This window comes from Cibotium barometz, chromosome 30, assembly GCF_041138505.1.
Source record: "Cibotium barometz isolate CiBa-2024 chromosome 30, ASM4113850v1, whole genome shotgun sequence".
NCBI classification, from domain to species: Eukaryota; Viridiplantae; Streptophyta; class Polypodiopsida; order Cyatheales; family Cibotiaceae; genus Cibotium; species Cibotium barometz.
Genome location: NC_141075.1, coordinates 23,599,107 through 23,671,195, shown reverse-complemented (window position 1 = coordinate 23,671,195; position 72,089 = coordinate 23,599,107). Strand labels below are relative to the sequence as shown.

General features: G+C 41.0%; 1 protein-coding gene across 1 annotated transcript; it reads right to left on the bottom strand.

Moving 5' to 3' along the window:
- Positions 1–37,797: 37,797 nt before the first annotated feature.
- LOC147621294 (4-hydroxy-tetrahydrodipicolinate synthase, chloroplastic-like) lies at positions 37,798–71,694 on the bottom strand. The gene is made up of 4 exons (XM_086823996.1): positions 71,356–71,694; positions 70,779–70,864; positions 70,569–70,652; positions 37,798–38,911 (listed from the first exon to the last, which is right to left on the bottom strand). The coding sequence occupies exons 2-4, from the start codon at positions 70,838–70,840 to the stop codon at positions 37,981–37,983; spliced, it is 1,077 nt and encodes a 358-aa protein (XP_086680122.1). The 5' UTR covers positions 70,841–70,864; positions 71,356–71,694; the 3' UTR covers positions 37,798–37,980.
- Between the last annotated feature and the right edge of the window lie 395 nt (positions 71,695–72,089).

The window sequence follows — 72,089 nt, the reverse complement described above, 5'->3', positions numbered from 1 at the left end:
CATGAAAAAAAGACTTTGTTTTGCTTACTTTTTGAGATCATAATTAAAAATCTAACAATAAGTTTTCAAAAAATATGCATAAATAGAGACAATGTTTATTATTTCCATCTTCAATCCATTTAAAAAATGATACAACTATAAAAAGAAGCTATTTTCTAAACATATAGCTTATGGCATAGTTATGGTTCCTCATAATCATTGCTACACCATCACTAGTTGAAGTGCCTTTCTCTGAGAAGCTAGACGAGGCATCCTCTTCTTCACTATTCACAAATACATTTTTTGCTGTTACTATTGGAATTTGACTTCACTGTTACAGTGAGAAAGGGGACACAGAGGAGATGCAAAAATTGACATGTTGAAGTGTGTTAATTATCTTTCATAAATGTGTAGAAGGAGGCAAATGGTTATGCCTCTATGCAAGATGAGTATGACTATGCATGAAGGCATGGAACATCTACATTGTGCTTCAAGAAGTTGGAACAAGAAAGGCATCCAATTAATTGGGCCCAAGTTGTCAACTATGTAAGTATAATGGTTTGCTAAATTAAGTTTATAAGCATGTAACTTATGGTTTGGTAGTATGTAACTTATGGTTTGATAGTATGTAACATGGTTTGGTAGCATGTAACTTATGGTTTTCCTATATTTCTATAGGGAATTTTGTAAAAGAGGCTCACCATGATGATGAAGGGGAAGGTGGGAATGATGATGAGTAGATAGGCTATTTTTTATGAATGTTTTTTATAAGATCTAGGCTCTAACTTTTTAGAACATAGCAATGCAAATGATACTCTAATTTTTTATGACATAGCTATATAAACGATGCTCTTAACCATATCAATATAATCATAATTGGGTGTAGAAGTATGTCTTACTTAACATCTTCTTTTAGTATCTCTCAAATCTAAGTACCAGCAGTTATGGTACCAATAGCATAATGGGATAGATTGGGGCTGGCAATAGTAAGCTTCAGTATGGAAATATACTGGTACATAAGAATAGACGATGGCTAGCAACTCTACCAGCCCTAGTCTATTATTTTTAAAAAATAGGGTTTTGAGTTCACCACCACGATTCCACTATGCTTATCTAGGATCTTCCTCATATTTTCCCACATTTCTCTCCTTTCTAGAGAGAAAATTTTAATTTATTTGTGTAGCCTTCAACCTCAGAGCAACCATGCTTTCAAAAAACTTTCTTTCCCTCTATTACCGCATTAATTATTTTGTGTTAAGTTTGGGTTAATCGTTATGTTTAATGATGATTTCATGGCATAAATAATGATATGAGAGAAAAGTGTGGTTGCAAGATGAGGTCATCATGCATGAGAAACATACATAGAAATTTAAAAACATATGTAGTTGTAAAGAATAAAATATCTAACTTATAAATACTTAAAAAATAAAATGATTAATTTTAAAGGATTATATTTTATTTAAATTATAAAAATAGCATTTTTAAGATCATATTATTTCTTTTTAAAATTTCTATTTTTGAATTTAATATTTTATAGAAATATTATTTTATGTAGAAAAAACCTTTAAATAAACACCTTATGGAAGAAAGTGTAGTTATATTATTAAAGAAAAGATAAAATTTTATTTTTTAAATTATATTTAGATATGATAAATATATAAATATATAAATATTTATTCTAATAATAGATTTCTTTTTATCTATATGTTTATCTTAATTATCCAATCAATCATGTACTATTTAGATAGGAAATTTGATGAAATGTGAGTGGATAAGCTAATTTTCCTATATAAGCATACATCTCTACTAGTATTATCCCATCAAATTTTTATCTCTTAGCTTCTTAGAGAATAGATTCTCAAAGTCATAGGAGTCGAGAACATGATAGCACTAGACTTCCCCCTATCTACCAAACTCAAGAGAAGAAGAGGGAAAGGATACCTCATGAGAAAAAGATTCTCAAAGTCATAGGAGTCGAGAACATGATAGCACTAGACTTCCCCCTATCTACCAAACTCAAGAGAAGAAGAGGGAAAGGATACCTCATGAGAAAAAGAAAGAGTGGAGAGCATGCCAAAACAAGCAACACCTACCCTCGTGGTGACGATCCAAGCCTTTCCCCTTCTCTTCCTCTCCCTTCACTCTCTTTTCCACCACTATTCCTTAGTTTAAATAATCCAAGCCTTTCCCCTGCTCTTCCTCTCCCTTCACTCTCTTTTCCACCACTATTCCTTAGTTTAAATAATCCACATGAGTCACCCCTTCCACTTACACAAGATCCCCCCCCCCCTTCTAAGAACCCACCCTCTCTCCTCTGGGCACCCATATTAAAGAATATCAAAGTTGGGTGTGCATCATCGTGCCCATGCAATCTTCTAATGCTATTTTAAATACCTCATGCTTTCATCATAGTCATGTGTACTTGATGCTTTGATCAATCAACCCAACATGGCATAGTACAGGGTGCTTTCTGACATTGAAGGTTGATGAGAGAGGAGAGCCGGCATGGCAGTGCTACAAAGTGTTCATCATTCCTATGCGTAGTATCAAGGAACTATGAAAATTCTTTGGCTTTGTTAGTACCACATGCACTTAGAGTTGGCTCTACTAGATGGGAATGTTTAGATTCCAACATTAGGAAAAATATGGACTCACAAAAGGTCCCTCTAAGAACATATTTAAAAAAAGAATGAGCTAGCCAATGAAAGAGCTGGGATTCTAGATCCATGTAACATGGATCTTTTTGAATCTTCTGCCACCAAATCTTATAAGATCAAGGTAGTGGGATATAATATTGGGACCAATATTAAAAAACTAAAGAAATGTTAGATGTGCCTTCTTGTGGTCCTCACAATAAAATATTATAGTGTCAGAGTAGTGAATGTTCCCTTCTCAATCACAAATTTCCCTCTTTCACTTTTCATGCTTTGATTTTCCCCCCTTTTCACTTTCCCTCCTTTTCTTCTCAACGGAATTAGATTTTATCATATTTCACACTTCCTTGCTTTGTTTCTCATAAAAATTTATTGTATGGTAAACTTTTATCTCATTTGAACACATCAAGAGCTCATGTTCAAACCATACCTCTAATAAGATCAATGGATTTTCAATGTCATCCTCCAAGTCTCGATTGACAAGAAGATGGAAGAAGAGATAACCTTTAAAACACAAGAAGATGGAAGAAGAGGTAACTTTGAAAACATGCAAAACTCTCAGAGAGAAATCCATTCATTAAATGAGCTGGGAAACTCAAAGAATTTTTAGAGGAAAAAACTACCTTTATTAAATGAGCTGATAACACTCTAGTTTTCATGTACATTAATGAACTGCCAATATAAAGCATGGTCTAAGTATTTTGAAAATGCAATTCTTTTTTCTCTATTAATAATATATTCATATAAAGAATATATGAAAATTATCTAATTATCCAAAGTTCTGTTATTACGGAGACTCTTTTCGTATTGGTCCAAACCCTTTCTCTCTTTAGAGGAAAAGGCTTGAAATTAAGTCCAATTCTCCCCTAATGGTTAAACACAGAAACTCCATAGTGATAGCTCTTTGGGGGGACCAATTCATGTACAACGGATAGTAAAAGATTTTATCTTTGAAGACATGCTTACAAGGGAGTCCTTGGATAGTAATTTCATGACGACCTGTAAACAATTCTTGCAACAACGATCCAACCCAATGGTGGACAAAAAAAGGTGGATTAGGTGCTCTTTTTGTTTGTAGAATAATATTGAAATTATATTTTTTTGACAATTTGTGTGTATGAGGGTTGGATGATGGGTGGAAAAGGAATATGATCTACTTAAGTTAGGACCAGATGACCAATTTAGTATTGTGGAACTAAAAAGAAGGTGCTCATATGAATACATCCACAGTGCCCTTTTCCATGGTATGTTAGAAGATAAATATCCAACAAGGTGCCATGCGTTTAAGATGTCTATAAAGGGGGAGGGATCAGGGGTGGACCTAATCAATAGGATGCAACTAGGAGTGACAGAAAATTTTTGGGTTTTCTTTGATCATTATAATAGAATCTGTGCTTGGGCAACAATGGGAGTGCATGTATATGACCCATATATTCAAGAATTACTAATAATAGTAGTTTGTGACTTCAAGGTTGAAAATTATAATGCTCAGATTACATTTTGGAACATGTTGAAAAGTGTCATGAGAAAGCAAGGATTTGGGACACCAAAATTTAGAGGGTTCATGTTGTAGATGATGCATCTTCAAATTGGACTTTAGTAAGGATGGTGTACAACACAGGACCAGAGGGAGAGATCATGTGAGTTACGTTGGGAGAAAAGCATGCTCCAACACACTCATGATTGTATTAAGTCATCCTTTCAAGAGGAACACAAGAGAAAGTGTAGACTATGGAAAAATGTGCTCTCTAAATGTATGTATAATGGTGAATGTATACAAGAGGCCCTAGTATGATGTGAGGTGACTGTGAGTAGTAAACCAATGAAGAAGAAAAGACGAAGTGGCCATGCTTGAAATGACGATATTTGAAAACTGCAAACCTAATTGAGATGGTGGCATGCATGTATATCTCATTGGGGGGAGTTTATGAGAATTATTTGTATGGAATTATTTCACATTTGTGTGAATATGAAGGCCATACTATGGATTCTAATAAATTATTTCTTATTTTCTTGGCTAGGAAATGGATGATCAATGTGCTATTCCAATGACTAATCTATACTATTCCAATGACTAATCTATATGAGTCAATGCATGGGAGTTGGTTGGCAGCAGTAAGCCAAAAAAAAAAAAGAAAATAGGATTCTATGAGAAATGTGTGGTGATATGTCAATGACTCTTCTATAATCATCAAAGTACACCACATTCTTAAGTGGGAAACATATTGGTGGATGTCCCTCTTTGGAAGAACTAGAGAGAAGAGCAGGTGAGTTAAATGTGAAGAATAAAAGGTACAAGAAAATTGTCAAAATCAAAATCAATAAATCAGCAGTACAATTAGGGGTTGCATTTGCCTAGACTTCCAATACACGGGGACATTGAGGACAACGAGAAAGAAAATGTGCAAGGTAGTGGTAGAAGGGATTGATGATTTGGATAGCCAAAAGCCTGAATATATTCATGTGATAACAAATATTTGTAAATGGAGGCTAAAAATAGGGAGCCAGTAGAGGTGGAGACAAATGATATGCTATGGGCAATAAGACGATGCAAGACATTCAGCAAGGCAAGGTGTAATTGACGTATTCTAGGAATAAATTCAAAATGCAACAAGCTTATTTTATAGCTATTCCCATTGCAAAAAATCTGATGATTCTAGCACCATGTTTTACAGGAAGGGGTAGTACTATGCAAGGTGTGAAAGAACAACAATTTTGGTTTTGCGTAGATAATGTACACCACACATGGTTCCCTAAGGTAGGAGATGCACCGAGGGAATGGACTATCGCACTAGTAGGTACTGCTTTGGCTATGGAAGAAGTCTTATTTTTTTAGCAAGAGTGGATTTGTTTTTAGGAAGGAAAGTGCAAAAACAAAGGAAGAAAGAGGGTCTAATGTTAAGGATCCAATTGAAGAGCAACCTCAAACTACAGTTGACATGTATCAAGGGAACAGAGGTTGAGAATGACAAGGTTTATAACATTGCAAATTGTAATAGAGATCATGGAGGTGGGGGAAATGGAAAGATAATCAATTACAAGCTACAAACAAAAGGATCAATGGAGAAGAATAATGCTTATGTGGTGAAGATTGCACGCTTCCCTAACTGCACTTGTATTTTGTTCTTTGTTCATCTTGATGTGCCAAATATATGCCTTCTTAATCACAAGACAATTTACAGCCCATTCCAAAAATGGATTAAGATAGATCAATCTAATAGATCTCAGCAGGTTGATATTGTGTGTGCATCGAGAAGGGTGATATACAAGTAGGTATAATCTATGCAAGTACAATTAACCATACAATGTTTACGTTGGGGTTTTTCTATCTTGAAATTCTTTAATATCACAAAGTAGGTATTTTATACCCTTACATGCCATGGGTAAACTTGAGCGGGTGCCTCCACTAGTTAGAGCATGGTGCTCTTTCAATAGTGATGCATGCATGTACTCTAAACTACTTCTAGATTTGCGTGTGGTATGGCCAACTTTACGGAATGTAATCTTTTTTTAAGCAAATTGTAAGCATGTTTGTCCTGAGTGTGTGATAGAAATGAGAAAAGTTCTAGTGTGACATCACTATTAAGAGTTAAAGTTTCATTTTGATGTGTGATATATTTTACTCTAGTTACATTGATTTTTTATGAGGCAGTGTCCTCTAGTGGAGACATCGCTCTTTAGTTACGTTACTTGTTTGGTCATTCTATATTTTGATGTGGCAGTGTCCTCTATTGGATGATGAGACACATGATGAATGGTTAGATACTTTTATGGTCATTCTATATTTTGATGTGGTAGTGTCCTCTATTAGATGATGAGGCACATGATGGATGATTAGATAGTTTTGGGGCAAAACCATATTGTGTTGCTCTCTTGTGTGATGCCATTGTGTGTTAAAATCTATACAAATTGATGTCACTTGCTCAAAGCCCAAATTGTTGACAACCCTAAATAGGACTATGCATAAGAGACTTATGCATACTATGAAACAAAGTTTTCCCAAGCACCCTTGGGTGCAATAGCAAAGATCATGGTGGTGGAGGTCTCTTATATCGAAAATGAAGAGAGCTTGAGGAATATCGTAAAAACTTGAAAACATAAAACACATAAGAGGATACAAAAGCAATGATACATAAGAAATACATGCATATATGGCTCCATTATAGAGAGCATATACATGGCTTCATTTTATGTCATGGATACAAAAAGAAAACTAGTCATAAAGTTGGATACATAAGGGGTATTGCATAGAGTCTTATGCATAAGACTATGCAATAGAATTTTGGAGAGAGTCTTATGCATAAGGGATGTATGCATGGCAAGGGGGACTAAAAAGCATTATCTCAAACATTTCTACTTAGTTGCTTAAATAGCACTCCTTTTTTATGCATTTAAATTTGAATTTTAACTAATTTTGTAACTTACTCCTCTTATGTGGTCCCCCCCACTCTCTCCCTCCACCTCGCCGATTTCCTATCGGTCCACCCTCTCTCTCCCTTCTCTCTCTCACAACTACATGTTCCCTCTCATGTGACTGTTAGGCTACCCCCCCTCTCTCTCTCTATCTATCTATCTCTATGCCATAGCTATATTGCAATTCCACTGAGAAGGTTGGTGTAAGGACTCTCTCTCTCTCTCTCTCTCTCTCTCTCTCTCTCTCTCTCTCTCTCTCTCTCTCTCTCTCTCTCTCTCTCTCTCTCTCTCTCTTTATGCCATAGCTATATTACAATTCCAATAAGAAGGTGGGTGCAAGGACTCTCTCTTGCCCCCCTCCCCCCCCTCACTCTTGCTAAACAAGGCCCACAAAGAAGGCCCAAGCTCCCGATACCCGGATCCCTTTTTGTCTCTACTACAACAAATCCCAAAAAGAAGGCCTAAGATCTTGGTACCCACATCCCTTCTTGTCTCCGGCACGAAGCATCTAACTCCACCATAGCTGCAACTTTGTTCACTATTATAACTTTTTGAACAATTCTTTTCAACACTTTACCACCATCAAAATAGCTACAATTTTGTTCACTGTTATAGCTTTCTGAATAATGCTAGCACCCTCCCATGATTGAGATAGTTTCTCAACTTATCTTAGGTACTCAAACTTGTCTGAAGGTTGAATATTTGCAACCTATACAGTCTAACAAGGGCCTTGAATGTACTATTAATTTAATGTTTTTTACATTGCGTATAAGTAGTGTGGTATACCTACAAGCTTCCTTATAGCCTTAAATTTCTCTAACTTCATTGGAAAAATGCATTCTGTTTAAAGGGCATTAGGGTATTCGCATCTAATGTATTCTTGAAATTTCTCGCATCCCTTGGTGTCCACGTGGAACATTGGATTTTTTAAATCTTCCATGCTTTTTTCATAATAGAGCCAAGTCTATGTGGAACATGGATCTAATAATACATATAAAGGAATGGCAATGCAGTATACACTTCTCCCATATACTGATAGTTCATAAAAGCATTGTGAGGAAGTGCTTTTAAAACACTGTTAGAAAGTGCCTATGCGATAGTGCCTTAAAGAACTTCCTCACAGTGCTTTAAGGCCCTTTCTCATAGTATTTTAAAGCACTTTCTCATAGTGCTTTTAAGCACTTTCCCACTTTGGTTTAAAGTACTTAACTACTACTTTTTCAACCTATTAGGTGCTTTCTACTACACGATTCTAACAAAGTTGGTTGGAAGATTACATGCTCTACATTATAAGATCTATTGTGTATTTTCCATTCTATAGCAACAAAAAGATGAGCTATAAAGAAAGATAATATGCATTTTCTTAAAAATTATTACATGTTCATAATATTGTGGTAGTAAAAATGTATCACAACTATCTATCCACAACTTTGTTGAGTCAATAGCAAATAATCCACTTTTATCTCTTTTTCTCTATTGTATTTGGACCATTGCAGACACAACTATCTATCCACAACTTTGTTGAGTCGATAGTAAGGAATCCACTTTTATCTCTTTTGCTCTATTGCATTTGGACAATTGCAGACCACTTTGAACCATTGAATGTTAAGAATGAATATGTCAAATTGTCTAAAATTCACATTTATGATATTTTGTATGATTCCACAAAAATCAAGATTGGAGGTGAGAAGATTTATATCATTGGCACTCTCGCTCAACTCTCTTGGAGAAAGTTAGCTATTACTCCATAATCAAAAGTCGTTCTTCTCTTATCTATATGCTCCACACAAAAGTGATTGACCTCCGGATAATGCTCCAAATTTGCGATACTACAATAAACATCTAAGCAAAAAACTATCAATAATATGAGAAAATTAGATAAATAGGGCTATGTATATGCGTCAACTTACTTACATGCCATTGTATCCTCTTGCAACCTCCATCTCTTGCTCTCATTGATCCTTTCATAATTATCCCTTGCTTGCCTAAGTGTATCCTCTAGCCATGAGAAAAATAGGTAATATTTTCTCAAAAAAGAAACATTTGGCATCTTTCAAAGATTCCTTACAAAAGAGACCTTTTTTAAGGGCTTTTTTTTGAAAATATTATACTCATTAGTAAAGCATGTCCAAAAAATGACAAAATTTTGGGCACTATGTACAAATTTGACATGATACAAAATGACAAATAAACTTAAAAATTTGAGATTTTTTGAAAAAATGTTACTTGAAAAGTAGACAAATTCTCAAATAAAAGTACAAATTCATGCCATAATTTGGAGTCTTACATTAACAATTGGAATGCCAATAAAAAACCATACTCTGCTCAGTGCAGCTCCCACACTACTTATTCTTCACTACTACTAAGTCCTCCACTATCATTAGTGGGGTAGTCTCATCCCCCCTTGAGGAAGTTGATGATCCTCCTCACTATCCACAAGTACATTTCCCTCCTCTAAGTGTGAACTCCTGGAGGAAGAACACTACTTTGTTGGTGTGTCCATGGCACATTTGGTGATGAAGTGTTTGCATGCTTCCCAACATTCAAAGTAGGATTTTTTGCTTGAGAAGATACTATAGACTTTTGTAAGTAACCAGCTTTTATGAGAGTAAATTCATAAACTAAAATATCCACATCTACAACCAAGTACCAATAGACTAGTGCTTGGAGGGTTTTTGTTTCTCTTTCGTTTTCCCTTGCCATGAGCCTCCCTTACCATTTTAGCACACAAAATAAACTTTCCCCCTCATCATCTTCATCATTCTTCTTCTCTATCCACTTAGCCTTTTTAGCCGACATGGCTATCTTTCACACACACAAACACCCCTACATCACTATAAGTTTGTGTGTCTGGGTGGGTGTATGTGTGTGTGTGTGTGTGTGTGTGTGTGTGGGTGGGTGGGTGGGTGTGTGTAAAAGATAGCCATTCGAAGCTATAAGAATATTCTAAAGCAACTTATGCACCCCTATGTGCACCAAATGGCTATCAAGAGGAAAGTGTTTTATTTGTAACATTTACTTCCTTTTTACTTTTCCCTTACATTCCAAAACTTAAGTTTTGAAAGTGATTTATTTCATTCAAAGTTCACATTTGTTTGGATGCATGCATGTATACATGTGTGTGTGTGTTGAAATGGAAAAAGATATATGAAACATGGGCTACCCTATGGCTCTTGGCCCAGCTAGGATTTGGACCCTAGACCCCTAGCTTAAGGAGCTCATGACCTATCCATGTGTATGTGAGGGATTTATTGATGCCATGTTTATTATATTTTTTAACTTGGCCCCATTCCCTCAGCTGGAGTTTACTAAGCGTGCCCGAGTTCAATGCTGCCAATATCAAATACCTACGTTCTTCTAGTGATGTGTGCCCGTGTTCCGCACCGTCAATTCCACATCTCTCACATCATAAATGCAATGTGGGCTATAGACATGAGGTACATGGACTTTATGACAAGCTTCCAAATGTTTTTAAATGAAAGAATAGAACTTTTACATCTTGAAATTTAGTTTTTATTTATTTTATACACATTTTCTAGAGAGAGAAATTAGAAATTCGTGAATTTCTTATAAGGCCCTACAAATGACCTCCAAAATGTCCTAATGTGAAGATTATCTGGTTGATTTATTGCATGATGGACATTATCTGGTTGATTTATTGGTAGCTATCCATGCTAAGCGTTTCACCATCAAAGATAAGGATTTACGGCTGATTCGTAGGATCCGCACAACAATAGTGATGCCTTCAATCTCAACCCTGACATGATGTGAGGACCTATAGGTTCTAGGAGATATTTTAGTATGAGGAACATTATGCACACTAAATCAAGCTTTGTACTCCTTACTTTTTTTAGCACTTTTTGGTATTTAGTTTATCCCTTGTACCTTGTACTTAGATTTCAACTAAGTACTTTGTTCGATGAAATTTGTATCTTGTACTTTAATTATGGCAATTTTAACTTGTCTCATGGACATGATTTTTGTGTGATAGTAATTATTTTTTTGTATCAATGCTATGAAGAAATTTGGATAACACTTAAGTGAAATTAAGCTGTGTATAGTACAGATAACATTTCAATGCAAATATCGATATTATTGTAACATTTTATCATGATATTGGTTTTTTTTTCAAAAATTTGACACAAGAATTTTTGGATATCAAAACATGACACACATGACTTTTTATACAAAAATCACACTTCCACAGCCAAAATTTTGTCCGGCCTTGGGAACAGGCATCAAAATATGATGACAGACCAACTTTGTCAGAATGCTACAAAATTTGATATGTACATAGATGTAGGCTCGAGGGACACCCCAAAAAAATTTGGACACATCCATTTTCATTAAATTCAGAAAACTTTAAAAATTTTAATAAATTAAAAAATTTGATAAAATCACTTATGCTTTTCTAAAAAATGACTATATTAACAAAAGTTTCTCTCATTTTGTTCATTTATTTTTTATCTTCTTTTTCATTCATGACTCACACAAAGAAAACCCTACGCAAGGTGTGGCCCACAAAAGAGAGCATACGTATGCCATCACCGCAAGACTCTGACACAAAAGCCAGAACCTCCTCTCACCAGGCCTAGCCTTATCCTTTATACCTCACCCAATCCCCACACTAGTTGGAGGATGAGGTGCAGCAACCCCAACCCGAACCTCAGCCCCAGCCCCAGCCCCAACCCCAGTCTTAGCCCCAACCCCAACCTTAACCTCAGCCCTAACCTCAACCGTAGCTAAGACACTGCAAAAAGAGATGGAGTCCAGGTACTGTGGCCTTCCGGGAAATCAAGCACTATCAAAAAATAGTGCACAACTTACTTCCTAAGGCAACGTTCGTGAGAGTGGTATGAGAAATTAATGATGACTTAAGGTTGAGGGGTAATTGTAGATTTTGGGCTCGACAAGCAGATTGCCACCTACCATATTCATGGACATCACAAGCAATGGATGCTTTGCAGCAGCAGGTGGCTACGGAGGCTTAACTAGTTGATTTATTCGGTGATACCTTGATAGCAGCTATACATAGAAAGAGGGTCACCATCACCAAAAAGGACATGCAAGTAGTTCGTCACTTTGCGGAGATGGAGGGATACTCCTGGAGATGATAAGTGTTTGTAAATATACCAATCTTTTGTAATCGTATAACTATGTAACCATCAATATGTAATTTGATGACTTTAATGAATATCAAGACCTTTTCTTTGCTCATTTTCTATCTTGTTCATTTTTTGTCTTGTTGTAAGTTTTTTGAAATTATTGTTTTTTAATTATGTGCAATTGATTTTACCATGTCAACCACAAACTATCTACCATATCAAGTTTAATTTTTAAACACTTAGATATAGAATCAAACAGGTAAAATTTGATAAAATCAAATGAGCAAACGATGCAAACATAAAAAAGACACCTGATTTGTATTACTGTAAGAGTACAAGAAATCCATGATTGTATTACAAAATAGAGACTATGTTCTCTGCCTCTTGCTACTTGGCTCACCAGAAGATGAAGGGAGGCTTTGATAGTTAGGAGAAAAACTACCCCCCTCCACCGCAAGCTCCCTTTAGATTGCTAAGGGATCAGGTATCCTTGCAATGTGGCTAACTACCACAAGGACTTGTAGTGCACTCCCCCACTGCTCTAAGTATAGAAAAATAAACTTGCAGCATCGCAAGAGCACGACTTTCTCCAAGCTAGACGTTGTAGGGATAGTTTTGAAAGAAGAAACTTTATTTAATGCTTTCAACTTCCAAAAACTGTTTGAGCCAATCGGGGAGCATGTGTTGTGGAAGATGATGATGTTGTCCACCATCTGGCCAATATATTCACCATCTGGCCAATATATTCTTTCAAGGTTGAGTCTTGGACTCTTCCTTGCCTTTCGGATCTGTCGGCCTGCCTTGATGAGAACTCATCAATGTAAAAGGACATACTACAAACCAAAAGTGGAAAAATATGTCAGTACAAGTGCATGCATATGCCAGAATAACGTTCGCTCTCTGCCAACCAAGTCATTAACTAAACTAGTAAGAGATTGAACTTGATTATTTTTGCTAGAGTCCCAAGCAGTCTCCAAACCAACAAAACTCAGAGGTTCAAAACTTGCGAAGAGAAAAGAGACAAATTTTAATATATTACACTATCAAGATTACCAATAAAACTAAAAATAAAAAACTTACCATTTAAAGATTAGCAAAATTTGAATAAAAAGAGAAAAATATTGCTTATTATCTTTTCTTTTCCTGAACTTAAAAAACTGCAGACCAACACCAAAGCTTCAAAAATTGCACACTAAAGATTTTGAATTAGTCTTCATAGCACAAGAAAAACATACGAGAGAGGATGCAACCTGTAAATTTTTGCCCAAAAAAACAAGAGAAGAAGGACTAACTTAATTGAATACCATGATAAATTAGCATTATCTCATTGAGGTTCTATTCAAAGGAGAAAACATTTTACCAGAACATGAACATACTAAAGAGAAACCTATCTGTAAATTTTTTCCTTAAAGAATAGAGAAGAAATACTACCTTCAAGAACACAATGAGAAATCAGTAATATCTCAAAGAGATTATGTCCAAATGAGATAAAAGTTTACCATAAGATAGACATATTAGAGAGGATGCTTACAATAAATTTTTATGAGAGACAAAGCAAGGAAGTGTGAAATATGATTATTATGTTTTTGCTAGAGTCCCGAGCAGTCTCTCTGAACCAACCAAACTCAGAGGCTCAAAACCTGCAACAAAGATCAAAGAGACATACGAGAGAGGATGCAACCTGTAAATTTTTACCCAAAAAAACAAGAGAAGAAGAACTAACTTAATTGAATACCATGATAAATTAGCATTATCTCATTGAGGTTCTATTCAAAGGAGAAAACATTTTACCAGAACATGAACATAGTAAAGAGAAACCTATCTGTAAATTTTTTCCTTAAAGAATATATATAAGAAATACTACCTTCAAGAACACAATGAGAAATCAGTAATATCTCAAATAGATTATGTCCAAATGAGATAAAAGTTTACCATAAGATAGACATATTAGAGAGGATGCTTACAATAAATTTTTATGAGAGACAAAGCAAGGAAGTGTGAAATATGATTATTATGTTTTTGCTAGAGTCCCGAGCAGTCTCCAAACCAACCAAACTCAAAGGCTCAAAACCTGCAACAAAGAGCAAAGAGACAAATTTCAACATATTACATCATCAAGATTACCAATAAAATAGAAAATAAAAAACTTACCATTTAAAGATTAGCAAAATTGGAGTAAAAAGAGAAAGAAATTTGCTTATTACCTTTTCCTTTCCCAAACTTAAAAAACTACAGACCAACACCAAAGCTTCAAAAGATTTTGAATTAGTCTCCATAGCACAAGAATAACATACGAGAGAGGATGCAATCTGTAAATTTTTACCCAAAAAAACAAGAGAAGAACTAACTTAAACGAATACCATCATAAATTAGCATTATCTAATTGAGCTTCTATTCAAAGGAGAAAACATTTTACCAAAACATGAACATACTAAAGAGAAACCTATGTGTAAATTTTTTCCTTATGAACAGAGAAGAAAGACTATCTTCAAGAACGCAATGAGAAATCAGCAATATGTCAAAGAGGGATCTTGCTTCTCTTCACCAGCTTCAGGAAATCTCCTGCGATAGCCCTTAGATTGAGAGTCAATCTATTGCTGGCAGCTACCCTTACGGAGATCAGATCCATTAAGGAGAGGAGGGTGGAGTACGGGTACCATGCCAAAGCTTCCTTTTAGACCTAGGTCGGCAATAGAGTCATGGGGGGTCTTCTTTGAGATAGCAAGACTTCACAAGAGGAGAGATGGTATTCGTAGGTTGCATGGCCAGGATGGAGCTATTATTTCTGACCCCCCATGTGAGAGCCGTTACCACTTAATTTTTCCAATCTCTCCTCACGGTTGCCCCATTATCCCACATGTGATGGACATGTGTGAGAGGTTCTAGCGGCACACAAGAGAGGTGGTTCTCCTCGCTCTTTGGTCCTTCTTATTGTCACCCTTCACTGCAGAGGAGCTAGTGGAGGCATTGAGGCTCTTCCTAGGGGCAAATTCCCAAGGGCAGATGGGCTTCCGGAACCTCATGGAAGGAGGCCTTTGAGTTTCCTTCATTGAGATTATGACCACAAGTGCCATGCCAGAGCAGAGAGGCTTTCAAAGGGTTTGAGACACTTGATTCCTAAGGAGGGTGGTGACAGATTGGAGATCCGACACTGGAGACCTGTTGGGACCTTCTACAAGATCCTGGCCACCAAGGCCATCAGCAGGAGACTTCAAACTTTCCTCCCTGACTAGATCCATGACACTCAGATAGGTTTTGTTCAAGATTGGAGCATTCTGGACAACATCTTCAGCTTTTGGGAGGACGACAGCTTCGGCCAGGATGCGGTAGTAGGACCTTGAAAGCTTCCACATCTTCACTTATCACTTATACATCAGGGTTGTTAATGGCATGCCTCAAAATTTATAAAAGGATTTTAGATTCTAAACCATAAGTACCAGTGTGGAAGAGATATAAGAACTTGCTCTGTTAAAAGGAGAGTAGAGAAAAAAACCTATTGCTTGAAAGGAGGTGAAATAATAACAACAAGAACCGTCTACCTACTAAAAAAGCATAGAATTCCACAAGAATATCCTCCCACACAAAAAGGATAGATTTAAATGTACTAAAAAAGGTTTAGAATGCCACAAGAATCTCCCACACAAGAAGTGTAATGAAGCAATTATATATGCACATGTACATGTGTATGGGTATTGTTGAAATATATAAGTGAATAGGGTGTGTGCGGGAACAAGCCCTTGGTTAGAGGCTGTAAAAGAGGATGAGTAAATGTGAAAGAACCTGTGAAAAGGTGAGAAGAATCTACTAGGAGAGAATAAAGGGTAGCATGAGAAGATTTAGGAAGTGTGGAGATATTCTAGGAGATATTCTGGAAAAAGTGAAGAGGTGGAGAGAATCAAGCAAAAGAGGTGGAGTGAATCAAGGAGAAATCAGTGGGATTAGATGCTTGGATGTAAACTCTATAAATTGAGGCATTGGCCTAATGAGAATTTGCTAGTTTTTGATTATCCATGTCTACATTAAGCTATTTGCTAATTACTCACTTAATCATGTCTACATTAAGCTATTTGCTAATTACTCACTTAATCATGTCTTAATTATTTGCTAATCACTTTGTTAATGATGTTGATTCTAGTATTTGATCCACCATAGCTCATCACATTACTGTAATTTCAACAGGTATGGGCCTAGGCACATGGACCTTGGGTCTCTCAAGCATAGATTTGGAGCATGGGCATATTAATTAGCTAGTGCAAAATGGCCATGCACTATATAAGTGAACTTGGTCTATGCTATTGTACCTTTTATCACCTTATCATTTGATACAGACATATTGTCTTCTTGGAGCTTATGCCCAAGCTTTCATGGTCGTCCTTACTATTGCCTTAGGATGGTGACTTACACCCATGCCTATTCCATGCCTTAAGTAGATTCATCCCAACATCTCAGCTTGTTCATGCTTCCTTTCTTGCATTGGTATCAGATCTCTTGGATTAGATCTTAATATTTTGATTAGGAAGTGATTAGTTGTATACTTTTGCTCACAGCCAAGCAGTTTTTTGCACAGGAAATTGTCACATAGGAACTATCATTTTAGATGACTCCTACTCTTGTCAGACCAAGAAAATCCTCACACACACAGAACTTCAGTTTCAAAACACACAGATTCCTCTCAGATCACTACTACATTGTATCTACACTCAAGACACTGAATATGCAAACTGAATATGCAAAGTACAAGAAATAGGAATAAGACAGATAGACTGACAAACTACATCTTGCATTCAGAAATCCCCCATAGCTACACAACAGAAAATCCACCTAGTATCAAGAACGTCCATAACTGAAAAGCCTTCTCCCTTTTCAAGAACCAAATGACTTTTTAACTTCTAAGATATGAAAAGTCCCCAAAATAGACTAAGGATTCATACATATGATAAAATTAATTCCTCCTAAGGGTCTAGCCTAAACACTTGCACAGCTCGTTGGCTTGAGCCAAAGGCTGACATCGGACCCACAATCCCTTGATCCGTAAACTAGATAGGCAAAGAATCTTGCAAAGATAAAACAAAATCAACATAAATGTCATCAAAACATCCTCCTCTTTGAAATCTTGCATATCTACTGACTTTCCATTTGCAACATAATCCTCCACTGCTGATTTTTGACTAATTGCTGCACTGCCGACTGTCTATTGATCTGACTTCCTGCCTTGTCATTGAAAACATGCTTCCTCCACATTTTGAAAATCAGACCATACTCCCTTGTTAAATAGAATGAAAGAAACATGATTGTCAAATTAGACAACACTTCCAGAATACTTGAAAATTCCGCATCATAACTCTGCCTTGAATCCGATCTCATCCTCCACACGATCACCAACTTTCTTCACAATGAAAACATTTTGAAAGTTGGACTGAACATTTCTCATCAACATCAGAGATTCAGATATTTCAAAACCAAGACTTTGACCCTTGGACAACTTTTGCAACTTCCCTCATAAGAGTTTGACATTCTGTTTTAATCCTCCAACTATCAAAATTAGCATCTGGAAACTCCTCTGGTATTCCTGCAGCACCTGAAATGTGACCATAACAATTATCTGCAACAACCATGCCTTGATGTACAAGAACGGATTTTGCTCTTGTTCCACCATATTCATCTGAAATACTGGAAATTTCTCCCACTGGTTTTTTGATTGCAAAATCTATTTATAGGGTTCAAATATCAATTCTGTAATATCTTTTGGCTGCAAATCCTCCTATGCGGATCTTTCTGGTGGAAATTCTTCTTGAACTGACATATTTGCCAAAAACTCCTCTTCAGCAAATCTGATTTTAGGGGATTCCTCCTGAGTTGATTCTTTATCTGTAATTCCACACACATCATCCATGGAACCTAAAAACAACTGAATCACATCCTCCTCATCATTCATCTTGGTATCCGCCTCTTCAATTGCGCTTTGCATGACATGAACAACATCATTGCTATGTATGATCTGCTTCTCCTCACAACATTCCTCAGATGCAAGTGACATATGTAACCTAATGTTGAGCAATGAATCTTCCTCTTCCACTCCATGAGCATACTCTAGTGGTAGGTTAGGGGTATCTAGGGGCTCTTCTAGGCTCTGTTGGCCAACCTCCTTTTGCACCTCCTTCTCCTCCATCTTTGGTATCCCCACTTGATGGATTTCAATCTCCATGCCAACCCATCTGTCATCATCATCACTCGATTCCCCATTGAACTCATCCTCATGTGCATCCCTCAACTTCTCACATGCTTTTTGTAACTTCCCAATGCTTTTTGTAACTTCCCAATGCTTTTCCTACTGGAACATGACTTTCGTCCATCTCCTTTGTGATCAGCTAACCATTCATATGCACTCTCTAAGTCATCCTCAAAATCCACCAGCTTTCAAATGCAATCTCCATTTTCTCCCAAGATGATGCTTTATGCACTTTATGGATGATTTTATGAAACTTTGTGTGCATAGGTCAACCATACACCATTTCCTACATGCATCTTTATTTGAGCACTCATCAATTGCACATGGACAATCATCTACCTCATGCTTTGCGACTCATGCAAACCTCACATTTTTTCTTCTTCTTCTTACCCCCCATGACACACTCACATAATTAAAATACAACAATCATATTCAGCCCTCAAGAAAGATGCACCACACCCCATTAAATTGGCTAAACGGAGAGCCACGGATGCTGTACCGGGATCCGCAAAGTTCATTTAATTGGCTGCTTAAAATTGATTGAAATATTTTAAATTGATAATATTATGATTTCTCCTTGAAAATTTTGCCATAAAAAGTTACCTTCTACCTGCAAAGCAGATTCAGTCTGCAAATCAGAAAAACTATCAAACTGTGTTGTCAAACTATCAACTGCATTGTCAAAATCTACCATACTGCCAAAATCCGCCATGATCCTCCTTGCTATGAACCTTGCCGCCTTACTACTGATCTTACAAAATAAGAATATGAAGGCTATTGTGAATTCTCCAGAATCTATTACCATTCAGCATCATCTGACTTCCAAGAACCATAACTGCCATTGTAACCGCCACCATAACTGCTGCTCGGCATCTTCTTGGCACTCATCCCCCTTACAGAAGAAAGCAAACTCGACCTTGAACACCCTTTATAAGCACTGTCATTCGAATTACACCCTTTCTTAAAAATAGACAAATTGATTCTTCTTCAATCTTCTGCACAGCCTGATTATGTCTGAATCAGATTTTGCCTCCTAAATTTGATTTCGTCTATTGAATTTGATTTTGCCTCTTGAATCTGATTTTGCCTCCTAAATCTGATTTCGAAACAACACCTGAATCTGATTTTGCCTCTTAAATCTGATTTCGCCTCCTGAATCTGATTTTGAAACAGCACCTGAATCTGATTTTGCCTCCTGAATCTGCAGCAGTGCCTGAATCTATAGCAGCAGCACCTGAATCTGCTCACTTGCTTTGCATGCTCCTATTGTAGGCTCCATCCTAATCAACCATTGTGGTTGAAACCACCGTGAATCGCCAGTGTATACTTTTGCTCATAGCCAAGCAGTTTTTTGCACAGGAAATTGTCACACAGGAACTGTCATTTTAGATGACTCCTACTCTTGTCAGACCAAGAAAATCCTCACACACACAAAACTTCAGTTTCAAAACACACACATTCCTCTCAGATCACTACTACATTGTATCTACACTCAAGACACTAAATATGCAAAGTACAAGAAATAGGAATAAGACAGATAGACTGACAAACTGCATCTTGCATTCAGAAATCTCCCATAGCTACACAGAAAATCCACCTAGTATCAAGAACGTCTATAACTGAAAAGCCTTCTCCCTTTTCAAGAACCAAATGACTTTTTAACTTCTAAGATATGAAAAGTCCCTAAAATAGACTAAGGATCATACATATGATAAAATTAATTCCTCCTAAGGGTCTAGCCTAAACATTAGTGCTTAATCTATTTTTGGATTAGTGCTTTTATACAGTTTTTAAATTTTCTTTTGATTCTATTTTAAGTGGATTAGCAATGAACTTAATGATAATAATTTTTGAATATATGCTAATAATAAATTTTAACAAATAATTAGAATGCATGGTTGATTGATGGTTGTGTCTGATGTCTCTATATAACAAATCACTACAACGCAAAAAGGGCATGATGATTTTGTGTGATGGCCTCATATCGCGTTGTTTTGATCTCTATTTTTTTGGTAGTTTCAATGTCATTTTTCAGCAAATTAATGCATGAATCCAACCTTTCCACCACTGAAGAGGAGTTTCAAGCTATTCAACAAAGACTAAATGTTTATCAGATAGGAAAGGAAGGGGAGTCCTCATTGGTCCAAGACACTAACTCAACAATCAACATATGGACAAATGATTTACTTGTTAATGGCAAGAATCAGAAGGTATGTTTAGAGCAATGTTTATTATCATGCTGAAGTTCCTTATAACCTTTGTTTTTCCAGCTCATGGACAACATTATTTTGCAGCTTGTGGTGTTTGAGGATAATTTTATCGCATGTGGTGCAAGCAAATGTGTGGGAGCAGTGGGAAAGGACTCAGTGTTGGGAGAGTACATTAGTTGACTGAAATTTCAACAACTTGTTATTTTCCACAAGCAATTCTCAAAGGACAATACAAAATTTCCTTTGTTTGCAATCAAGACATTATCTAGATACCTTGGAGCAAACAAAGACATGCTTTTGGAGAAGCATTTAGCACTGGCAAATCTTTGGGCAAGGCCTCATGGTATATTTATTGAGGAGTAAATATTTCTTAACATATATTTCATATGGTTTAACATATGGAATAATCAAGGATCCCAAGGTGCTAAGGGATTATGGGAAAAGGGAGCTTCTAAGATTCAAAAAACCCAAGGTTCCTCTAGTTTTACAGGATGTTGCAGAGCCGTCTTCAAAAAGGGCAAGGCCTCATGCACCCGAGGATGTTAATCAACAAGATGAGGAGTAGTAGTAGACTCCTATATCTTGTAATAACAACTTCTACAAAAGTTTAAATATTAATCATTGATCTACGGGTATCCAAAACTTTCCATGTATTTGTTTTGTGCATCGCCATTCTGCATGCTTAATACTTACATTAGATCTCCTCCATATATCTTGCTTTCTTTCTCTGTTTATAATTTTCACTGCTTGATTAATTTTTAATGTTTTGAATTGTTCCTTCTTTTTGGCTCTATGAAGAAGCTTCCAATATGTCCATTGATGCAATTCTTCTAAGCTATTAGCTTTTTTTGCTCCTCCACATGTCTTGTATGGTTGAAATACCTAGAGCGTGCTTGATAATGTGTTTTCTCCATTTCTTGGGTTGTACCATACTTCTTTTTAAACCAAGGAGTATGATTGTAGATAATGTGTTGTAAAAGGATAAAACAATACATTAATTAGTATATTGTTCAACATACAGTTTTAAAATTTGTTCAAAATGTATGATCAATCGGATATCAAATATAGTGGGGGTAATGTGTTGATCTGTCCATGCATAAATCATTGATCTCTTAAACTCACCTAGTGTTGTTTAAAAGATGTCATGCTCCTTCTTCTTCCACACTTTCTTGTCTCATAGAACTTAAACATAGTGTCTAGAGATTTTTACACATTGGCTTGCTTCACCATTGTCTACATGGTCTACTACTGCATTGTGAATGTCCTTCCATCAATTGTATTTTATGGTCTCCACTGATCGTCTTCTTCTATGACGACGAGGATTATCATGTGGTGTTGGAGATAGAAACCTTCTTGCTTTAACACCCCCAATGGAAGATTTCTTAGGTACATTCTTCCCACCCTTAGACCTTTTTTTGTCTTGTTCAATCTTCACATGTGCACCATGCAAGCCAATGTTTGATAGAACTTTCTCTAGTGCCTTGATGGATTTGACATTTGCTATATTGAGCTATAGAGTCCACGTGAAACATATGTATAAAAACAAGAGTTTTTCAATGATTTTGCAAAGAGCATGCATTGTACAAATGTGGACTCTGGACAATAGAATATCAAGAACTGGCTTGTAATCTAGGTCTTTCAAATGCCTATCTGATGCCTTCTTCCAGTACCTCTTATCAAACACCTTTGCATGCACATGAAATATATGTAGGGACTTTTTGAATTGGCTTCCTTTGACACATTGTACATACATTTCAAAGTTTTAAGATCACTTACCATATGCCACTCCACCTTATATTATCCCATGCCTTGCACATCCAAAAAAAAATTCATTTCTCTGCTCGTGCTAATGATCTCGGGTATAGATGTATTATTAAAAAACCCAATGCAAAATATCAAAATTCTCTTAGTCTACCTGCATTTCTTGTTATAGCTTTGCACAAACTGATCTCTAATAAATTTTATCTCAAAGGATCCCAAGGAGAATATATTGTTTTTAAACTAAACACTAAACCATCTAGGATCATACTTTTTAATAAATCAAGTGGTATGTTCATCAATGTGATGTAGCCCTTTTTAACTTTCTTTTCTTCACAATTTAACACTCATCAAGCTTTAGCACAAATTTGAGGACACCATCACATTCGTTAGGAGTAACTTCAAAAAATTGGACAATGTACGATTGCAAGGTCTCTAAGTCATAAAAAAATATTATTGTATCTATTGTATACCACATTTCCTTTTGGTGCAGCATATGTGTCTTTAATGTGAAATGGGTCTCCCAATGCTTATAGTACCTCTTCATTTACTTTTTTGTGTATTTTTTTTTACTAGAGAAGGATTTGGCACAATAATGACCCTTTCATACTAGAACCCTTCATCTTTTCCTGCAAAGTCTTATAAATGGCTAAGTACCCTCTGTGTGATATACTCGCCTCATTAAGTATTGCCTGGATGTCATGTGGAGTGAGTTGATACTTTTTAATAAAGTCTTCAATCTAATTTTCTTTGCAACCTTTTTATATTTCTTTTCCTTTATCATTGCTTGTGCATATCATCAATATGAAAGAAGACTAAAATCTGCGCCAGAAGGTTCTGTTGTTGATTCTTTATCAGGGTGCAACAATGATCTGATGTCAAATTGAAATGAATAAATTAATATACATGAATATATGCAATAATAATTGAAGTTTATGAAAATATTATAATAACAACAATCAACCGATTAATAGAACGGAGCTTACTTGATTGCTTGTATTCTCTTCTTGCCCCCTAGCTTCATTTTCTCAATATCCCTAAGTTTTTTTTATCGTGTACGTAGAGGTAATGAGGTATGCTTAAGCCTTAATTCATCCCTTTGTTTTTCAAGCCCTAGAATGGTTTCCTTGTTGCTTATAGCTTTTGTACACACTGCTCCATGGTTTGATTTAAATGGAAGTTTTCCTTCTCAAAGAGATCTCTTTCTAATTTAAGAACATTGCTTGTTGCTTCCAAATGGTGTGTATATCCTAGGAGTCCATTATAGCCATCACCAACATTGTTAAGTAGAGATGCCGTATTCTTAAATGGGGGTGTGGGAATGCATTAGCTACAAGGAAAGAGACTTTGTCATCATATCATCCACTTATTATTTCTCATAAGTGGTATGGTAAGATAGTTTTATGGAAAAATCATATTGTCCTACTCTCTTGTGTGATGTCATTGTGTGTTAAAATCTACATATATTGACGTCATTTGCTCAAAAGCTCAAAGCTCGAAGCTCGAACCATTGATGACCCCTCCTATGCATAAGAGTCTTTTACATAGTATTATGCATAATACTATGTAAAGAGTATTATGCATAGAGTCTATGCATAATCTTATGCATAGTATTATGCATAATACTATGTAAAGAGTATTATGTATAGAATCTATATATAGTCATGCATAATATCATGTAAATATTATTATGCATATTCTTATGCATAAGACTCTATGCTCTGACTATATAAAGAGTCTATTTGAGTCTTATACATAAGACTTTATTGCATATTCTTATTCATAATACTTTATCGCATAACATCTTATTCATAATACTTATGCAATAAACCCTTACGCATATAACTTTGTGCTCTGACTCTATAATCATTTTCCTATTTGTACCCATAATTTCCAAAATGAATCCATGTATGCATGTATTGCTTATGTATCCTCTTATGTATTTTGTTTTTCCAAGTTTTTACAATCCTCCTAGAGCTCTCTTTATTTCTAGTAAGAGACTTCCACAACCATGCTCTTTGCTATTGCACCCTAGGGTACTTGGGAAAACTTTATTTCAAAATAATTTTTTTTTCTAGATCTACGGACTTGCCTCTTAGACGTGGTCTAGTAATCCATGGGATTAAATGTAGGATGAGATCCAAGACTTCTTCTAGATACTCTCCCCTAAGCAGCAAAAAGTAGCCAAGCTAGATCTTGGCACACCTAATCCATCATCCTGCACCATAGATAGCCAAGCCAATCATAGAGGAAGTTCACACCATAGGTCTCACCAAAGTGGTAGCAGCCATAGTGGTAGTGGTGGTGGTGGTGGGACCGATGCTTATACTCAACCACATCATCTCAAGGCAGCTAGCAATACTTTGATTGAGGCCACACCAGGCCTCACACTAGGCATCCATACTCCTATCACTCATCGCTCTCTCCATATGCTTGTACTCCTTGCTCTGGAGCACCTGCACATGGTACTCTTATATCGATGCATGCATCAACTCTTGTCAGTTCAAATTTTTCCATGATACCCTCACAAAGTGAAAGGACAAATCCAATGAGAAGAAGAGCTATATTCTTGACCAACTCTATCGAGAGTTCCCATAGCTAAACAAAAACTTAGAGTTCAATAAAAAGTGGGATGTTATGAGATGCGATTAAAGAGGGCATAAATAAGCCCCATATCTTGATGTAGATGATTAGAGGAAGGCTAGGGTTGAGTTACTTGACACTCCCAACAACAAGTATAAGCAATAATGGGAGAAAACTAGAGTGCCTCTCAAAGATTTGGGGGCTTCTCATACTAGATGCTTTCGTGCATACTTTGTAAGCATTAGGAAAAATTTGGACTCACAAACTAACCCTCTAAGGGCTTTCTCTCTCTTTCATGAATCAAGGAAAAGTGTAAAAATAATGTTATAATATTGCTCCTCTCTCTTCTCTTTTTGAATCTTGTACATCTCAAAATATTAGTTTTATGATAGATTCACTTATTATTTTATTGGCTGTCCAAGAAATGTACCAGACCTGCTCAGAACTCGAATATCTCAAAAAATATTTTTTTATTTGAGTTGGTTTTAAATATCTCAAAAGATATGACATTCTTAAATGCCCAGATTCATTTACTGAAGAAACAATCATTTCGTGATTCTTGAAGGATTTTATCTTTAAAATAGAATATCTTGATTTGTACTTTATATTTCATAATTTCTTTTTACAAGTACGTAGATCCGTGCTTTATCTACGTTCTGGTGCGTTTTTATGGTTTTTTATAGAGATTTGAAGAGAATATACATTGTTTAAGATTTTAAGAATGTGTTTAGATTTATTATTTTAGAGAATAGTGCATTATGAATTTTTCTTTTTTTGTGATAGAGCTTCTTCTTCTCTTTAGGTCATTTCTTCTTTCCATAGCTCATTTCTTCTACTTTCAAATTTTCATCTCCAAACAGTTTGTATTTCCCTCCATCTCCAAACAGTTTGTATTTCCCTCCTGTTCTATTGCACCTGTTCACTACAAAGCTAGAGAATGAAGAGTGATTTAAGTTTTTGGTGCAATTTTCTTGGAGCTAACAAACCATTTTCCTCTTCATTAAAGGAAAGAAGTAATAAAGAGACGCAACAAAGAATAAAAATGAAGGTTAACAATGTTTTGATGTTGGTTATGTTCAGTTGAGTTCTATAAGTTATGTTTAGCTGTTGGTTATGTGCATTACTATTCGTAAATAATAAAGTTAATAGTAAAATATGTTTTAATATTGGTTAATAATAATAATATGTGTTAAAGTTAGTGTTAAGTTACACATATATGTTAATAATCATGAGATAGTGATATATCTAAGTGTTTCTAGTTTTTTGATGTTTTAGGAAGCAAGAAGCTCTAAGAAGAGAAGTATAAACTTCCAGCTAGATGAAGAGTATGCCCCATTGTACAAGAGAATTGAGGTTTCAATGATGAATCCATCGATGATGCAATTACACAAAATAGCAGGGAAAAAACATATAGATCTTTGGCTTGATGGGTCTATATATCCACCTAATCCTATTACACAATAATCTCCCCAATTCTCAGGACTAACATCATTTGTCAAGTATGTTTGTGAGGGTAATGCAGGGTTACAGGGTTATACTTAGAGACTTGCAACCCAAGTCCATGTTTCTGCACAACAGATCATGAAACTTAATAGATCATTATTGGCAAAACAAGAAGAGAACAATGTTTTGCAAGATGCTATGCATGACATGGTAATGAAAAATGCTAGTTTGATTAACCAGGTTAATGATTTACAGGCTAGCAATAAGAAGATGAAGACAATGCTAGAGAAGATTGTCACTCATGGGCCCACAACGACACGGGAGGTACGTGAATGCCAAAGGTCATATAAACCTATGCACATGTTGGCAAGGACAGGCGAAGGATCTATGCAGCACAACGTGATAACATGCAAAAGGTGTAGCAATCTAGAAAATGAAGTGAATCAAGGAATTGAAAAGGTACTCACTAAAGATATGGTGAAGTTCGCGCTTCAATCTCCAAAGTTTAAGTCAGTGGTGATGAAGTTATCATACAATGCTTACAAGATTCCTTCACATCAAATGATATGCAGGGAATATGTGATAACGTAGGAATAAGTTCTCAGTATTATGGCATGATATACAAATGTTTAGATATAAGGTTTAAAAAAGTGTTGCAAAAGAAAAGGGTATTGCCTCTTCCTAAACCATTTCATGTGGTGCAAGCACGACAATCATTAAACAATAAGGTGGAACAATTAATTGGTGAGCCAATGCACTTATGTCATAGACTTGTATGCGAGTATGGGTCAAAGAAAGTGCTGTTTTTCTTGCACACAAATAACAATTTTATATTAGATGTATACAAGTTACAATCTCGTAAAATTTTATAGTATATCTGTCGCGTAGAATGTGGAGGCAAGCTAAAAATTGTTTTGAAGCTTGATGAAAGTGAGGTTATCAAAGGTCAGAAGTTAGAACGTGTTAGTCTAACTCTCATGAATAGAGCACTGGATCCTAACATCTTGCCTGGTCATCCTGATTACTTTAGTGTACAATCTGAGAATGAAATTTGGTGGCTTACTGCATTTGAAGTACCAAAAGAAGATCATGAGATTTTAAGATTTTCTTTAACTTGACAGAGATACCTATAGTGCAACGTCAAAATCATGGGTGAAAGTTTGCACGTGGAAGTACCAAAGGAAGATCATGAGATTTTAAGATTTTCTTTAACTTGACAGAGATACCTAATACATAGTGCTACGTCAAAATCATGGTGAAAGTTTGCACGTGGAAGGTTATGGTGAGTATCAAGTGGAATGGCACCTTGATGGAGATCTCAAAATTTTGAACTGCATGTTTGGTGTGTCAAATGCAGCAAATGCAGAGTTTCCTTGCATATATTGTATGCGGTCTAGAAAGAAAGGTAAGAAAGTATGGATCGCTCGACATGTGGAGTACCCAAGGAATGGAGAAATCACATTATAAAGCAAGAGAGGTTTATTTCAAAAATACAAGACATGGAGGTGGAGCTTCTGAAGAGGAACACTATTATATGCACATTATGTGTGCATATACTAGGAGGCTAACCCACATTAGGCTTGTGAGCATGGGAGCATGGGAACAAGCTCTAGTGGAGCATGGGTTAGGACTAACCTTAAGGGTTAAGGTTAAGGTCAGGCATCCAAGGGTCACACATGGGAAATGGAAAGTCAAGAGTCACTTGAGGGCCCTCCTATATAATAGGGGCATGGGGCACACTCAAGGAGGCTTGGGGGCTTGGAGGCTTAGGCTATGGTCTCTTGTGTAGAGGTCCATATGTACTCACCTACCATTTCACACTATAGCTACATGCTATTGGATTGGAGTTATACCTCTTGATGGTATGGGACATCAAGGTAGAGGTATGATGTATTTCATATATAATTCATGTATGCATCCCTTGGGCTCGGGAGTGGTCAGGTGGATGAGTTTATACCTGATATATGCATGTTTATGCATAACAATTATCTAGAGAGATCTTAGGGTTTTAACAGTGGTATCAGATCAATCTCTGGTTAATTATTGTTGATTTTTTTGAAGTAAATTTTAATATTTACTAATAAAAATATTATTTTATTGATTTGTGTTGATGATTTGCATGTGGATCATCGATATGGCGATTGGAATGTGTGTTACTACAATTCAATGAATGAATTGACGTTGTGGGGGAATTTCGTGAGTTTAATGCTATTTTTTCTTATTTTTTGTGGTTTAAAATAAGTATTAATAGAAATTTTTACAAAAATGCGACATATTTTATTATGGATATTTTGGTAAAATGGATTCCCTAAATTTCTAGAAATTTTAGGAATTTTTTTCTAATTTTTTAAAAATTTCTAGAGCATTTTTATGGTTAAAAATGTGTTTTTATACATTTTTACGGGTTTTTCCGCCGCGGGTATGCGATCAAATTTCTGCCAATTTTCTGCTGAAATTCACTAGGGGGCAGCATGTTGATGCTTGGAATGCTCTGCCATGTGTGTGTGAGAAGAAGGAGAGGAAAGAGGGGAGAAGAGAGAGGGAGTCTTCTCACTCCCTCCCTCTCTCAATCTTTTGCGCGGAACGGGGGGGTTCGCTACAAGCGGCAAAAAAAAAATTGCCACCCCCCCTAATATATATATATATATATATATATATATATATATATAAGCTTTAGCTAAAGCTTATTAAATTGTTTTTTTAATGAGTTTGTTATTACCAAAAAAAAGCTTTTGGAATTTTTTCAAAAAACCTTGAAAAAAAAAGCCTAGAAAAATCGAGAAAAAATTTGACATTTCAAAAAAAAAATCTCAAGAAATCTCTAAAATTTTTCCTCTTAAAATTTTTTGGCTTTTCGTTTTCCAGAAAACTTTTGGCTTTCTGCTTTCCCAAAACCTTTTGGCTTTCCAAATTCCGGAAAATCTTTTGACCTTCCGTATTCCAAAAAATTTTGACTTTTCACATTCCGATTTTTTTTTGTCTTTTCATTTTACCCAAACTTTTGGCTTTTCGTATTCTGAGAAAACCATTGGAATTCTGAAATTTTTTTGACCATTCGTATTCTAAATGCATTCGGGGTTAATTAAAAATTTCAATTAGTGAAAAATTAGACAAAGGTTATTTTCAATTTGAGAAAAATATGGGATTGGTGTTTAGCATGTGGTGTGTCCATTCGGGCGCCCGTGACCATTCAAATTCCTTTAAAATATATTTTTTGACACAAAAATTTTAAAAATCCATTAAAATTATAAATTTTTATTGGATTTGAGAATTGTCGGGCGGAATTGGAAATTTCATGAACGACGGGATTCTCAGGAAAAATTAGGAATTTTCTAGAAATTATTTTTAGAAATCCTAGAAATTGATATTTTTAAAATATCATTGGTATTTTAGCAAATTTATTTGCTGGAAATTTTTAAGAAAAACATAGGTTTGGAATGCCATAAGATAGTTTGGTGGAATCCAAAATTATCGTATTTTGAGGCCCTATAAAATTAGAAAAATTTTGAAAAAAATCATGATAATGTTTTTTCTCGAGAATTTAATATTTTCGAGGGTTATTTAATGTTGAAGTACGTTTTCTCGTACTGACATTCGATAGATGTGGGTTATTCGCATATTATTAATACGATTATACCTCGTATTACTAGATATTTTTATTTGGATTAATTCTAAACGATGTTTGTATGATTTTTTGTCCATTGTTTAGCCTCTTTTTTTTTTACATGTTCCATACTTTTGATGGCTATAATTTTCGTTCAAAGTGTGTTTCACCTTTGACACTTTTCCATGATAATTTATTTTACACTTGTTTAAGTGTGGTCTATGCTTAATTTCTTAAGCCTAAGACAAATTCTATCATGGATCAGTTGATCGGTTTGTTTTGGTGGATTTTATTGGATGTTTTTCAAGTTTTATATGAACTCATCAGGTTCTGCCTAGATCACTTGTGTCAAGGGTTTTTTTTTATTGAGTGGTGCTACATACACGTGTTTCACTTGCTTACTTTGGAGTTTTGTTTGAGCAACACTATGTTTATACTCCAGATTGATGAGTTGGCCACCAATTTTATTGCTTCTTTTGGCATGATTAATGACCATTAGATAGCATGCATTGATTGTTATGATCAACTATGGTTTTCATAGATTTGAGAAGCTTCTATGCTTTTATCCATGGTTTTATAAGGATCTTTTGATCTTTTGGATAATTACATGTGCTTTGAAGGTAGCATTTGCCTTCGTTTTTTGTACTTAATTTTGGAGTATATTGCTTGTACTCTTGTACATATTCCAACTCGGATACCTAGTTGCTTATATATCTAGGTGAGTTATTCTTTCTACCCCAGCTTTATTCTGTTTATTGGGTAGTTATCATTAGAAAGGTGCCAATAATTCAATTTCTTTTCTAAATGATGTACTCAAAAAGAGTTATTCCTTAATGTGGTCTTAGGTATATAGAGACAGATATTAGTATGTGAAAGTCTAGGATAAGGCCATCTTATTTCTTTTATACAGGATTTTATTCATATTTTCCTAAACGACATACTAGGGAGCTCGGGATTCTATCAGGAGTGCTCAGGATAGAGTACGATTTTATACTGAGAGGATGCTCATCTCGGTCTTTTGAACTAGGAGTGTTGGTTTATTTAAAAGTTCCTAAAGATTTTCAAACTTTGTCAAAATAAAAATGCTCGAGTTTATCTCCTAGATATTGTGGTCAATTTGGAGTTATACATCGGATTGGCACGGTTGTGTTTGAACTTAAAACTACCTCCACATGTTAGAGTTCATCCAGTCTTTCATATCAATAAATTGAAAGGAAAACTGGGAGGTGAGTGAGGATAACACAGCTACTCCTCATCAAGAACTCGTTGAAGTCGAAGATTTGTCCTACGTTCCACATGAACCTGATAAGGTACTTGAATTCAGGGAAAGGAAACTTTGTAGTTGACTAATCCCTGAGGTTAAAATTAGGTGGAAAGATAAGGAAATAGAGGATTCGACTTGGGAGTCGGTTGAGATTGTTCAACGCAGTTCTCCTTCTTTTCATTGCAAGAGTGCAATGTTTTGAGAGAGGGGAAGTATGTTATATGCACATTATGTGTGCATATACTAGGAGGCTAACCCACATTAGGCTTGTGAGCATGGACATCGCTGATGAGGAATGCAAAAGTGGCAAGCCATGAGAGGAACCTAGTTCCTAAATTGCCCTTCCTCAGCCTCTTCACCTCCTGCTTATTGAAGGTACAGTAAGCTCCTGCGGGGGATGCAGATGTCGATGAAGCGTTCAAGGCACTGGATGTAGGGGCGGGCATATTGTTGAATGTAGGCGTTGGATATACGGGCGGGCATATTGTTGAATGTACTTAAGCACAGCTCAATAGGCACCCCCATCGATCATTGGGACAATGGGGAAAGGAGATGGAGTGGGGAGCCAAGTATTGCTCCATGTATGCAATCTGTGTCTCATAATGTTGGGACGCAAGGGCGAGCGACTTTTCAAAGTCAACTTCACGGGCGAACATGACAAAGAGTTCGCTCTTACCCGCCCACGGGGTGGTGGAGAGGAACTCAGAGAAGTTGTCAAAGTGGGTAGCCATGTGAATGCAAAGAGATAGCGTGAGCTCGTGCTTGGTTTCTATCGCGTGAAAATGAGAAAGAAGGCACCTTTGGCTATTTATAGTTAAAATTTAAAGTTTGGCCTTTTCACACTAGACCGTTAGACAAAAAAATCATAGTTTGTAAAAATATTAAGATTTCAATTAAATAAAGATTGATTAAAAAAGAGCCTGCTACAAAATTACAAGCATGACATCTAATCTAAAATTGTTATAATGTCTTCATTTTTTGCCTCTTGTGACATTTACTTCATGTTGATCTCCATCTCCTTATTGACTTGAAAGCTCGTAATTTTCTTCACCTCGACGTGCATCAGAACAACAGAGGCTATTTTCCCATATACCCAATTCATCTTCAAGCTCTTCCTCCACATGCCTACTATGTGTTGGTAGGGCTATGCACCTTGCTGCTGAAAATTCAAGGTCCCCCATTTGCCATGATTTTGAGACCATGGTTGTCCCCTCAAGCTTCCCAATCTGTAAAAATATATAAAGTGCCATGATTCTGAGACCATGGTTATCTCCTCAAGCTTTTCATTCTGTTAAAATATATAAAGTGGCACAATAACCAGAAAGTGTAAGGGCTAATTCTAGACATGTAGTGGAATCAGATATACCTTTCTTCTCATCAACTTGAAACTTGACTCTTCCACATTGTGAAAGCCCATGATGCTGAAGTGTTGACGCAGGTCTGCTAGGCTCCAATGTTTGCTTGCTGCCACTCGCTCAATCCATCCATTTTGCATCATCACAGCTACCTCAATAGACACAATTTTTTCTTCTAAGACTTAAAGTGGGATCCATGTTCCGTGCTTTTGCATCCATCTTTGGTAGTGCAGACGCATGTACAAAATAAAGCGTGCCTTCAAGAACCTGAAAGACACTATAGAATCTACTACATTACACTTGTACACATCACCTTGATGTGACCCCTCATTAACCTCCCAACCCTCTCCTAATAATCCTTGAATGAGGCCAGACCGTACCTCCTTACAAATATACATTGTTTTTGTTTGGTGCATTGGCATGGAATTGAACATGTGCACAAAAACATGTAAAGGACAAAACCAATTTAGCCCTACTGACCTAGATGCCTTTGAAAACTTGAGTGATGTCTTGATATCACTTACCATCTTAAACTTTAAGCATGAGATGGTCCAAGAATCAGGTTTGGGCCATTCAGGATTGTTAAGAGGGGGGTTGGGGATCTCTTCTAGCTTGTCAAATAAACCTGGTTTTTTATCTACAAAATATGAGTGAGAAAAGAAAAAGATATTGTTCTGTACAAGATCACTTGGGCTTTGAGATACAAACATTTTCTCTCCAATGGATGCATGCATAGCATAGAAAACTCCACAGTGAGGCTTTGAAGTGGTTGTTCCTCCTCAACATAATTAGAGGGAAAAATATCTGCAGAGAGACATAAGAAAATGGAGAATCATAAGAAATTTTGAAACAAAAAATTCAATATTAACATGTTAAAACTATGTTTATATTACACTGACAATTTGAAGGAAACCTTGGTCATTGGCCTTGAATGTACAGGTCTCCAAGGGTATACACATGTTGCACTATGGCAACCAGCCCTTCCTTCTTAGTATGCTTGAAGCCTTGTAGCCGCCCCTTCCAATGATGTAGCATATTCCCCAGTTGGACGCACTCGATGTGGTCCCTTAGAGCTTGGCTGCATGTAGACCCAAGCCCCAACCCTGAATCTTGTTGGAGCCCAAACTCCGTTCTCATCTCTTGTGTTATGCAGCACAAGCTCTTCCTCCTTGTCCCTAGGTCTTCTCACATTACTAGAAGAGGCCATGGCGGTAAGAAAAGAGAAGAAAGGAAAAGAAAAGCTTATTTTACAACAACAGAGGAGTGGAGAGGATGGAAAGTTCAGGGTTTTCAGTAGTGCAACAATGGAAAGCTTAAAAGAGGGTTAGAGTTTGAGAATAGGCTTCCTAAACCTAGAGTAGACTAAAGAGGGATAGAGTTTCTGTAGCAATGGAGAGGGAGAGAGCTTGAGAGAGAGAGAGAGGGAGGGAGGGAGATTGAGAGAGGGAGGGAGCTTGAGAAAGAGGGAGAGCTTGAGAGGGATGGAGTTTCTGCAGTAATGGAGAGCTTAGAAAAGGAAGAAAGAGGGAGAGGGAGCTTGAGGCTGAGGGAGCTTGAGAGGTATGGAGTTTCTGCATCAATGGAGAGCTTAGAAGAGGAAGAAAGAGGTTCAAAATGAGCTTTCCGAACCTAAAGTATGTTGGGGGGAAGTTTGAGAGGGAAAACACACTTTTGGGAAAAAAAAATAGAAAATTTTTAATTTTTAGGGTTTTTAATCTACGCGATTCTAGGTGGGGGACCTCTAAGTTTAAGCCCAGGAGGTAGAGGGACAAGAGTAGTAATTAGGCCCTATTAGTAGCAAACCAAAGCCTAAGCCCCTCTTAGGGTCAAAGAAGTCAAAAATGTGCACCCAGTCCTCTTCCTATTGGTCCATTACTAATCAAAAGTTAATCCAAGAGGCCCTCTTTGGGTCCAAAAAATTCCTAATGCTTATGTAGAGACTAAGAGAGCGCTTAAACGTAGCTTTTATGCATAAGGGATATGTATAAGAGCTTTTATACGTAGCTCTTATATGCATAAGGGATATGAGAAGGGATACGAGAGGGATACGCATAAGAAATCTTATACATAGCTCTTATGCATAAGCGATATGGATAAGAGCTCTTATGCATTCTCTGTAATGCATTTGATTGCACAAGAGCTCTTACATAAGCTTTATGTGCAAGAGCTCTCCTATGCATAGACTAAGAGATCTTTTACATAAGCCTAATGTATAGACTAATAGAGCTCTCTTATGTTAAGACTAATGAGGTGAACCCAAAACTCTTTATGTTTTTAGATGTGGCCATGGGGTTTCTCTCAATCCGGAGGATGATCCGAACCTAAACCTAGTATTCAAGTCCACATGTTCACATTAAGCTTGTGTATTACTTTCTTATCATTAAGCTTATGCATGTTTGCACGTTAAGTTTTTTTAGAGGTGTCCATCTTATGGAGAGTCCTTCAGTGCCAATCCTCTAACCATACTAGAGGATGGCATAGACCTATATAATGCCAATGATCCAAACTGTTTAGGCTCGATTGATCCAAAGATATGAAGTAGAGAAATTGCAATGCTTTGGCATATCCTCATCACTTTTTCCTCCCTACATTCCAAAGAAATTAGACAAGAGCCCAAATAAAGTGCAATGCGGGACTTAGGTTTTCCTCTCACCTTGCACTTCATGAAGTCCTACCATAATAATGATCATTCGGGGAGGTAGAGGTATCAATGGATGGGTCCCAACACAAGATTACTCTTTATAAGGATATACTCAAAAGATCTCATCTACTGCTACCAATCTCAAATAAGGTACATCAACAGATGTTAGTAGCCTCTCGGCTAAACACACTTCCAACAAGCCCACAGTTTTCCTTAATCAATTTTGTGGAAACTAAGGCCAACCAAAGAACACCTCACTCCACTTGATCCCAAACTACTAGAAAGTGTGCATTCACCATACCCTCATCATCAACCACCATCTAGGTACATCTTTGGATGGGGGGACTCTGGTGGTGCTAGTCCATCGTACGACCCATCACATGTACTTCATTGAATAGTGTATGCACAAGTGGTGGTTCTACCATTCTTTGCACAACCCATTCTTGTCTACACAGCAAACCCCTCAAATGGCGTATCTTTGCTTGAAAAAGCCCCTTGTTTTCTCAACCAAAGTAAGCTTTATTAAAGAAAGTAAAAATAAGAGTTGAAGAAAGCAGGGAGTTTGAGTTTTCAATTAGAGGAGAAACACATTGGGCACACCTTCATCCCTCATAACCGATACAAGACACCTACGTTATTCACAAGGGCTTTTCACTTAACAAGCATATCTTGCATACATAGGCACTTACAATAGCTAGTACCTCAACAAAGCCTCATTATCGACAGCCATCCATCCAAGTACAGAGCTAGATGGGGGATCCAGAGTGGGTGAAAGCCTCATCCTTTTATCTACTTTACGATGTAAGAGCTATGCATCTCTTATGTGTGTTGTTGTAGCCCATTTTGGCCATGATTAGCAATGCAAGCGAGCATTCTCGCTGGGTTTGCAAGTGCTCCGAGTTTATGGCTTACATGTGTGTTTATAACCGTTTGCAAGGTAGAGGCTTAGCATTGCAGCATTATGCAAGGTGAGAGATTAGATGTAAAGAAAGAATAGTTCTCTCCCAGTTAAAATAAAAAATCCGAATTTCAAATTCGTGGAGAGAATGGAGAAAGATACTTTCTACAAGGTACAAAAGTACTTTTTGTAAAAAGTTCCCACTGTCAATTTGCATTATAGAAGCTTGATGTGGCATATGTATGCTTCAATTTTAAAATTTTAATTTTTTCCATGTGACCAAGCTTGCGGGTATAGGGAGAAAACACACTTAATGCTATTGGGGGCACAAGCTGAATATGGTGACACATGGCTTGTGGGAAGCCCTCCCTTGTGTGAGGGCATAGGTGTCCTCTGTACACACCTGCAACAGCCATTAAAAGGGCTATTTCAGGCCAAATATCCACTTCTTTCACTCAAATCCCCATGCTTTGACTATTTGACCTTATGACCGGAGAGTTGACTCTTCATGGTTTTTGATCTTTTGCATAATTGCAGAAAAGCTCAAATAAAAAATTTTACTTTTTCCTTGGACTATATCTGTCTTGGGGAACCCACTACCAAATAGCTGCAATTCAATTTCCTAAACATCTCTAAGGCTCCAAGTTTTGGATTGAGCTTATACACCATCTATAAACGTTTTCTAGCAAACAAACTAATACAAATGCAAAACAACCTTGTTATACACCTTGATAATTTAATCAAATCAAAAAATCAAGGTCATCTACACTCTGTTGGTGCAACAAAATCCCCAAACTGCTTTAAACCACAAAAATAGATTGAATGGTGGGTGGTGACAACTGTGTTAATACTACCTTGCAATGGGTTAGATAAGCTGACTCAATACATACTTTTTGCAGCCTCATGATTGTAATAGTGGACGATTATTTTTTATTTGGTACAAACATGAGAGAAACAGCATGCACAAAAATTATCCAACATATTTGATCCAACACCTGGGTTCACAGGAACCTCATTTAAACTTCACCAGAACTCACCTACGACCATGTGCCACACTTCTCCCATCATGTGTGCTGCTTATGGATAGGTGGATTTAAGCTCTTTCTACCTTACACTTCAAAGATCGTAAGCTGCACCACACTCCGCGCTCCCAAAATTGCTACCTAAGCACCATCAAAGCCACTAGCAAAATGTATGCAGCAAGTGTTCTAGCTTTCACACTATCATGTCCTCCAAGCTGTGTACCGTAACACTATCATGTCATTCAAGCTGTGTGCCCTAACACTAGCAATATCATGCCACATCACTTTCACTACATTAGGTGCTTGCCAATCGCAAATCCCAATAGCATCATCATGCACATCATCAAGCACTATCATCCATATCAGCATTCCATGCTAGCATCAAACCTAGCAATCGTATTAACACCCTGACACCCTAGCAATTTCACCTGTAGTCTCCCCTCATCTAATCCAAGAGGTGTTGGGATTGGAACCGACGACCTCTTGGGCAGGGTGACAACAAGCACATTTGAAGTGAGTAAACTTGACTTCATGGAAGCTTTTACTCCCATCATGCCTGGCACAGACTACCTGCTATGCCTCTATGGCCAACCCAATGGCACCCAAATTTTCATTGTTTAGAACAAGCAGCAAAGAAAGTGAGAGATGAATCTGTAACAATACATCTCTGCTATCTTGTAAGATGTCACATTACAAACCAAAAAACCATTACCGAAGTCAAGACTCCACGCTCCATTCAGAAGTCACACCTCTCCAGAGTAAAGATGTCACAAAAACCATCATTGTAGTCAAGACTCCAAGCTACATTCAGAACTTCACATATCAATAACGCCCTAGAACAAGAAAATCATCATCTTCCAAAACTTGCACCTCTCTATTACCAACGAAGTGCTGCCGGCCTATTTCTGCAACTATTTGTACGAACTGCCGCCTTCTTTTAATGTCTAACGGAACATACGGCAACCGGAAAACCGGCCGGATCATTCCCAACTGTGCCAGAGCTGTATTAAGACCAATTGGATTGGGTTCCATGAACAGCCAATTCATCAGAGGCAAAAGCTTCTCATTCAACCTTGTGTTTCTCCCTTTGATGATAAGGTCATGCATCAACCCTGGAATTAGGTTGCTGGCCACAGACATGACTCCTTTGGCCCCAAAATCCCACCTTGCGTCATGGCATTGATCATCATTTCCACTCCAAACAGCTATACCACGCTGGCTGTAACCCTTGATGCGATCATTACCAACACATTCCTTTACACCGGCAAAATTTCCACTGTCCATAAGCTTCTCAATCACACTAGGAGGAATGTCCTGGCCTGTTCTTGTAGGGACATTATAGATCACACTAGGACCCATAGAGCAGAGAACGCTCTGAAAGTGTACAGTCAAGCCCTCATGGGAAGTTTTACCATAGTATGGATTGATATGAAGAGCCGCGTGCATTCCAACTGCAAAACCCTGCTCCGTGGCATGCATGGCTTCCCTAGTTGAATTGCTTCCAGTATTACCGATTACTTTTATGTCCCCCCCAAAACAGTTGACAGTGTGACCAATAAGCATGATATGTTCATCCCAGCTCATCAGTTGTCCCTCCCCCGTCGTGCCCCCGACAATAACACCTTCTACACCATTCTCTATCTGAAGGTGTATTAGCTTGTCATAGGCCTCCAGATCAAATCGTCCATCTGGCAAGTAGGGTGTCTTAATTGCAGTGATCAGCCTCAGTTTCTTAATTTCCTCCACTGAAATACTGCAGGATCAACACCGCACCCAAAAAATAAAACAAAATAATCTGTAACACGTAGCAAAAATCATTCTTTTAAAAAAGAAATGCACAAAATTACATAAGTAGTTTCCTAAGGACCTGCACAAAAAAACTTGATACACAATTTCAACGCTGTGCAAAGACTTCAAAGCAAAATTACGGAAGTAGTTTCCTAAGGACCTGCACAAAAAAACTTGATACACAATTTCAACACAGTGCAAAGACTTCAAAGCTAAATTTTTAGTGCCAATGAGGAAGCATTTCGACCTTGAGCTGGAGTAAACAATACATCCATCCCTGATAATGATAGCTACCCAACATTATGCAAAGCTACAACCCTCCACAAGCTCACATGCTGAAGGCATTCATGGGCACCACCAATCTAAGAACAAGGGTCAATGGGAATTCTTTTGGTAGCCAGCTTTTTTTAAAGGCGAGCTTTCATTCCATGGATTGCTGATGTGGCAGTGGGGTTTCCAAGTCAACATTCCACATGGCATGTATGGACATTACATATCATGAGCATACCATACATATTGGCACATGCCACATGGCTTGTATGGACATTACATATCATGGGCATACCATACATATCGGCATACCATCTACATCATGCGGATACATGAGCATACCAAATACATCATGAACATTTAAAAAAAAGGCCTCATGGACATATCAGATGCATTCTCTCCTCATCCTCTTCTTCTTCGGCTGCTGCTTCTTCTTCGTCGTCGTCTTCTTACATCTTCATAACTAATTTTTTGTATACTTATTTTCTCATCCTTTCCTTCTTATTTTCCTCCCCCTACCCCCTTCTCTCTCTCTCTTACTTATTTTCTCATGTGCATCTTCTTCTTCAATTTCTCTCCCCCCTTCTTTTTACTTTTTCATCCTCTTCTTCTAATTTTTTTTTTTCGTAATGGTTGGTTGATAAGATTACGAAAATGTAATACAAATCAAAGGTCGCATGACCAGCTATACAAACATGTACATAGAGGCCGTTAGACCGCACACATTAAAAGGCCACATGAGGCATGCCCACCATACGAAGAGCATGTAAACAGGGGTCAGCTTGTGCCCTGGTGATAACATGTGCATCGATCAAAGAAGAAACTTGCCAAAGCAATAGACCACAAACATGCTGGACATGACCTTTCACCCTTGATTGTGAATCAAAGATGAAAGCATTTCGCATGAGCCAATTATGCCAAAGACCCAACCATCGAAAGAAAACAAAGAAGACCTCATGTTGCTGATTGTTCCCCCCTGGCTGATCATGTCCAGTCACCATTTGCCACACTGAAGGAGATGAACTCCCATATCTGGCGAGCCACCGGGCAAGCCCCCAACCATGACTCGCCAAATAAACACTTTGCCCTAAAAAGGAAGCTTGGAATGCCAACCACAGAATAGGATGCGCTTCCACCAAGAGGCCATTTTCTTAACATTCCATACTTTATTAGCTTTTTTTGCGCGGCCAACACCTCTGCAAGCACGGAGTTCTCATCTCGACGAGAATCTGGAGGTCTCCAAGAAGTGAACAGTAACACCTCCTTCCATGATTTAACCAAATGATCCAACAGAGGAGAAGCAGATACACGCACAAATTGTGAAGCATTTAGAACATCCCACCAAGATTCAACAATCCGGGTCTTCCCATGCACAATATCCACATCCTCCAGACATGCAACAGCCATGTCTATCCATGGCTGGAAATCAACACACATAGCTTGAAGTAAAGTCCACCTACGGGCAAGAAGGTGTATCCAAACATCCAACAGAGCTACCCCTCTCAATCTCTTCGGGGTGGTAATATGCTTCCATGAAACCCAAGTCAACCCTGGATTATTGCCTTTCTTTTTCCACAACATGAATCGAAGCGGTTGCGTGAGAGCTATCAAACCCTTTCGAGACCAAGGAAATAAGGGCAAGAAATAAAAAAGCATAGCTAGCATAGTGACCTGTGCCACTTTCAGCAGCGTGTGAAACGGCCATGCCTGAGACTTCCAGTACACAAACTTATCCCCAATACGTCTTGAGATCCATTCTAAAAGTTGTTTGTTGGTGACATCCACCCCAATAGGATAGCCCAAGTGACGTACAATGGTCCCACACGGCACAACAAGACCCTGCCAACCAAGCTCCTCTAAATCTCTCTCTGTGCAACTAAGAAGGGCTGACTTCTGGGTATTTATATACAACCCAGAAGCTTTCGCAAACAAAGACCAAGCTGCCATTGCCCTCTCAATGTTGGCTTTGTTGGCTTTAAGAAACATTAATGAATCATCAGCCAGTGCTTGACCCACCAATTGCTGACCTGAAGGCAAAGTTAGCCCAACCACCTCCCCCTCCTGAGCCGACTAAGTAAGCAAAGTAAGCATGGGATGGGTAACCAGAGCAAATAGCAAAGGGCTCAACGGACATCCTTGTCGCACAGAGCGAGTAAGGGACACTGAGGACATAACTCCATCATTCATCATACTCCGAGACTAAGATCCATGGCTACGAGTGTGTAGATCAAATGAGACATACATGGCCCAAAATCCATAGAATGCATCAATTCAGCAAGGAAAGACCAGCTGACATGATCAAAGGTTTTCTCCAAATCCAACTGAACCATCACCACCTCCTGCTTTGTTTTCCTTGCATAATCAATGCCTATTTGAACATTAAGGATATTATGCAAGATATTGCACCCCTTTATAAACCCATACTAAGCAGGGTGTATCAAGTCCAGCACAAACTTGTGCAATTTGTTTGCTAAGATTTTAGAGAAAACCTTATACATACAACCCATCAAAGAGATATGCCTCCAATGTTTTAAAGCAAAGGGAGAAGGCACCTTTGGCAACAACCGAATCACCCCCACTTTCCAAGAATCAGGCATAGCTCCAGATTGCCAGATCTCCTGACAAATGGATGTCAATGGACCCTTCAACTGATCCGCATACTTCGAAAACAATTCATTAGTAATGCCATCCCAACCTAGGCTCTTGTCTTTGGGCAAATGAGCAAGCACAAAGCCAACCTCCTCCTCTATAATATCAGCATCTAAAATGTTGGCCGAGTCCAAAGACACTTGATGTTGCACACCAAGCGCGTGCTTGATGAACATCATTAGATAGCACCTTAGGAGTGCCCAAAAGCTCCTGGTAAAACTGAACACATAAATCAATGATGCTATGAGGCTCTGAAATCATCTCCCAATGAATTTTCAAGCCTCACAATATTCTCTCTAGCATAAGAGGACTGCAAACTGAGCATAAAATTTATGTGTCTGACAATTATTATCCTTAAGGGCCTCCAACCAAGCAGATAACTTAGCCCTCGTATAACTTGCCTCCAAACATTCAGCAACTCTACGAGAGAGCCAAGTAACAACAGTATCCACTCTATTATTCCCCGGTGATATAGCCACTTGAGATTGCAAGGCCCCCAGTAAAGATTGCAGCAGCGTCAGCTCTTGCCTCCTTTTCGAGGCCTGATGAATACCATACTGACAGGCGTTGAACATTAGACAAAAAGCACTCCCAAGCTAACATTCCCTGCTGTGTAAAATATAGCTGAAAATTAACAATCAATTGCAACATGTATCCATGAAAGACCTCATGATCAAGAAAGCTATGATTGAAGCGCAAAGGTAGCCTCAGTTTTATAAACATCCACAGGCTGATGCATTATGTCCAAGACCATTGGGAAACGATCCGAAAGAACACGTTGCCTCTCCACAGCCACTTTCAATATCTCAAGCAAAAATAAATCATCGTGCATAACATACATTCTATCCAACATGCTCCAAGTACCAAGATACTTGTGAGACTGAAAAGTAAAGCCAAAATCATAAGGATGCAACCAGGACCAAATGTCATGTTTAAGGACTAGAGACATAAAAGAGTCCCAAACCCGGCTTTCCGGATTATCCATTATAGAGTGAGGCGAATTAGCTTTATCATTAGCTTGATCAACAGAAGAGCAATCCCCCATGAGAAAACCTAGTTTTCCTAACCTCAAACATTGTTGCAGATCCTGCCAAAGAGAACAATGAGCCCCTACTGTATGGGGAGCATAAACACCAACCAACCAAAGAAGTTGTTCTGTTGTTCTTCATAAGTGATCTCCACAACCATAAATCTACCATGTACATCTTGATACACAACAGAAGGCTGAAAACGATCATGGACAATCATCATTACCCCTGACTAGGTGGAAGGGTGTCCATTGAAGAAAACATGAAAACCTCTATGTATAAAGCCACCACCTGCCTGATTATGTTGTTTGTGCTCAACCGCACAAAGAACATCCCATTGATTGGACAACAATGTTTGCCACAAGACATACTGCTTCTTCCGGGAGGAAATCCCGCACACATTCCAATGAACCAGCTTCATAAAGACAAGAAACAAAGTCAATGAGAACGAGGCTGCAGCCTCCCCAACCTTTCATTAGCAGCCAACGCTCCACATACATCACCCATATAGTCACCCAAAACTACAAAAGCGTTTTGCAAAACCCCAGAAGATGGTTGACCGGATGAAGAGGGCTGATTCCATTGTTTACCTCTTTCACTCGTATACCTTCTATCCCAAGGGGTGACAACACAGCCTTGTCTAGACAAGAAGAAGGCTCATTAACCCTGGTAGATTGAGGGCACAAATTATATTGCATAGGAAGAGATCCACGTCCCCGGACAGAAGGCTGACGGTCCCGAGAATGAGCACCACCCTGATGTGAAGTAGCCCAGCGACCATAAGTAATAGGAGGATTATGCAAATTCCGGATTTCCCCTTGGCCGGATGACTACTCCATCTTTTTGCCTTTACGACTAACCACGTCTTTCCAAGGAGCCTCCTCCTAATCTACTTGTTTTCCTCTATCCTCAACCTGGTGTACATCAAGATGTTGTACATCAGAAGTATTGCCTGTGTGCTCCACAACCATGTAAGAAGTATCCTTGCCCACCTGAGACTCCACCTCAATAGGCACCCCCTGATCTTTGTCATTGAGCTTGCACTCAGCCATGAAATGCCCCAATTGACCACATTGAAAACAGTGTCCAGCAAAAGCTCCCCAACGGAGCTTGAAATGCATACACCTCATTGCTGGTGACTTAAGGCGCAACCATGGAGGACAGGGATGAGCGGTATTCCATAACATACATAATCTATTGGACCTAGAACGGGGCGGAACCAAGACTTTTCCCAAAGATTGCATTGCATCATGCAGTAGAGGCCAATACATAGCAGGGCAATTCTCCACCTCCACCCAAATGGGACATTCCTGCTTAAGAATTTCCTGAAACTCAGCCAAGGGTCTCCATGGGACGGCATGCACCAACTGGCCCTCAAAAAACGAAGGCACTTTCTGAAGCACGGACTGCCGAGCTTCAGGCGTTTTAAACATAATTTCAAAAAAAACCCTGGGTCCATCAAAAATTTTATCTACCACATCTAACTGCAAAAGGGAAGTCAACCACTAACGGATCATATGCATTGGCAGCAAGCGCCCTGTGAAAAAGAAAATTGCAGCCTTCTCATGGAAGGCTGCCAAGACCTGCGAAACACGGGGCATATCCATCGACACTTCCAAAATATCCTCTTCAGGGATATCCACTGCCTTTGATTCATTATGTTCCACATATTCTTGAAGAAGGGAATTCGCGAAATCCAACAAGATATCCCAATCCACCTGTGCATCATTACAAACATTGTTCGACCAATCACCCAACGGAGGCATATTTGTCTCCGAGGTTGCTGCCATAACCATAGCCTCATCTTCATTGTCACCGCCAGAACATTTAGGCCTCTTAGAAAGGCCTAGCTCACGAAGTTCATCCTCTGTCTCGCCTTTGTCAATGTCAGAACCCAAAGCAGCCACTGTTTTGTTAATGAAATCTTCATTGAGAGTCGACATCTCTCCCACTTTCTTGTCTCTCCCTCTCTCTCTCTTTGTGCTAAAAGCCTAAAACAAAAAAATATAGCTGTATAAAACCCTATAGCAGCAGCCCCAAACCCTAAAACAGCAAACCGAAATCCCAAAACAGCAGATTGAAACCCTAAAAACAGCAACCTGAAACCCTGAAACAGCATCCCAAAACCCTAAAACAGCAGATTTAAACCCTAAAACAGCGAAAAACAGCAGTTTGAAAACCTAAAACAACAGTAAGAGAGCAACTCGGAACTCTAAAACAGCAGAAAACAGCAATTCGGAACCCTAAAACAGCAGCAGACAGCAATTCGAAACCCTAAAACAATAGTAACAGAGCAATTTGAAACCCTAAAAGAGCCGCAGGCAGCAATTCGAAACCCTAAAACGGCTTCTCTTCACACAGATCTCTCTCTCTCTCTCTCTCTCTCTCTCTCTCTCTCTCTCTCTCTACACGGCAGGGAATTACTCTCCAGAGAGCAGAGACACTCAGAGCCCGCAGGAGACAGAGGACACCTGGCTTTCAGACACCACGCCTATACCAGAGAGAGATGACAGAGATCAGAGCTCAGTTTCACAGAGAGGGTGCGGAGCGACTGGCTCGCTTCAAAGCACACCCAGGCATGTTCTTCAGGGAGCTGTTGACACCCCCTTCATTGATGTATACCATTTAATACCCGCAGTATGGTACAGGATGGAGCTAGCTAGGTTGCATATCATGATTGTATACTCCATGCATATAGCTTTGCATTCTCCTAGTAGTAGAGCTCCATCTCCTCCCCCTCTCATTGTACTTATTGCACACCCAGATTCAGCTTTTTAGTTCAATACTTTTTCATTTTGTTGGGATGACAGAGGATACCCCATACAGGTACACCGATTTGTCTCATAGGCCGAGTTCGGTCTTTTGGAAGACGTTAATAAAATCTTTCTTTCTTTCTCTCAAATCACATCTTCTCCTTTACTTTCATAGTGTTTGAACCTCCTCCCTCCCTACCTATCTTTGTGAGTCTTGTTATCAACCTCTCATTCTCTTGCTCTACTACTCCTCTTCCTCTGTGGCACACCTACAAGTATTTAGAGTAGAGCCAGACATCAAATAGCAACCAACAGGCAGAATCGCACAACACAAGTACAACATGGCACTGCCATGAGGCGCTGGTGACATGGCATTGATGACGTGGCAATCGGGTACAACTGGCCTACATCAATACTGTTGGTCAACTAGGAGCATTGATACATATATATGTTAGAAGTCATCTCCTGTCTATTTGTATACACCAGGGCCTCTGTTGTGGGTGTGCCCGCCCGTATATCATTTTTCCACACTCCCCGTATTTTTTCCCTATTTTTCCCATTTTTTTCTAGTGGCTGGAGGGCTGCCAGTTGATGCCAGGAGCACTCTGAAGCTGGCCGACTGCATTTGTATCAGTCGTGGGCTGTAGGAGTGCTGGCCGACTTGTTCTGTCCAGGCGTGGGGCATCTGATGCTGGCCGACTGCTATATTCAGCAGTCGTGGGTTTTTGCTCAGTCGTGGGCCCTTTCTAGTGCTGGCCGACTGCCCTCATGGGCTTGTATATATTGCCCCCCATCCTCCTCCACTTTCTCATTCAGTATCTTCGGGATCTTGTGTATAGAGAAGAGTTTACACACATCTCTCTGTGTTTCTTGTGCTGATTATTTTCTGCAGTCTACTTGCTCTTGTCTACCCAAGTTTGGATATCATTTCCGCTGCATATTCTGACATGGTATCAGAGCCCTAGGCTCTAGGAGATCTTGGGCGTTTTTCTGAGCAAGAGGGGGAGCAACAGGTTGCTGATCGGTGGACTATTTCGGGCTGAACGGGAAGTGAAGGTGCAAGAGGAAGGCGGGCAAAGGGGCTGGACAGCCACTTGCATATTTTCTGATTTTCAGATTTTTTCCTACCCACACACCCTTTCAGGTTACTCTCCGAGATGGCGGATTTACTCGAGATGGCTGAGAAGCACGTGAAGATTCCGACTCTCCCCACGTTCCCAGTGGATCAGCAGTTGGACGGGTCCAATTACGGCATCTGGAAGGTCATGATGGAGTCAGTTTTGGAGTCATATGATCTTGCTGATTTTATTATCAAAGGGGTGCCAAGGCCGGAAGCTAAGGAAGGGGAGTTATTATCGACGAGGAAGGACCAAGAGGCACAGGCACAAATGTGGGACCGTGTCAACGCCAGGGTCCGGTCGTTTATATTCCTCAATTGCACACCACAGGTGATCAACCATGTGAAGCACATGACGCTGGCGAGAGGCATATGGGAGCACTTGGCTTCTTTGTACAACAGGGTGTCACCCATGAAGCGGATATCCTTGGAAGTGCAGATGCGGGTTATGAACCCTGCAAAGTCTTCGACGATGCGGGAACACATTAACAAGCTGCAGGCCCTTCAGCAGGAAGTCCTTCAAGCTGGGAAAGAGATATCGTCCGAAGATATGGCCATCACGTTACTTTCCCACTTGCCTGGTCAGTATTCCGCTTTCTATTCCTCGTTGATCACAAGTGGCAGGCTCAGCACCATTACTTGGGAGGAGCTTGTGCCAATGGTCTTGGACCAGGAGGAACGTTTCACGAACCCTCCTCACGGCGGAGGTTCGGAGGCCTTAACTGGCCAACGGTCGAAAGGCCGTAATACCAACAAGGGCAAAGGGAAGGCTTCACCAGATAAGTCTTCCGAGAAGAAGCCTGATCCAGAACGAGAGAAGCTGAAGGCCGAAAGATCGTGTAATGATTGTGGCGAGAAAGGCCACTACTGGAGGAAGTGCCCTAAGCGGACAGGGAAGAGTGCTGATTCCTCAGCCTCAGCTGCGAAGACTCCGGCATTTGTGCACTTGGAGATGGTGGACTCCGATGATTCATCGTCTTTGAGCGAGGAGGCAGTTGGCTTCACCGCAAAGGATACTCGGGAATGGATCCTCGACAGTGGTGCTTCCAGGCACATGACTCCATCCCGTGACTTCTTCCTGGATCTGAAACGGCAGTCAGGTCGTATCTTTATTGGCGATAACTCCACTATTTCGATTCATAGTGAGGGCCGGATGGAGATCATTCCCGACGGCAAGGGGGGCAAGCATGCTTCCCGTGTTCTTTATGTCCCTGCTCTGGGCTTTCATCTTTTGTCAGTGCATGAGGTATGCAAGACTGGCTTTCGGGTGGAATTTGAGGAGCATTCAGTTGCTCTAAGGGACCGTGAGACAGGCAAAGTTATTTGGGAAGGCGGTGTGGAGAACGGCATCTACAAGCTCTCTACACTCTCCTCACTGACAGGCTCTCAGGTCGGAGATTTATGGCACTTTCGTTTTGGCCACTTAAATGTGGATGCTTTGCGGCGCGCCTTCCGGGACCAGATGGTGGTTGGCTTGCCAGATGTTGGTAGTAGGCAAGGACGCTGCAGTTCTTGCATACGTGGTAAGCAGCAAAGGGAATCCTTTCCGAAGCAGGCTTCCAGGCGGGCTTCGAAACCTTTGGAGTTGATTCACACTGACTTGTGTGGACCACAGCAAATACCATCCTTGGGAGGATCTCTCTACTTCATGCTGCTTGTTGATGATTGTACCAGATTCACGTGGGTCTACTTTCTTTCACAGAAGGACCAGGCTTTTGCTCGGTTCAAGGATTGGCACGTGATGGTGGAGAAGGAGTCTGGATTTCAGGTCAAGACTCTCAGGGCTGACAAAGGAGGGGAATTCTCCTCGACTGTATTCTTTCGGTTTTGTGCAGATCATGGCATCAAGAGGGAATTGGCCAATACCGGATCGCCTTCGGAGAATGGAGTTGTTGAACGTAAGAACAAGACTGTGGTGGAGATGGCGAGGACTATGCTGGAGCATCGTGATCTTCCTCGTCCACTTTGGGGTGAGGCTGTGGCAACAGCTGTCCATACCATTAACCGCTCTCCGACGACTTCTGTACCCCATATGACTCCATTTGAGGCATATTTTGGCAGGAAACCCGATGTCTCGCACTTCCGTGTCTTTGGGAGTGACGCGTATGTACATATTCCGAAGAAGCAGAGGGGGAAGCTTGACTCCAAGTCCCGCAAGCTGGTATTTGTGGGGTATAACTCTCTTTCCAAGGGATACAGGTTGTATGATCCAGAGAGGAACAAGATTGTTGTCAGCCGGGATGTGGTCTTTGACGAGCATGTTCCAGCATCCACTGTCGAGGAGCCGCCACTTCTTGGAGATCCAGAGTCTGATGATGATTCCCAGTCTACCACTCCAGTTGATCCACCTCAGTCATCACAGGAGGTTGAGCCCGCAGCTGGAGTTGAGCCCCCGCGACCACAGGAGGCTCCACGATCTGTTCGAGTACCTAGGTGGTTGATGGACACCCTTCGGGAGTCAGGTGTCACGGAGCTACCCTCCGAGTGGACCACAGAGAACGGCCCTCGAAGATCACATCGAGTTCGAGATAAAAGCAACACGGCGGAGCTTCTTCAGGTGAACTATGCTCTTATGTCTCGTATCATGCGGGATAAAGAGCCCACTTCCGTAAAGGAAGCCCTTTCACAGGATACTTGGAGGGAAGCCATGCAGGTGGAACTTGACGCCATCGAGAAGAACAACACTTGGGAGTTGGTACCGAGGCCGTCGAAGCGGTCAGTCATTGGTGTCAAATGGGTCTTTAAGACCAAGTACGCGGCTGATGGGTCGGTGGACAAACACAAAGCCAGGCTCGTGGCTAAGGGTTATGCTCAGCGGCCAGGCATCGACTACGAGGATACCTTTGCACCGACAGCGCGGATGACCACGATTCGGACCGTTCTTGCCCTTGCTTCTTCTCAGAGGTGGCCCGTGTACCAGATGGATGTAAAATCGGCGTTCCTTAATGGTGACCTGCAGGAGGAGGTGTACGTTGAGCAGCCTCCAGGCTTTATTGTTCCAGGATCGGAAGGGATGGTTTACAAGTTACGTAAGGCCTTGTATGGTCTTAAGCAGGCTCCGAGGGCTTGGAATCAGAAGATTGATTCCTTCTTTATTCGGACTGGATTCCAGAGATCGGTTGCAGATCCGAACCTGTATCTCTTTCGGGAACGCGGCATGGTCACACTCATCATCCTTTATGTGGATGATCTCATTCTCACCGGCAGTCATGTGGAGCACATTGGAGTGACGAAGGCTGCCTTGTCAAAGGAGTTTGAGATGACCGACTTAGGCTTACTCCACTTCTTCTTGGGGTTGGAGATCTGGCAGACCCAGAGGGGGTTTTTCGTCTCTCAGCAGCGGTATGTTCATGAGTTGCTTGAGGCCTTTGGGATGGAGAACTGCAAGCCTATTACTTCGCCGATGGACCCGAACACAAAGTTAACCGTTACAGATCCTTGTGAGCCAGTTGATGCCTCGCAGTACCAGAAGTTGGTTGGTTCATTGATCTGGTTGCTGAACACCAGATTGGACTTGAGCTTCTCCGTGGGGCTGTTGAGCTCTTTTATGCAGACGCCATTGAAGACTCATTGGGACGCAGGATTGAGGATCTTGCGGTATCTGCAGAGTACGAAGGATCTGGGACTCTTTTACACAGGAGGGAATGGAGTCAAGCTCCAAGGTTGGAGTGACTCAGATTGGGGAGGAGATCCAGACACGAGGAGATCTACTTCAGGATACACTTTTACCCTCGGCTCAGGAGCGGTTTCTTGGAGCAGCAAGAAGCAGCCAACTATTGCCCTTTCTTCGACAGAGACAGAGTATCGGGCTGCTTGTGGTGCTGCTTGTGAGGTTGTATGGCTACGGAGGCTGCTAGGCGAGATGGGGTTTCCACAGAGGGAGCCCACAGTCATCCAGTGTGATAACCAGAGTTGTATAGCTATTGCTCGGAACCCGGTTTTCCATGCCCGGACCAAGCATATAGAGATACAGTATCACTTTCGTGAGAAGATCTTGGCGGGTGACATCTTGCTACTTTATTGTTCGACGGAGGACAATGCGGCGGACCTCTTCACGAAGTCTCTACCTCAGGCTACGCTCAGGCGGCACTCCAGCTCCCTGGGGTTGGTTACACAGCCAGGAGCTGAGAGGGGGTGTTAGAAGTCATCTCCTGTCTATTTGTATACACCAGGGCCTCTGTTGTGGGTGTGCCCGCCCGTATATCATTTTTCCACACTCCCCGTATTTTTTCCCTATTTTTTCCATTTTTTTCTAGTGGCTGGAGAGCTGCCAGTTGATGCCAGGAGCACTCTGAAGCTGGCCGACTGCATCTGTATCAGTCGTGGGCTGTAGGAGTGCTGGCCGACTTGTTCTGTCCAGGCGTGGGGCATCTGATGCTGGCCGACTGCTATATTCAGCAGTCGTGGGTTTTTGCTCAGTCGTGGGCCCTTTCTAGTGCTGGCCAACTGCCCTCATGGGCTGGTATATATTGCCCCCCATCCTCCTCCACTTTCTCATTCAGTATCTTCGGGATCTTGTGTATAGAGAAGAGTTTACACACATCTCTCTGTGTTTCTTGTGCTGATTATTTTCTGCAGTCTACTTGCTCTTGTCTACCCAAGTTTGGATATCATTTCTGCTGCATATTCTGACAATATACTCGTGGGTTACCAAATCATCATGTTCATCTACTTTCCTCGGTGTTCGACTTCACAGAGCATTTCTCTGTAGGTGAAGTGCTAGCTAGGTGTGTAGAGTACATGGGTTACCAAATCGTCATATTCCTCTCCTTTCCTCAATGTTGGACTTCATAGAGCGTTTCTCGGGGTATATTCTCCTTTCTTGACCAAGGTCACCACGAAACGCCTTTCGTTGCTGCTGAAACGTGAAACGCGTTTCGCTATTGAAACATTTCACTCATGGACGTTTCATCCAACATTTTAGGGTGGCTGAAAAGTAGAGAAGGAAGAAATAAAAACGTTCAATATTGAACAATATTGCAATTTGTGCTTTCAGCTCCACCAATTATGAGGCATACTATTTTTTGTTTATGTAACATATATACAGTATGACTCGGAATGAGGAAATCACTCAAAATTGTCCATGGATGCAATCAACAATACATTGTAGTTTTAAACTTTCTTTGGTTATTCGTTACTGGATTTGGATACTTTTGTTTTCTTGATTGTAAGTATTAAAGTAAAATTGTAAATAAGTTTGAAGGCCCAAATTTGAAATTTCACATTTGGGCTCCCAAATTGGAGGGGAAAATTGCACTTTCGCTCTCCAATTGAAGGCCCAAATCCGAAATTTCAGATTTGGCAAGCCCAAATTTAAAACTTCAGATTTGGGCCCCCAAATTAGAGGGGAAAATTGCCCAAATGTGAAATTTCAGATTTGGGAGATTTTATGTATATAATCATTTTGGTCTATCATTTCATTGTCCACCTGTCCATCGTTGAAACGTTTCGTTCAAAAATTAATCGTTTCAACAACGTTTCATTTCAGTAGTGAAACATTTCGCGGTGACCTTGTTCTTGCCCCACCAAACCCTTTCATTGGACCTTGTTCTTGACCCACCAAACCCTTTCATTACACCTAGGTTAATTGGCGTATATTGTGCTTGCCTAACCCACCAAACCCTTTCATTGCACTTGGGTTAATTGGGGTATATTGTGCTTCCCTAATTCACCAAACCCTTTCATTGCACCTCAGTTAATTGGGGTATATTGTGCTTCCTTGACCCACCAAACCCTTTCATTGCACCTGGGCTAATGGGGATATATTGTGCTTGCCTAACCCACCAAACCCTTACCTCATCGCACAAGTCTAAAATCCCTCACCCAGTCCTTGATCACTTGATATTTTTCATGGATTCACAACTCATCGATTTACTTCTCAACATGAAGGCTTCACATGCGGTTCGTTTGCTACAACCCTCGAGGGGCAAGAGAGTTCCAAGTCTGGGACTCAACAACAAGGGCAACAAAAAGATAAAGACAAGGGTAGCCAATCCAAGGCCAAGGATTGTAAGGACGCGCCAAGTGGGGGAGCCTCAATGACTCACCTCACCCTTGAAGAACATCACGCCAAGATGATTGCTGGACAGCGCTTTTATTGTGACTCCACCAAGCACATCGCGAAAGGTTGCCCGAGGACCTTGGAGGAGCAATCTAAGGAGGAGGCTTCTTTAGAACCGGAGGAGCAGTCCGAAGAGGAGGCTTCTTTAGAACTGGAGGATGTGTTTATTTTCAGGTTGAGCACACACCCAGGGTGCTTCATTGCATCAGGCCATAGGTACGAACAAAGAAAGTTTTTGTAATAAAAATATATATATTATAAACCATTCATAATTTAGTAATACTGGTACACAAAATTGTGCAAAAAACAATTGAAATTCAAACATCTATGCTCTATAAATGTCAAATGAGCATCGAGCATACAACATGAAGTCATGTTGAATCTGAAATCTTAGTACCAACACCAATAGCCATATGGCCGGCACAAAATAATATGACTCATACATGTTTGATCATAAATCATGAAAGTACAAGGCTAGCTGCTAGTAGCTACAAGCTGAATATGTGACTAGTCATTGGTCACTACTGAAATAAATATTGATATGCTAACTACTAACTAGTAAGAGCGACTAGTCACCACAAGGCCAAAATCAAGTCTCATGAGTCACCACTCACTCATCATCATCCAAGCCGGCTGAATTTTCTTCGTGGGTTTAGTGATTGCTTTGCAGAGTCTTTACACGCTAACATGCCACCCCCTAGACCTTAGGATCATATCATCGATCTCATACCTGTCAGTTCTCCTCCCAATAGGCCAGCTTACAGAGTCAATGCTAGCCAACAGGAAGAGATCATGACATAGGTGAATGAGCTCTTAGAAAAGGGTCATGTTCAACCTAGTTCATCTCCTTATTACTCTCCTGTTCTCCTTACTCAAACGAAGAATGGTTCTTTCAAGATATGTGGCTCTTAACAAAATAACCATTAAGAACCGTTTTCCTATTCCTCTCATTGATGATATCTTGGATCGTTTGCAAGGAGTTTCTTGCTTCAGCAGGATAGACTTGAAGAGTGGATATCATGAAGTCAGAGTTGCACCCCAGGATGTGCATAAGACGGCTTTCCGTACTTCATTTAGGCTTTATGAGTACTTGGTCGTGCCTTTTGGACTTACCAATGCTCCAGCTACATTTAACAGGCTTATGGATTGCATCTTCCGAGAACACCTTGAATATGGCACAATTTTTTATGATATCTTGGTGTTCTCTCAAAATGAGCAAGAACATATCAAACACCTGAATATTGTTTTTGACGAATTAAGGAAACGCGGACTCTTCAAAAATCCTAAGAAGAGTGAGTTTTTCCTTTCTGAGATCCATTATTTGGGTCATATTGTTTCTAAAGATGGAGTATGTAAACCGGCCTTCCAAAAACCAAAGGGCGGTGAAACAAACATTGGCACATAAAACACTTCAACACCATTGAGGACCTAGAAAAGGAAAACAAACAGGGGGAGCTAGAGTGCTCCTGCAAAAAGTACACGGACACCGATTGGCCCCAAATCGCAGTGGCGCCCCTTGCGGTATTTCTTTAATTGATTATAAGAGCTTTGATTACAATATAAGGCTGGGAACTCAGCCGTCAAACAGTAGAACCCCTGAAGCCTGCAAAGAACCTGCATCTGGCTTCTAGTCCACACGGCATCCACAAACAAGTCCAGCCATTGTTCACATCGAAAGACTCTCTCACATTGAGCCTGCATACAGAAGCTTTCTCCCATGATCAGGGCTGCCACAACCATCCATAGCCTCTCACACTATGAACAGCAACACACCCTAGTGCTTCTGCATCACAACACAGACTCCCAAACTGTCTCTCAAAAGAGAACTCGTATCACAGCACAGCATACCATACAGTCGACACACCTGTACCAACCCTCTCTACCTTCCAAGGGTACTATCCATCTCTGTCATGGATTCCCTGTCCCTTGCCCGATCAGTAGCAAGGCAGTACCATACATCTGTCCATTCCTGTACCTTCTGCCTGCATGTGACCTATCTCTTAGAGAAACCCAAAAACATGTTTCCTCGAGAAACCTACGACCTGTTTCCACATGAAACCCTTAGGCCTGTTTCCCTTTGAAACTTCTGTCCTGTTTCCATACAGAACCATTCATGGCACCATTCAACAATAGTGCCAACAACAACATACATCTAGTTACCTGTTCCCTCATGAAACATCTGGCAACATAAAGATGCCCATATCTGTAGGTCCCACTGTTCCTTTCTAGCAGGAAGAAAACAATCTGCTCCATGAGCACGCAGCCATGCGAGCTTGCATCACTCCCATGCCAAGAAACATAACCAAATGACCTGTACTTGCAGCCAGAAACCCAAGTACATAGCTGAATTTGCAGTCAAACAAAAACAGCCCATAAACTGTCCCAAAACAGTCCCGGCTATGCGCCTCCTTCTGCCCGCCTCCTTCCAAAAGAAAGAGAGAGAGAGAGAGAGAAAAACCTGTCTTGCACTTCCTAGAGCCGGCCTCCTTTCAAGAGAGAGAGCGTGAGAATCTGTTAACAGGCTGGGCGCTTCTTGCAGCCAGCCCACCAGCCTCTCTTCCAAGCCAGTAAAGCACGTGTTTGTGCTGCATCTGCCCGCCCAGACCTTCCTGCATGCCTATCCACTTTTCAGCAGAGAGAGAGAGAGAGAGAGAGAGAGAGAGAGAGAGAAAGCAGTACTGGCTGTCCCCACGTGTACGCCCCTGTTTCTCCTGCAGTCCCCTCTTTCCAAGAGAGCCTCTCATGCCCTGTTCAGTCCAGCACCTCTGCAGTTGTGCGCTTCCTACAGCTGCCTGCAGCCCATCGCTTGCTTCCATGAAAGAGAGAAAGAAGCACGAGAAAACCTGCTCTCCGTCCAGCACAACCTGCAGTCCAGCCCGCCGGTTGTTCCGTGCAGACCTGCGCAGCTTTTCACTAGGAAAAGGGAGAGACCCATACACGCAATCAACCGGCCTGCCATATCTTCTCCTCCATGCAGCCAGCTTGCACGACGACTCCCCAAAAGCAAGAGAGAGAGAAGAGAGTCGTGGGCCTCCAAACGTGGAGTAGCCTCTATAAATTGCTTAGGGGCCTCCCAAGGTTTTAAAACCTTTAAAACTTTAATTTTTTGCCCACCAAAGGTTATAAAACCTTTTTAAATTAAAGTATCTTTGCCCCCTTCACACTTGGGTTGTCCACACATGGGCTTCCTTTTTAACTCAAATCTGATGCCATTCACACTGTCCACCATGTCCCCGTGCACACCTGCATACTGTCCAGAGAAAAACACAGGGTCGTGACATACCCCCCTCTTGAAAAATGGCAAGCGTCCTCGATTGCACTCAATGGCACAGTAAAGCATCTTATGAGCAAAGACACCCCATATGGCAAAAACAATGGCCCTCCAATGCATCTGGATGATAAAACAATCATCCTGCACAATAGGCCACACTGTCACGTCAAAGTGACACACCACTCTTGCTTGTTCCTTCAAGTCCTACAGCAAAAGTCTAAAACCAAATGGAAACACGTTAACTATGTTAGCCAAAAACAAAACCATGCATCATTCTACATATGGCACACATATGCATGACACATATATGCATTCGCAAACAATATGCTCCCCAAGATGCTCTACCTACTCCAAAGTAACAGTCTAAGGGCTGCTCGCAAGCCTTACGCCCATGGGCATCCCGCAGGACCCACGACTGAAGGTAAAACATGAGCATATGCAAGCACTCAATGCATCCAAACACTACATCTACCAAGTACTTTCCCACATATGTCTCATGGCCATCCCGCAGGAGTCACACCCATGAACATAATAAAGCACTTGATGTATCATACCAACATACATGCAGCACTCAACACAATGCAGAGTATTTCCCAATGTATTCTCAATGGTACCAGGATCCAATGGCACCAGAATACAAAAATACCTCTACCTCAAAAAGTGTATGCATACATGCACAAACAGAGTTCGATCCATATTTCCATGAACCAAACCAACTCTAGGACTGCTCGCAAGACTTATGCCCTCCATAGAGTTATCCATAGTTGCAGTTATAGTTCAAGGTGCGCGCGACTGTGAACCATACTCAACCATCATCTCATGCGTCTAGAACACAAGATCATAGAAGTTCCATAAGCAGATGTACTGTCAGCCTCAGTACCTTCGGGTGAATACAAAGATGTCACCAAGGGACTCCTAGATGACAACTGAGCCTGTCTGTAACAAGGGAGTGGAGGTGCTACCCCCCTCTTCAGCATCAGGCAATGCTCCAGACCTATGCTCTACTGAACCTGAATGAGCCGTAACAAGAGTCGACTCCAACTCAAAGGCATCGAGATAAAGCTGCAAATCCTGAGGTGAATCTGCTAAGTCACCCTCCTCCATCCACTTCGCATCCATCAGTGAACCTCCTCCATCCACTTCGCATCCATCAGTGAACAGCTTTTGAACTTCACAGGATAGCGACGGGAAACTTTACCCTGTACCTTTCTTTCCTTATGTGCCAGTATCTGCTCGGGAATAAGAACCTCGTCAAGTTCCTCCACTTCCGTGTGAGCCTCATCTGATACATCCTCAGGCACCCAAAACCTGCTTGCACTCCACCCACGTGGTAAGCACAAGTCCTCGATGAAGCATAGTAGATCACCACTACTAAACATAGAAAGAAACTGTCTTCCGAACCCATGAAGCCTCCGTGAAGATACCACTGGTGACAAACTGTCGAAAGCCATAGCCTTCAACGCATCTCCTGCACCATAACACTTCAACTGCTTCTTGTTCCTGGCCAACTACTTCTTGTCCTTGGTGTCTTTTCTCCTGAGCTTCATCTTCAACTCTTGCTCTTCACCTCATATAGGCAAAGACACAAAATCCTGTACTGTGTCCTGCACTTCCTTTTCACTTTCCTCATGTTGAAGCTTTTGATGTGACTCTCATGAGACAACCACGAGCTCGCCCCCTTAGGAAAGTTGGCGATTGTCCCGACCAAAGCAACCACGGACTCGCCTTCTTGAGAAAGTCGACGATGTGTCCCGGCGACGGAACCTTGTAAACCGGCCTTCCAAAAACCAAAGGGCGGTGAAACAAACATTGGCACATAAAACACTTCAACACCATTGAGGACCTAGAAAAGGAAAACAAACAGGGGGAGCTAGAGTGCTCCTGCAAAAAGTACACGGACACCAATTGGCCCCAAATCGCAGTGGCGCCCCTTGCGGTATTTCTTTAATTGATTATAAGAGCTTTGATTACAATATAAGGCTGGGAACTCAGCCGTCAAACAGTAGAACCCCTGAAGCCTGCAAAGAACCTGCATCTGGCTTCTAGTCCACACGGCATCCACAAACAAGTCCAGCCATTGTTCACATCGAAAGACTCTCTCACATTGAGTCTGCATACAGAAGCTTTCTCCCATGATCAGGGCTGCCACAACCATCCATAGCCTCTCACACTATGAACAGCAACACACCCTAGTGCTTCTGCATCACAACACAGACTCCCAAACTGTCTCTCAAAAGAGAACTCGTATCACAGCACAGCATACCATACAGTCGACACACCTGTACCAACCCTCTCTACCTTCCAAGGGTACTATCCATCTCTGTCATGGATTCCCTGTCCCTTGCCTGATCAGTAGCAAGGCTGTACCATACATCTGTCCATTCCTGTACCTTCTGCCTGCATGTGACCTATCTCTTAGAGAAACCCAAAAACATGTTTCCTCGAGAAACCTACGACCTGTTTCCACATGAAACCCTTAGGCATGTTTCCCTTTGAAACTTCTGTCCTGTTTCCATACAGAACCATTCATGGCACCATTCAACAATAGTGCCAACAACAACATACATCTAGTTACCTGTTCCCTCATGAAACATCTGGCAACATAAAGATGCCCATATCTGTAGGTCCCACTGTTCCTTTCTAGCAGGAAGAAAACAATCTGCTCCATGAGCACGCAGCCATGCGAGCTTGCATCACTCCCATGCCAAGAAACATAACCAAATGACCTGTACTTGCAGCCAGAAACCCAAGTACATAGCTGAATTTGCAGTCAAACAAAAACAGCCCATAAACTGTCCCAAAACAGTCCCGGCTATGCGCCTCCTTCTGCCCGCCTCCTTCCAAAAGAAAGAGAGAGAGAGAGAGAGAAAAACCTGTCTTGCACTTCCTAGAGCCGGCCTCCTTTCAAGAGAGAGAGAGCGTGAGAATCTGTTAACAGGCTGGGCGCTTCTTGCAGCCAGCCCACCAGCCTCTCTTCCAAGCCAGTAAAGCACGTGTCTGTGCTGCATCTGCCCGCCCAGACCTTCCTGCAGGCCTATCCACTTTTCAGCAGAGGGGGAGAGAGAGAGAGAGAGAGAGAGAGAAAGCAGTACTGGCTGTCCCCACGTGTACGCCCCTGTTTCTCCTGCAGTCCCCTCTTTCCAAGAGAGCCTCTCATGCCCTGTTCAGTCCAGCACCTCTGCAATTGTGCGCTTCCTACAGCTGCCTGCAGCCCATCGCTTGCTTCCATGAAAGAGAGAAAGAAGCACGAGAAAACCTGCTCTCCGTCCAGCACAACCTGCAGTCCAGCCCGCCGGTTGTTCCGTGCAGACCTGCGCAGCTTTTCACTAGGAAAAGGGAGAGACCCATACACGCAATCAACCGGCCTGCCATATCTTCTCCTCCATGCAGCCAGCTTGCACGACGACTCCCCAAAAGCAAGAGAGAGAGAAGAGAGTCGTGGGCCTCCAAACGAGGAGTAGTCTCTATAAATTGCTTAGGGGCCTCCCAAGGTTTTAAAACCTTTAAAACTTTAATTTTTTGCCCACCAAAGGTTATAAAACCTTTTTAAATTAAAGTATCTTTGCCCCCTTCACACTTGGGTTGTCCACACATGGGCTTCCTTTTTAACTCAAATCTGATGCCATTCACACTGTCCACCATGTCCCCGTGCACACTTGCATACTGTCCAGAGAAAAACACAGGGTCGTGACAGAGTACGTATGGACCCAGAGAAAGTTCAGGCTGTAATAAACTGGCCTCAACCCAAGAATGTACAAGAGATGCATAAAGCATTTTGCTCATAAGGCATCATCCTTGCATGCTTTAACTAAAAAGAAGGCTACATTCATTTAGAAAGAAGCAGAGTAAAATGCTTTTATAGCACTCAAGAATGCCATTGCAACAGGACCCATGCTGGCACCATTTGGTCCATCTCCATTTCTGGAGCCACTTCTATGGGACTGTCACTCCATAGAGCGGCCAAATTTGTGCCATGTTCACATGGAGCCAAGCCAATGTCCCATGTGAAAGGGCCAGTCTTTTGGTGTCACATGGACGGGAGCCAGATTAGTGTCACCCGTGTGACCAGTGCTGCACCACATGGACGGGAACGAGTTTCGTACCACCCGTGTGTGGCTTGCTTCGTGTTGTATGGACGGGAGCCTGTTGGTGCCACCCGTGTATGGCCAGGATGGTGTCTTACCTATGGGACTATCACTCCATAGGAAGACCAGGACATTTTTTTATATTTCTGTTGCGCCAGTTTTGTGCCCGACAAGAACTTCTTGTACAAGTTTCATGAAAGGGAGATTTCGTCCATTATATGTACACATGCATTTATGCCTACATGCATAAATTTGTTTTTGCATGACTTGTTTGTGTGTGTCTGCCTGTTATGCCGTGCCAGTATACTTGACGGGGACACCCCCAATGTACCGTGGAGTGCTGTTTGCTAACTCGGTGGTGTGGCGTGTGAACAGGTGGTAAGTATTATCATTTTTTCCTTTTCAAAATGTAAAAATCTATAAGTTATAGCCAACCTTAATATTTATAAGACAATGTGTTCACAAACATTTAAAAGAAGGGTTGGATATTTTCTAGTATGGGTGCCCATAGTATTAAATGGGTATTAAGGTTTTATAACCTTTGATAAAGACTTTTCATGAAACATTTTTTTTAAGTACTTTCCCACGTGTGTGGCTGGTGGTTTTTTTTTCTCTCCATCGCCTGCTGGCTGCTCTCTCTCTCCATCGCTGGTCTTCCCAAAAGACTGAATTCAGTACCTGCCTTACAGCAGTGTTGTACCCGCCTGAAGCTGCTGAACTGTACTTGCAGCTGTGCCTGTCTGCAGGGCTGCACCCGCCTGCTGTACTTGTAGCTGTACAAGCCTGTAGGGCTGCAAACGTCTACCTGCACCTGTACCTGCCTGCAGGGCTACACCCGCCTGCTGTACTTGCATCTGTACCTGCCGGCAGAGCTATACCTGCTTGTTGTACATGCATCTGTACCGACTGAATTGTACCTGCAATACTTGTACCTGCATCTGTACCAACAGTGCTAACTGTACTTGCATGTGTACCTACAGTACCTGCAGTACCTACTATACCTACACTTGTACCAATAGTACCGACTGTACCTGCGATACCTGTTGTACCGACTGTACCTGTTGTTTGCACCCATTAGGAGTACAACAAAAAGGGAATGATCTTCTCTGCTAAGATTTGAATTAAACCTATTTTATTTCAAATTCAGATAAAAATTAAAGTTAAATGTTGTTATTATTACAAGCTTTGTGTAGGCAAGCTTCACCTCCAGCTGCTTACACCTTAGAAGGCCATTGGGATATTGATTTTTCCCATGATTGCCCTGACCACGCTCTCACCTTTAGAGGAGCCAGTGAAGGTCATGTGGGTATGAGGAAAAACAAGGAGCAAAGCTGACTTGGGAGCACTTGGTATTTCTCCCACTGCAGTGCTTCACCTTGCCAGGCGTTAGTACGGGCGTGCCTGTTGGTGCACGGTCCCGGAAGACCACTGAGGGCAGGTGTTCACCCAGTGAAGGTGGGAGACTGCCTCTGATTTGCTCTACTACCACGGCTGATTCTTCATCGACAAAATCTTGTTGTATTTCATTGTTCTCACTCCACGTCATGGAGGAATCTGGCCTATCAAGCCCGTGACACTTGTACATATATAAATACTCCAAGAAATATAAAATGTATTGAGGGGGGGGCCGGCCCTTTCTGACCCCACTGCTGGTGTCATGTGTATATTTGGTATTTCCAGTATTTATGTTGCTATTGTTGTTTCCATGGTTAACTTCAGTTAAGTTAAGTGTTCTAAAAGTGTGTATATTGTCTTCCAATCTATAGGGAGCGGTCACACATGCTTATTGTGCCTAATCTACATAAGCCTTTCTCAGTTGAATGTGATGCATCGGGAGAATGTATTGGAGTTGTCCTCAATCAAGAGGGACATGCAGTAACCTATGAGAGCAGGCATTTGCAAGGTGCCGAGAAGTATATGGGTGTTTATGAGCAAGAACTCATGGCTGTAATTAATGCTCTAAAGGTGTGGAAACACTACCTTTTAGGAGCTGAATTTACAATAAAGACAAATCATCAAAGTTTGAGATTCTTTCTTACTCAAACAAAGCTTTCTAAGAAACATATGCAGATGGCCAACTTTCTTTCTAGGTTTCATTTCCAGATCATTCATACCCCTAGAAAGAAGAATGTAGTTGCCGATGCACTCTCACAAAAGCCATATGTAGCTACTATTTCAGTCGCATCACATGGGGATTTGACTATGATGCATAATGCTTATGCTACGAATGCTGATTTTTCATCTTTATGGGCTGATTTGCAGTCCGGGACAGCACATATGCCATATGTATGTAAAGATGGATATCTCATGTATGCTTACAGATTATGTGTTACCAAAGACTTTAGACAAAAAGATTTGCATGAGTCTCATGCACCGCCTTATGCAGGGCATAGAGGAATTTTGCCAGAGGTATCTCTTTTGGCCTACTATGCACAAGGATATTGAGGCATATGTACATCAATGTATTACTTGCCAAAAGGTAAAATTCAGCAGGCAAAAGACCCCAGGGTTACTTCAGCCCTTACTCCTGCCAAATGAACCTTGGGAAAGCATAGCCATGGATTTCATCATGGATTTGCCTCAATACACAAAATGGCAATGATGCCATAAGGCCTATTGTGGACAGATTTAGCAAACAGGTTCACTTCATCCGAGTGAAGAAGACCATTAAGCCAAACCACATAGTTAAACTTTTTCTCTCACACATCTTTAAGCATCATGGAATGCCAAAGTCCATTGTGGGTGATAGAGATCCCAGGACTACTAGCCTATTTTGGAGGGCTCTTTTCGACAATCTGGGCACAAAACTTAGCTTCTCGTCAACTTTTCACCCTAAGACGGATGGATAGAGTGAAGCTACAAATTTAGACATCCTTGATTTGCTTAAATGCTATGTTGTCGAGCAAAAGAGCATGTGGGAGAAGTTTTTACCATTGGTAGAATTTGCCTACAACAATACCGTTGGTAGAATTTGCCTACAACAATACCGTGCACTCCTCTATAGGCAAAGCACCATTTGAGGTTATGTATGGCACAGTAGTCTTGCCTCCCATTTTGCATACAAAAGATGAAATCTTTGCAGCAGATGAATATGTACGTGATTTGCAGGATGCTTTTGCCAAAGTACGGATAGCCATTCAAAAGTCCCAAGAAAAGCATAAAAAGGCTGCTGATAAGCATAGACTACACATGGATCTCAAAGAAGGAGATTGGGTATTGCTAAAATTTGATAAGACTAGACTTTGTAAAGACCTAGCAAGAAGGATGCTACTCCCAAGCTTGCCAAAAAGTATTATGGCCCTTTCGAAATTACCCAAAAGATTAATGAAGTTGCATTCAGATTGACTCTCCCAGATCATTGGGAGATTCATAATGCTTTTCATATGAGCCTACTTCGAAAATATATGGGACCAGAAACCAGTGAACCTATGGAGGAGGACCCTCCTGAAGTTGAGGAAATGGAAGAGATTCTCCAACCTGAGCAAATTCTTTTTCATAAAGAAAAGAGGCTCCCTGGAGGCCGTTTACAGTAACACTATCCAGTCAAGTTTCGCAACTATCCTACTATGGATGCGAAATGGTTGCATGAACAAACATTGAAAGATTATCCTCAAATTTTGGATGCCTACTTGGACGCTTTTCAGTTGCGCTCAACTGTTTAGAAGAGGGGGGAGAAGTCACCATTTGGCTCCCTGGACATTTGTTGGTCATGTCCACCCAGCCACCCCCGGCTAGTTCAAGTGTGAACCCAACTTACTCAAGGGCACTTTTTCCCTGTGGCTGGACATAGGTTTTTTCCCCGTGTGAACACACTCTTGTGTGTTGGGCACTTAGCTCTAGGCTTTTTAGTACTCTCATATTGTACTTTCATTTTCATCATCGAGTACATCTTTTCCAACACTCACGTTTCTCTGTGCTTGAGCTTGTGTGTGTGTGTGTGTGTGTGCTCGCGCGCGCGCGCGCAGGCTAGCTGCCCTCCTACCCAACATTGGTATCAAAGCGGGTTAGGGTTTCCTCCGACTGCCCTCTGGTTAGGGTTTCCTCTGGCTGCCCTATGCTCCTACTTCAACCTATCGTACGCAAGAACACTCACCCTTTTCAGCTCGTAAGCGCCGCCCTCCAACTTCTTGTTGTGCGCCGCCAAGGACCTGCAGTTGCTGCCTGCACTGCCCAGCAACTTGCTGCTGTGCGCCACCAACAGCCTGCAGTTGCCGCCTTGCGCCACCCTGCAGCTTCTGCACAGTGCCACCTTGTTGAGCCCTGCGTAGCCTTGCAGCCGTACTGTACCTGGCGAGCATCTGCATAGCTGACAACATACAGATCTGCGCCCTGCTGTTTGTCCTACACGTGTACCTGCACACTGCAAAATTTGGGGCATTTGAAAATTTTCAAAAATTTCAGCCCACACAGGTTTACAGGTTTGTGGGATTTGGCAGATTTTGACCTGAAATTGCACATTTTGTCCATTAAAATTTGGAGCTTTTCACCATTGAGCCAGAAATTGCAACATTGGCACACATTGGCATTGATTTCATCACATTTGGTGCATCAATGCACTAAAAATTTGGGGATTTTGCAAAAATTGCAGGTCTATTATAGACTTTTGCAGGCATTTTGGGTGTTACACGCCCATTCATTTGGCATTGGGGCATTACAGCATTGGTACAGGTGACAAAAGCGCATTTGGACGATTTAGCAGTTTCACAAGTGCAGATTTACAGGTGTCAGTTGTTCGTGTTTTCACGGCACATGTATACATTTGTGGTTTGCAACAGTATATGTATGCCATTGTGGACATTTTGACAGATTTGCATTATCGTGCAATACACTTGCAGATTTGGGACATGCAAATGTATTTCCTGTGGTGAAGGAGTTTCCTTTCAGTCCATTGATTTTCCTGCTATTTCTCTCCTACATTCTTATAGTTTCGTTGGGCATTGCCTACTCTTGTGGTGACTTGTGACAGATCTCTTTTGCTGTGTTGTCATAGCCAACAGTAACAATGACCTCTTTGGCATGTTGCCTCAAGAGGACAAGCTCAATGGGGATAACTACCCTATGTGGGCTTATATGATGCGTCATATATTGGTTGCCAAGAATGTATGGCTATATGAGGATGGCACTGAGGAGCGTCCTCTCACACCTGCTCTAGCGGAAGGTGAAGTGATTCCCGCTCACCCTCTTGTAAGTCAACCTTCTCGTCCTCCTCCTACCCAGCAGCAGCGTACTTGGGATGCTAGGGATGCTCGGGCCCATGCATTGATTACTCTCTCGTGCCACAAGTACATGATTCCGCATATTCGTTCCTGCACCACCGCTAAGGGTGCTTGGGATACCTTGGCGGAGTTGTATTCAAGTCGCAATGAGGCTTGTGTAGCTTACCTTCGAGGCAAGCTTGAGACTGACCGCATGCTTGAAGGTGACTCTTATCGATCAGTACCTTACGCATGTGAAAGACCTTCGAGAGCAGCTCATCGTCATTGATGAGGTCTTGACAGATGGCTATCTTGTTCAAACGATCTTGCGTAATTTGCCCGACTCTTATCAGACATTTGGCACCACTTTGCGGTTGTTGGCTGGCAATGCACCTAATGCGATCACTTTTGACAACCTTGTGACTCTCTTGCTCAATGAAGAGCAATCCCGTTCCAACAGGAACAACATGATGTCTACTAAGTCGGCAATGACTACTCTCTTTCGTGGGAATCGATCTCGGCCTAAACCTAGCCCATCGGATCCTCCCAAGAAAGAGGACAAGCCTGAAAAGACAAAGCGCTGTAATTATTGCAAGAAAACAAGGCACACCATAGAGAAATGCAAGACACGTATTGAGAGTGAGAAAAAGAAGAAGTTGGCATCTTCTTCAACAGGTGCAGATCATGCCAATTTGGCTACACATGTATCAGCCTTGACCATTTCATCTTCATCACTTGCAAAGATGTCTTCTCATGTCATTGCTTTTGATGACTATGCTCTATAGTCAGTACTTCTTGGTATGCATTGTCTGGCAAATGCATTTCAGGGGGGGATTTTACTTGTCCACATACAGTTGGTGATGCTTCATGGTCACTTATGCTTGTTGACCCTTATGCTTGTTGATGCTAGACGCTTTCTCTTATGTGATGTCTACTGGAGATGCCTTTTATGTTCCTTTTCCTTGCAGCAGGATTGTTTCTACAGTGTTGACATTGTCACTTTCTCACATGTGATGTTTACTGGGAGTGCGTTCTACACACTTGGCCAGTGTTGGCTTGCCCTAATGGTTTTGACATGTCACATGTATATTATTCATTGTGGGATTATGCATCTTTACACTTGCCATACATGCCACTGATCATGACATCACTGAGAGTTTACCCATCCTCTCATAGCATTGGCTAATGCCAGCCCTGAGCCCCCACTTTTTCTCCTGATTTTCAGCTTTGCTGAATTTTTATTTTTATTAGCCCTACCATTGCTGATTTTTTCCTCATCGAACCCTTCATTGATGAGTTTACGTCTTGCAGCTTACATTTCATGTCTCACAAGCATGACTTCTGGATCATGTTGCCTTTACACATGCGTATATCTGCTACGTCTTCTTATGCTTATCACTGGTGCCGTTACAGAGCTATGCTTTGCTCTCTTGAGGTCATTGATGTGGATTACATGCAATTCAGTTTGGCATTTGGATGCTCACCTTTAGGGAGGTATTATATTTACTTTCCTTACTGGAGGATTTTATAACACACCTCCTAATGCAACTTATGCGATGCCTGATTTGATGCAGTTGATGTCCACATGATCTTTGACATGCATTTCAGGTGATGCGTTTATGTACTCCTGTGCTCTAGCTTTAGCACTATGACATTGGGGTTTCTCATCTTCCCCGTCATATAGTGCTTGCTTTTCCCATTGGCACTGGAGTTCATCTTTGCCATCGTGATCTCTCTTTATCACTCTTACTATGGAGCATAGTGCAGCGCAGCATCCACAGCTTTATAACCTTGCTGCCCGTTCACACCGTTCACTTGAGGGGGGTTTGTTGGTCATGTCCACCCGGCCACTCCCGGCTAGTTTAGGTGTGAACCCAGCTTACTCACGGGCACTTTTTCCCTGTGGTGGCTGGACCGCTGTAGAAAACATGAAACCCCTTATATACATAGGCTTTGCCAGCCAACTTATGCTGTTTATGTTCAACTGCACACAAAACATCCCAACCATGACAAAAAGTTGTATGCCAAAGCCTAAACTGCTTTTGGCGCAAAGAAATACCCTTTACATTCCATTGTACAATTTTCATTAGCCTTCCCAGAAAAGGAATCAACAAGGCCGTGTACTAGGCCCAGGACAATCTGCCAAATCACAAACCTTTTGAAACATTGCATTTTTAGACATGGTATTTGTGATCTCAGACTGCCCTTGGAGTTCCCGAGCACGTGCCAAAGGGTAATGACCATCCCATGGCGAGATGATCTCACCCTTCGAACCAAACACAAGAGGCAATTGTTGTTGTGCTTCTTTTGTTAGGCGACTTCTAATAGGATAGCGTTCTACTCTATCCACCCCAAGAGCCCCAATACCCTGAGAAAGTTGGCCTCCCGGCCTCTCAATCCTGGTCTGTTGCTAGGAACCTGAACCCAAGGGCGACGAGCATAAGTATGTAAGGGCCCCTGATGAGTACGCAAAGGCTCCCGCCAAACAGCATCTGAGAAATCCCCCCGCGGGGCAACAAATCGTGTCTTTTTACCACGTACTTCCACCCATGGCTGCTCAACCTCATTCTGAACATCCACATGTACATCCATGTGTAAAAGAGCATCATGCTCATCTTCCAGGGGCAACTGCCCATCAACGATATCCTTGGTAGCAACAACTTGTTCTTTCTTAGGACATTCGGAGACAAAGTGGCCCATCTCACCACATTTGAAACAGTGGCCAGCAAATGTATCCCACCTCAATTCATACATTAAAGGTTGCAGCCCAGCCATATTGACACGCAAATATGTCGGCCTAGGTCTCCCAGTATCCCACAACATGCATAGACGATTTCGGTTTCTAGATGTCATTCGAGGCACCACCAAGACATCACCGATACCTCGCATGAGACCTGGTAAAACACGCCAAAACATTGGTGGGAATTGTTTCACTTCAACCCAAACTGGGCAAGCCTGGCGCAACATATCTTGGTACTCTGCCACCCACAGGCTTCCACGGAACCACATGAACCAACTGCCCATCCAAAAAGAGTAGCACCTACTCCAAGACTGCCCTACGGGCTTCATAAAAGCCTCTCGGACCATCATAAATCTCCTCAAGTGCCTCAGGCGACACCAAGCAGCCCAACCATGCTCTAAGACGAGGCAACAACGGAATACGCCCAGTAAAGAAGAAGATAGCAGCACGATCATGAAAATCTGCTAGTTGTTGTAGCAACAAAGGAGTCTCCATGCATACATCAGCCACACCACCATTATCTACTGCAGCCATTTGCACGCTATTTGCCTTCACATATTCTTGCAGAAGCTCACCAGTGATCTGCAGCAAACGTGCAAACTCCGGAGAAGGTACCTGAGAACTTTCCTCTGCATTCTCTCCAACATTCACCGGAGTGTAGCTTGCATCGACATCAAGCCTTTGACGTTTTTGTTGCTCCGAGGCATCTGAAGCATAACCCACATCCTTCTCGATCATCTCCTCAATAAGATCCATGTTAAGGCTATTGGCAGCCATGCCACCAACAGCAGCAGCCAGGTCATCCAAATCCATGTACAAAAGCAAAGAAAACCCGTTCTCTCAAACCCTAATTCAGCACCTGAAAACCCTAATTCAGCACCTGCAAACCCTAAATCAGTAGCTGCAAACCCTAAATCAGCACATGTATATACAAAGTTGCAAGCATGCAGTGCATTCGTCCATTCTGATCTCTCTCTCTCTCTCTCTCTCTCTCTCTCTCGCCCTACTGTTCGTGCCCCTCCCTTGCTGTTCGTGCTATGTGCTGTTTGTGCTGCGTGCTGTTTGTGCCCCTCCGCTCTGTACGTGCTGTGCCTTGTGCGCTGCTCCCTGCTGCTCGCGCAGGGAGCTGTTCAGGCCCCTCCCCTGCTGCTCGTGCTGCGCGGTGTTCGTGCTGCCCCTTGTTCGCTGTTCGCCCTCTGTGATCCCTGCTGTTCGCGCTGCACGCTGGGTGCATCTGACCTTCTCTCTCTCTCTCTCTCTCTCTCTCTCTCTCTCTCTCTCTCTCAAAAGCACCTAAGAATTCCATTTTGCTTCCTCTGCTCCCCAGTGGGCCTGACTGGGCATACCCCTCTCACCCAGATTGAAGGGTTAGCCTGATGGACACCTGCAGGGATCTTAGAGCAAAAGCAACCAATCCTTTTATCCCTTGTGCCACAACACATTGCACTGGCCGACTTATTGTCTGCCCATGCAGCCCATGGGGGCACTCAGGAGATGCCAGTTCAGTGGCTGCAGAGGCTGTAGAGAACCACTACCGCTCAGGTCGCTCTGTCTGGCTTTTGAGCACTGCCACTTCAACTGGTTGCCGTCTGTCTGGTTGTTGGATCTCTGTTGGGTTATAGCAGTCGTCATCCTATAAGCTAAGCAAGCCTTCTTGCACTTCTTAGGTTCTCCACTTTCACAATTTTTTTAAAATGAAAAACGGAATGAAGCCCTGTTTTTTGGGCATCCTCTCCTCATCGAGAAACCCATCCATCATGAGATGAAGGGCATCTGACCTCCAACAAGAGGTGGTTAAAGTGCAGAAAAACTCAAGAAAAGACACCCAACTGCAATGCAATTAGGGCTTGTTCATACAGTCAACTAAGTAGGGCCCATTTAGCATGTGCTCCTTCAGCCTTCAGGTCAATAAGGTTGAGGTGTAAGTTTGCTTCTACTATGTGTCCGGCTTTGATTGGATCATCATCTTGGTTGATTCGGCCATTTTCTCCCGTTTGGTTTCACTGTAGTGTAGCTGCTTTTTGGATTTTTCTCCTGTTCCGATGTTGACCCGTCTATCAGCTCTAAACCAGACTTGCAGAGTAGATGCGGAAGGTGTGGAACCCTGACTCCCCTCCCATCCATGGAGATCTCGGCTCAAATTGTGCAGAAAACTCACAACTTTCAACATCAGGTTCCCTCTTCAACCTCAGATGCCTCCAGAGCATCCTTCCACCTACGTGGATTCATGTGGTAAATAGTTGTCCTTTTAGGTGACCAGCCAGACTCAATCAAGCCTATAGACAACACAAGAAGCCTTCTCATAAAGCCTCAGCTCTAGGCCATAAGTATTCCATCTGTTGACTTCTTGTCGACAGCATGTGCATTTGTTTGTAGCTCTATGCTAATATCATGCATGGGCATCAACAACACTTCAAGCATGTGAAAAAGATCTTGGCAAAAAAGTTGAAAACCTGTTCTTGAGTTCGTGACTTCTCATGGGGAGAGGAGGAGCTTGCAAAGTTGCACACCTTGGCGTAATCCATCCACGACTTTTCCTGCATTCATATCAGCAGGTAAAAAAAACTAAGATTTCTTCTCAAATGCAGAATGCAGAAGTGTGCAAAAGGTGATCCACTCCTTCACTAGATTTCTTTCCAAGGGGTCATTGAGTACCAACTTACCAATTCTCGTAACGGTAGGTTGAAGAAGGCAGATGCCCCAAAGTTCCAGAACCTGCCAACATGTCTCAGGTTACACAACCTACAGGCTACATAAACACAGCCAAAGTTAGAAGGGAAAGCATACTCCATTGCAGACATAAGCAAATTTCTAATTCACATACATACCTACAACACACAATGCACATAACTAAAACCACAACAACATACATACATAGTGTTTTCCATTGCAAACAGAAGAAAATGCAGTCTCTAAATGCATAGTAGAATTGGAATTACATACATACTTGAATGAAAACCCACCACAGCTTAAGCTACAATAAATACATAAGCACACATACCTAGAGTCATGCATTGCAGTCAAGAGAAAATGCAAGGCATACATAAAACCATAACCATGTAAGCTAAACATACATACATACATAAAGCCATCACAACGTACATTCATACATACATATATACATTCACATTCTCTCTCTCTCTCTCTCTCTCTCTCTCTCTGGACAAAATGTTCGAATATGTCTAAAAAGGGAAAATTTTAAAGAAAAAAACAATCAAAAATTTTAAGCGAAGCGCAGACCTGTTTGCTCCTCCTGGCGTCATCGTTTGTTTAGCAGGCATCGCCTTGCTTTGCCCTCTCCTCCAAGAGTTCGTGAACCTAAGGTTTTTACTAAGTCACAATTACTATAAACTCTACCAAGTCACGACTCCCAAGTCACAATCCTCCTGTGACTCTACTAAGTCACATGCACTCGTGACACTACGGGGCGTTTCATATGCGAGAGCGCGTTTCTACACCATATAATCCTCTTCTAGACATGGTTTGGCCATCTTTTTTCAGTATTTTTTGGTGATTATGCTCACTCTCGCACCACCATCTGGGACTCCCATTACTGTGATGCCCTTGACTGGTAATAGTGCGTTAGATTCATCACCTCGAAAGTATTGTCCCAGTTTGTTAAGTGGAATTTTAACCATAGATTTGGTATTTTCTTCTTCCCCCCTGAGACTATTGATTAAAGTGTTTAGGCATTTTCCCATGGCCCGCTTAACTCAATCGTGCGATACCGCTTTTAGTATCAATTTTAAGGCTTGCTCTACACAGTTGTGAGCTATAAAAACTCAATGGCACTGATAATTGACGAGTTTTTGGCGCAGTTAATTGTGCCATGAGAAAAGCATGCTAGGATCCCTTCAAATGCATGCATGGGTAGGAAAAGATGTTGCTCGGCATGCTTCCAAGTGTATGTTGCCTTTCAAGGCTAAAGTATAGGTAATGCACAATGGGCCTAGTGATAAAAAACATTACAACGT

Excerpts from the sequence above, each read along its gene's own strand:
- LOC147621294 (XM_086823996.1), bottom strand. The coding sequence starts at position 70,840 with ATGTTGGCAGGTTCTGGAACTTTGGGGCATCTGCCTTCTTCAACCTAC. Across the intron at positions 70,653-70,778 it reads ACCTACCGTTACGAGAATTG|GAAAAGTCGTGGATGGATTA; the intron begins GTAAGTTGGTAC and ends ATATGAATGCAG. Across the intron at positions 38,912-70,568 it reads AGTCACGAACTCAAGAACAG|TATTTCAGTGGAGGAAATTA; the intron begins GTTTTCAACTTT and ends TTGATCCTGCAG.